The 72,089-nt window shown below is 35.4% G+C and overlaps 4 protein-coding genes and 1 pseudogene across 5 annotated transcripts; 1 reads left to right on the forward strand and 4 right to left on the reverse strand.

The window, feature by feature from the left end:
- Positions 1–14,007: 14,007 nt before the first annotated feature.
- On the reverse strand, positions 14,008–14,658 carry LOC104247708 (uncharacterized protein At4g02000-like). Its single transcript, XM_009803790.1, has one exon. It carries the CDS (start codon positions 14,656–14,658, stop codon positions 14,008–14,010), a length of 651 nt encoding a protein of 216 aa, XP_009802092.1.
- A 2,808-nt stretch (positions 14,659–17,466) lies between these two features.
- LOC104247706 (uncharacterized) lies at positions 17,467–24,744 on the forward strand. The gene is made up of 6 exons (XM_009803787.2): positions 17,467–17,862; positions 17,950–18,035; positions 20,391–21,196; positions 22,417–22,555; positions 23,895–24,244; positions 24,323–24,744. Exons 1-6 carry the CDS (start codon positions 17,559–17,561, stop codon positions 24,441–24,443), a joined length of 1,806 nt encoding a protein of 601 aa, XP_009802089.1. The 5' UTR covers positions 17,467–17,558; the 3' UTR covers positions 24,444–24,744.
- Positions 24,745–26,983: 2,239 nt separating this feature from the next.
- On the reverse strand, positions 26,984–28,401 carry LOC138869775 (putative UDP-rhamnose:rhamnosyltransferase 1; annotated as a pseudogene).
- A 496-nt stretch (positions 28,402–28,897) lies between these two features.
- Positions 28,898–29,466, reverse strand: LOC104247707 (FK506-binding protein 2-like). Its single transcript, XM_009803789.1, has 2 exons — positions 29,266–29,466; positions 28,898–29,200 (listed from the first exon to the last, which is right to left on the reverse strand). Exons 1-2 carry the CDS (start codon positions 29,464–29,466, stop codon positions 28,898–28,900), a joined length of 504 nt encoding a protein of 167 aa, XP_009802091.1.
- An 8,188-nt stretch (positions 29,467–37,654) lies between these two features.
- Positions 37,655–46,920, reverse strand: LOC104247705 (probable rhamnogalacturonate lyase C). 2 transcript variants are annotated; one of them, XM_009803784.2, is made up of 17 exons: positions 46,839–46,920; positions 46,365–46,480; positions 44,578–44,653; positions 43,724–43,845; positions 43,570–43,623; positions 43,137–43,262; positions 42,891–43,010; positions 42,200–42,335; positions 41,106–41,276; positions 40,752–40,904; positions 40,315–40,421; positions 40,095–40,185; positions 39,821–39,962; positions 39,004–39,166; positions 38,797–38,913; positions 38,578–38,704; positions 37,655–38,043 (listed from the first exon to the last, which is right to left on the reverse strand). In XM_009803784.2, exons 2-17 carry the CDS (start codon positions 46,469–46,471, stop codon positions 37,801–37,803), a joined length of 2,055 nt encoding a protein of 684 aa, XP_009802086.1. In that variant the 5' UTR covers positions 46,472–46,480; positions 46,839–46,920; the 3' UTR covers positions 37,655–37,800. The 2 variants fall into 2 exon arrangements, with proteins under 2 accessions (XP_009802086.1, XP_009802088.1); XM_009803786.2 differs by having other exon boundaries at positions 46,365–46,502; positions 46,839–46,908.
- Between the last annotated feature and the right edge of the window lie 25,169 nt (positions 46,921–72,089).

The following is a 72,089-nucleotide window of genomic DNA, read 5'->3' on the forward strand; positions in this document are numbered from 1 at the left end:
AAGCCAATTGACTATTATCTTCGTAATTAGCTTATAAACAGTATTGCAAAGGCTGATTGGCCTAAATTGTTATTCTTGTAGGATGCTTTACCTTAGGGATAAGGCATAAGAGAGTCTTATTAAGCTCAAGTGGCACAGTTTTAGAAATAAATACATATGACAAAAAGTGGTTACTTTCACACCTACATCCTTCCAGTATTTTTGGTAGAAAAATGGATGTAATCCATCTGGTCCTTGTAGACATGTAATTTTTTACCCTCCCCAAGATTTTTTTATATTTTAGCACGTAAATATTTTAATTTAGGCCTAATATAGCTATTTCCACTAATTTTGACTTTTTTACTTTATTTCGTCACAAAAAATAAAAATTACAAAAATATTTTAGTTTACGCATCTTTCATAAATTTAAATAAAAAATATACAAAAATAGTAGCTTATTTTTATTTTTATATATAATCATGAAAATACAAAAATAGTCTCATATTTTAATATAGTTTAGTTCAATTAATTAAAATTAATTATATATTTTTTTAATTATAATTGTATATAATTTTAGAAGGAGGAATTAGTTTTGGGTTGGTTTACCCCGTCTTTATTAATCTTGTAGTCCATTTTTTTAGTCTTTGGCCCAATTTCCTAGCCCATAACTCTTAGGCCCATACCCCTAACCTAAATCCTACCCCTATATAATAGGACCTACACCTAAATACACACACATAGAAATAGGGAGGACAGTGAGCAACAACGGATAGAGGGGAGAAAGCAAAGAAATTTTCCATACAAATGCACTGTAATTTCCACTTCAAAATGAGGATTCACTCAAGAATACTTTGAAGGGAAAAGATCAAACCATAACTTCTGAAGCAGGTCCCCACTGTAGCTCCACCCATTTCGTCGTCAATCACCAAAACCAAATTCACCACCGTCGTCTTTTTGTCGGAACTGATTCACTCACGTACGACATCGGACGGAGTCGATTTGGCATCTTAGTCGAGCTGAGTTTCAGTCCAAGTTCTTGCTCGTGCTTGACAAGTTGTCGCACTTTGAGTCGAACGACGAGGTTTTCGATCCGGATTCCATTGATGAAATTTCACTTTGGCTGTCAGAACGATACTGTGTTGTACAAATTTGCCCTTTTGAATATTGAAAAAAGTTTATTGATTTGAGGTTCGTTCTTATTTTATTTTTTCTCTTTTCTTCAATTTTTATTAATCAACATGCCTATAAGTTATTGTTAAATATTTGCCGAGTTGATAATTTTATAGTTTCTGTCTGTTTAAGCTTTCAAATGCACACATGATTAGTTTACGTAGAGCTTATGGAATTTTGTTTAAATTGTTGAATATTGCCTTGGTTTTGTATGTTAAAAGTTGTAATTCATGGGAGATTTTTCCATGCCATTTTGCTTACTGCCTTTGTCTATGCTTACGAAGACTTAGATTCTTTTTTATAAGCTTTAAGTTCTTTTTTTTTTTGCTAACTACATTAACCGGATAAGATTTTCTTTATTTAGAATTAAGGAATTTCGTTCATAATAATGGGCTAGTATTTGATCTTGCTCCTTGCCTCACAATAATCTCAAAGTTTGGGAAGAATTATGAATATGTTTAAATTTATCATCGTGATTGTGTACATGTTCGCGTGATATAATTATAATTTTAAAAATAAATCGAGGTATGCGTTCGCGCAACTTCAACCAAAGTTTCTTAATATTAATAAAGCGTTATTAGTTATGGACACGTACGCGTCACATGATTCCTGACGCGCCAAACGAAATGAGTACACATACGCGTGACTCCTTTTAAGATAATTTCAAAATTACGAATAATTAAGCAACTAAAAGCGGTAAAGGGGGTAGATGCACATAGGTTTGAAAATAAGTAATTAGACAATTTAGTAAGCCAAGTATAATCAAAGCGACTGTGCTAGAACCACAGAACTCGGGAGTGCCTAACACCTTCTCCTGGGTTAACAGAATTCCTTACCCGAATTTCTGTGTTCGCGGACCGATAATAGAGTCAAACTTCCTCGATTCGTGATTTTAAACTGGTGACTTGGGACACCATAAATTATCTCAAGTGGTGACTCTGATTTTCAAAATAATTAATCCCGTTTTGGTTATTGTCACTTTAATTGGAAAAACTCCCTTATATCCCTTCCGGGGTGTAGTAAAAAAGAGGTGTGACAGCTCTGGCGACTCTGCTGGGGATCGAACCAAGAATCTCCGGTTCAGGGTTCAAGAATTCAAGCTTGTTAATGATTTTTACTTGGCTTCATTTATTGTTAATATTACTGTATTCTGTGAATCTTTTGTGCTAAATCTTATTTGTTTACTGCTTTATTATTGTTTGAATTGTATATAATGTTTTATTACGTCACCTCTCTGAGTCTTCTGAAAATGGTGCATATATTCGCGTGGCCCGCTTTTTCTGTAGAAAGTATACCAAATAGAATGAGGCTGGGCAAGCGACAAGGCCGGGTAAATTTCATTGCTCCCGGTACGTCGCCACCTCTTCAGCCCCAGTTGTCCGCTCGGGTAAGCCAGGTCTAGAACAATACACCCAGGTTTTAAACCTAGAATAACGCAGCCTCATGCCGGATCCCTAATAGGAACGCTTGTTTGCATCGCGTGCATTTGACTTTGGGGACTCAACACAGGGCTTGGGTCCGTCTAGGACCGGTTTACCCAAATTAAAAGACCATCCTGATGCATCTTACGTGCTACTTGCGCATTTGTTTGTTTCGGCTTGCATGTTGACCGGCTTCTAGAATAGGGAAAGAAAATCAAAAAGAAAAAAAAGAGAAAAAAATAGAAAATCAAAGAGTGAGAGGTAGGTATTGAGAAAACTCTGAAAATCTGCCAAAATTCTGGGGGAAAAAAAAGTTATTTCAAAATGAGCCAAAATTTTCAAGTGTCATGTTTTCATGTTCCGTCAAAACTGGGCGAACTACGCGGGTCTGATTCTCACCGGATGTGAGATACGCAGGCAAACCTCATCGGTTCCGGCCCATAATTTTCAAAAAATCCAAAAATATTTTCCATTACTTGCTTCTGTAGAAAGCCTTTCTTTTGGACCCTAATAGTTTTTTTAAAAAATATACAAAAATATTTTCTTTTAATTTCTTCCAAAAAATCCAAAAATATTTTCACTCTTCTTTCAAAATTGAAAAGAAAATTCAAAATTCAAAATTTTTTTTAGAAGCATTTCTTTCATAAATTCAGAATAAAATTCCAAAAAAATATTTTCTTTCTTCTTTAGAAGTTTTTCTTTCGAAATTCAGAGGAAAAAATTCAAAAAAATATTTCTTCTTTACAAGTCATTCTTTGCAAAAATGCTGAAAAAAATCAAAATCCAAAAATATTCTCTTTCTTCTTTATAAGTCTTTCTTTCGAAAAAGTAAAATGAAAAATTCAAAGTCCAAAAAAAAGGAGTTAGTTTATTTACTTTATTCATGATCTTCCCGAACTACGCAAGATCTGATTCATGTTCCCACATGATACGTAGGCAACCCACATCAGGTTCGATCACCATTAAAAAGAAATGAAAAAAACAAAAGTGAAAAATATTGATAATAATAAGGACCGACTGAGTCCATTCTAACATGTTTTGTTTTGAATTGTGAAGAAAGTTGAGGTGGTCGGTTTGTGGTAAGCTGGAGACACAAGATCTAAGGAAAAATAATAACTGACATCGAAGTTGTTACAAGTGCTCAAGAGACTCAGGGTCAGAGGGTTCAACCAGAGTCTACTGTGTTTGAGAAAAATAGAATGTTGAAACAGCAAATAACCGAAATGTGTCAAGCATGGGCCAGTGGTCAAGGACAGCCTCGTCATGAGTCACAATTTGCTACACAAAAAGAGCAGTACCACTTGCCTGAGTACCACTCGTACTTGTTTGATCTTCCTGCAAACATTGAGAAGCCTGCCCGAAAGATGGTACAGGAAGAAATGACCCAAAGAGTGAAAAGCTTAGAACAACGGTTAAAAAACATGCAAGGGTTGGCAAGTCAAAAGAGTGTTGCCTTCAAAGATCTATGTATGTTCCCCGATGCCCATTTGCCGCCTGGTTTCAAGACTCCCAAATTTGAAAAGTATGATGGACATGGAGACCCCATAGCCCACCTGAAAAGGTATTGCAATCAACTGAGAGGTGCGGGAAGAAATGAAGAATTGTTGATGGCTTATTTTGAGGAAAGCCTTACGAGAGTAGCCTCCGAATGGTTTATGGATCAAGACACGTCTCGCTGGTATGTCTGGGATGACATGGCACATGCCTTTGTCAAACAGTTCCAATACAACATCGACATTGCCCCAGGCCACATTTCCCTTTCAAACCTGAAGAAGAAACCAAGTGAAAGTTTTAGGGAATATGCCATTAAATGGAGAGAGCAAGCAGCTCGAGTTAAGCCACCCATGGATGGCCACGAGCTAATCACTGTCTTCCTTCAAGCGGAAAGGCCAGATTACTTTCAAAACATGATGTCCGCAGTTGGCAAATCCTTCTCGGAAGCAATCAAAATGGGAGAAATGGTAGATAATGGTCTTAAGACAGGAAAAATTATAAGTCAAGCAATTTTTAAAGCCGCAACCCAGGCTGTCCGGGTTGAATCTGATAATTTTAGCGACACAAATGAGAAGGTTGAAGAAATCATGATGACATTAGGGCTGAGAAGAGGTCCCAGGAGAACATCTCGAAGGTATGAGCAGCCTCCTCAAGTTTTTCATGACTCCCCTGAGCAGTATTATCCACCTCAGAACCCTCAATACTCTGTCGCTCCACCTCAGTATGTTGTCCAGCCACAAAAATACCCCAGAAGGCGAGCACGAGCATCACGAAATCTTCAACAGCCACCACAAAATTTTCAGGTGCCCTATAACCCACATCCAAGCCAAAGGTATAAAGGGGAACAAAGGTTGAAAGATAATTTTACACCAATAGGAGAGTCCTATGCAAGCTTATTTGAGAAGTTAAAGCATTATAACATGATTGCACCTATTCCTCCAAATCATGTGGACCCGCGTGCGAGAAGCTTTGACCCTTCTAAAAGATGTGAATACCATTCCAATGCCCAGGAGCACAATGTTGAAAGCAGTCGGGATTTGAAAAGAGAAATAGAAAGGATGATCCAGGAAAATCTGATTGTGATCCAAGACAGTGACACCCAGAATATCGCGCAGAATCCTTACTTGCACATCATGATGCACACTTTGTCGGGATGATGCCTGGTGACATGGAGTTTGAGAATCCTCTCGGAAGCTTGCTAACTGAAGTTAATGATGTTGAAATTGGAGAAGGCTCTGGTGATTCTGATGAGCAAATTTTTGGCTAAATATCAAGCCTAGCAATTGAAAAGTCATTCCCTCTTCACTAGGAAAGAATCTTGGTAGCTTGTTTTGATGTTTTTTCTATTATCTGAGTTATTTCAGGGTTGTGATCCAGATTTTATTTGTTTTATTGAGTCAAATCCTTCTATCCCTCCATTCTTTTTGTGTGAGTCTTGTCTTTCTGTTCTGTTGATATTTTCATTAGTTGGGTTATTTAGGGTTGTACTCGGATTTTAGGTTGTTTGTCTTGTTGTTTACTCAATAAAATACAGTTTGTCCTTTTGTGTCATTCCATGCTTAGTTCTTTTCCCGCTAGTTTTAATGACATGACATGCATGCGGAAACTTTGGCCAGATCTTAGGAACTGATTTAATCTGGAATTCGATAACTAAAAAAAATATATACTTTTGAGGATGAATAAAGAGTTGGAATACTTTGGAACTAAGGTCGAGTAAAATTCACCTTCAAATCATTGTGAAAATCGGGCTTGAGGATGTTTAATCAATTGATATTTGTTGGAAAGTTTGTCACTAAGGGATGAAAAAATGTCTTGTGACCACGACACACCAAGAAGACATACATATTCGTCAATGTTGTGATCGCGAAAAGATACCATGTTTGACATTCTCGAGGTTGGGAGGCCCTTTTTCTGCTACCCAAACACTTTATATCCTTTCCTACCCCTTTCGAGTCTGTGTTATTTTTCTTTGACTGCCCTATTTTGGAATCAAGTTTAGAGTCAAAAAATAAAAATAAAAAAAAATCCATGTCCCAAGAGTACAAACTGGGGCAATTCTTAAAAAGTTCAGAGAAAAAAATTGTCAAAGGTTCATGCCCTCAAAAATAGAAGTTAGGGCAAACAAAAAAAAAGAGAAAAAAAAAAGAAAAAGGAAAAGAGAATCAGAAAGAAAGATGAAAAATAGTTTAGGCCAGATGTTTGAACTACGTTCGACCTGATTCCTTAAAAAAAAGGATACGTAGGCAGCCTCACGGTTCGGTCCAACAAAATAAGAATTCAGAAGAAAAAACAAAAAATAGAAGAAATAGAAAAATCCAAAAATCCCCAGCATCTGAAACTGGGGCAAAGATTTTATTTCATTTTTGAAAGAGTCGATTCCAAGAGTTGTAAGTCTACAACCCCTCATTTTGAGTTTATTTTGAGCCTTCACGCCGACCTTTCTTTCCAACCCTATCCAAAAACCCTCCAAATAAAGACCTCCCAATATGCCTTCAAAAATGCCAAGAGACGCATGCAATGAGCAACAGTTGTGGGGCACTGTAAGACGACGGTAAGCAGAGATGAATAAATGAGAGAGACTTGTTGGTAAAAAACCCTCGGGACACCATTAGTCGAAAGTGAGTCATGAAGCTGATGCAAAGGATTGGCACGGATAAGCCCGACTTCAAAGATCATAAGAATGGTAGAAGGGAGGATTGGATTAGTTTGACAGATCAGGCCGTTGAGTCCAAAATGCATGTCATTCATTAAGGCTAGTTATCGAAAAAAAAAAGAAAAAAAATTCTTCCCTCTGTCCTTTCGACAGGGGCATTTCTTGTTAATACTTGTTTCTTTGCACTATTGTGTCCTCCACTCTGAGTCAGTCTTCGTCAAAACAAGCAAGAAAAGATTTTAAAACTGCTACCAGCTTTTCAGTTGTATAAAGTGAATTTGCCAGCACACTCAATTGTTATTGTCAACATGACTTGAGGATTCATGCACATGCCTCCCCAAAAGACCCATGTCATCCTACTTGGCGCAAACAAATATAACTTGTGATTCTCTCTGACAGACAAATTGCTCAAAAGCAGGAAGTCATTCAAGATATCAGAAAAGGTCATCTAAGAAAAGATCTCCAATTGGGATAAGGCTGTTTGAGCTGCAAATACAAATGGTACTGGTGTAAAACAATCAGAGTTGGTGCAGAACAAAAGTCTTTTGAGACCGACTCAAGCTGATTAAGCAGAAGTCAAGCTGCCCAAAACTCAAGGCCATAAATCGACCACCATTTTCAAACTGACAATTTTTTCTTTGTATGAAATAAGAACAAAGCAGTTCAAGGAAAGTGATTCAAAAAGAGAAAAAACAAGGGAAAATGAAAAAAAGAAAAAAAAAATGAAAATGAAAAGAAGAGAAGAGCCGACAAAGGGAAGTTTCTCGAATTTTTGCCTTTTTTCTATCTTGCTCATGTGCATAAAATTTTGTCATTTGGTCGTCACATTTTGCCTCCTAGGATAAAAAGTCCTAGTCTGATGGATTTTCCTCCCAATAAAATCTTAGTCTGATGAATTTTTCTCCTAAGATAGAAGACCTAGTCTGATGAACTTTCTCCTAGGATAAAAATCTTAGTCTGATGAACTTTTCTCCTAAGATAAACAACCTAGTCTGATGAATATTTATCCTAGGATCAAATCTTAGTCGGATGAATCTTTCTCCTAAGATAATAAATAGAAATCTTAGTCTGGCGAATCTTTCTCCTAAGATAACAAAAGGGACCTAGTCTGATGAATTTTCTCCTAGGATCACAATCTTAGTCTGATGAATTTTTCTCCTACCTATGATATTTTGAAAAAAGAAAAAAAAAGGAAGTTTGGATTTGAAAAAATGGGTCAATTTTTTAGTTTTCTTAAGAATATCAATGTTTAGTTTTCCTGAAATCAGGGGGGCCCGCCTGGAGAATAGGGTCAGTCTATACTTTAGTCAAGCTTAGTTTATAGTTTTTCTAGTCTATTCTTTAGTTTACTCTCATCTTTGCATCAATAGTACAAGTGGTTTACAATTTTGCTAACAACTCACAAATCTTCCTAGTGCAAACTGGGGCAGAATATTTTTTTTGTTTTATCTGTTTTGTTGCAATCAGGCGCCCACCTGGAGAACAAGGGAAGATAACTCAAGTTTCAAGGGAAAGCAGTTTCGAAGGAAGACAGTTCAAGTTTCAAGGGAAAATGGTTCAAGGTGCAAGGGAAAACACTGTCAAGTAACAAGAGAAGACAGTTCAAGTTCAGCAATCAGGCGCCCACCTGGAAAAAAAAGGGGAATTTAATTCAGAATACAATTCGGGTCAGCAACAAAAGAAGCTCGCGCCAAGAATGCGAGTCAGCAGTCCTAAATGATCAACATAAGTTAGTCACAATCCAGAATAAAAAGAAAAAATAAAAATAAAAAGAAAGACAAGAAGTGAATCCAAATGCAGAAGTTAATGAAAGATGTGAGCTGCTCAAGACATGACTGATGTCACAAGCTCTGCATGGCCCGTCTTGATTTGAAAAGCTGAAGAAGATTGAACCAACACCTGTAGCTAACAAGCATCAAGATTCAGATCAGGGTCCGCATGAAGAACCAACCAAGACTCAAGATCAAGCTTCAGAAGACTCATAGATAGGAATCTTGTAACTCATAGCTGATAGGCTTAGTTAATCTTTCTCGTTTTTGATTTTGATGTAATAATGAGACTGCGGACCGGAACCTCAGCGGAACGACACCTCGACTGGCTCTCCACCTCGGCATACTCTATCATCTCACTCACTTCTAAACTACATGTGGCCTGATTCCTTTATAGCCAAGGATCTGTAGGCAGCTCAGATACTAGGGCTCGGTCACATTCCCTTTTTCTCTTAGTGTTGGTCTCTTTAAATAAGGGTCAGGTCAAAAAACCTGTCTAGTCGTTCTTTGTCTGAAAACTCTTCGCGTTTCCAGTTAAAAAGGGTCAGCTGTAGACATGTGATTTTTGACCCTCCCCAAGATTTTTTATATTTTAGCATGTAAATATTTAATTTAGGCCTAATATAGCTATTTCAACTATTTTTGACCTTTTTACATTATTTCGTCACAAAAAATAAAAATTACAAAAATATTTTAGTTTACGCATCTTTCATAAATTTAAATAAAAAATAAACAAAAATAGTAGCTTATTTTTATTTTTATATATAATTTTGAAAATACAAAAATAGTCTCATATAATATAGTTTAGTTCAATTAATTAAAATTAATTTTATATTTTTTTAATTAAAATTGTATATAATTTTAGAAGGAGGAATTAGTTTTGGGTTGGTTTACCCCGTCTTTATGAATCTTGTAGTCTATTTTTTTTTAGTCTTTGGCCCAATTTCCTAGCCCATAATTTCCAAGTCCATAACTTCTAGGCCCGTACCCCTAACCTAAACCCTACCCCTATATAATACGACCTACATCTAAATACACACACACATAGAAATAGGGAGGACAGTGAGCAACAACAGATAGAGGGAAGAAAACAAAGAAATTTTCCATACAAATGCACTGTAATTTCCACTTCAAAATGAGAATTCACTCAAGAATACTTTGAAGGGAAAAGATCAAACCATAGCTTCTGAAGCAGGTCCCCACTGTAGCTCCACCCATTTCGTCATCAATCACCAAAACCAAATTCATCACCGTCGTCTTTTTGCCGGAACTGATTCACTCATGTACGACACCGGACGAAGTCGATTTGGCGTCTAGTCGAGCTAAGTTTCAGTCCAAGTTCTTGCTCGTGCTTGACAAGTTGTCGCACTTTGAGTCGAACGACGAGGTTTTCGATCCGGATTCCATTAATGAAATTTCACTTTGGTTGTCAGAACGATACTGTGTTGTACAAATTCGCCCTTTTGAATATTGAAAAAAGTTTATTGATTTGAGGTTCGTTCTTATTTTATTTTTTCTCTTTTCTTCAATTTTTATTAATCAACATGCCTATAAGTTATTGTTAGATATTTGCCGAGTTGATAATTTTATAGTTTCTGTCTGTTTAAGCTTTCAAATGCACGTATGATTAGTTTACGTAAAGCTTATGGAATCTTGTTTAAATTGTTGAATATTGCCTTGGTTTTGTATGTTAAAAGTTGTAATTCACGGGAGATTTTTCCATGCCATTTTGCTTACTGCCTTGATCTATGCTTACTAAGATTTAGATTCTTTTTTATAAGCTTTAAGTTCTTTTTTTTTTTGCTAACTACATTAACCGGATAAGATTTTCTTTATTTAGAATTAAGGAATTTCGTTCATAATAATGGGCTAGTATTTGATCTTGCTCCTTGCCTCACAATAATCTCAAAGTTTGGGAAGAATTATGAATATGTTTAAATTTATCATCGTGACTGTATACATGTTTGCGTGACATAATTATGATTTTTAAAATAAATCGAGGTATGCGTTCGCGCAACTTCAACCAAAGTTTCTTAATATTAATAAAGCGTTATTAGTTATGGACATGTACGCGTGACATGATTCCTGACGCGCCAAACGAAATGAGTACATATACGCGTAACTCCTTTTAAGATAATTTCAAAATTACGAATAATTAAGCAACTAAAAGAGGTAAAGGGGGTAGATGCACATAGGTTTGAAAATAAGTAATTAGATAATTTAGTAAGCCAAGTATAATCAAAGCGACCGTGCTAGAACCACGGAACTCGGGAGTGCCTAACACCTTCTCCCAGGTTAACAGAATTCCTTACCCGGATTTCTGTATTCGCGGACCGATAATAGAGTCAAACTTCCTCTATTCGGGATTTTAAACCGGTGACTTGGGACACCATAAATTATCCCAAGTGGCGACTCTGATTTTCAAAATAATTAATCCCGTTTCGGTTATTGTCACTTTAATTGGAAAAATTCCCTTATATCCCTTCCGGGATATAGTAAAAAGGAGGTGTGACAGTCCTGGTGATTTGTAGGCCTTAAAACTATTTAAAGCATTTAAAATCTCTTCTTGATCAAGGGGTAAATCCATCTTAAGTAAATCAGTAGAAGAGATCTCACGGCTATATAAATCCATACTCATGTTCTTCGAGATTAAGTGGTCACTCTGAAATAGATTAGTATAATAATTTAAGATTAAGCAATGAATTTCAGTAGAAGTAGATACCAAACTCCCTACGTTATCTTGTAAAGAAGTTATTTTATTTCTACGAAGTCTATAAAGAGTGGATAGATGGTAAAATCTAGTATTTGCATCCCCTTCATTCAATCAATTTATTCTAGATTTTAACTGCCAGAATTCCTCTTCTATATGAAAAATGTGACTATATTCCAAAGTCAATTGAGTTTCTAAATTTTGCAAGAAGATACTAGTAGGATAATGGGATGAAGATTGTAAGCCTGCTAATCTGGCAAGCAATTTTCTTTTTCATTCAAAGATATTACCAAAAATATTATAATTCCAACTTGTTGCTACCCTCTTAAAATTTTCAGTAGTAGTTAATAAAGGTGAATCATTCGACCATGTTGCATGAATCAATTGTTGAAATTGAGGATGAGAATCCTACATAGTCTCAAATCTAAAAATCCTTTTGTGGAATGGTTGAGGAGGTTCTAAATTAATTAGTAAAGGACAATGATCAGGGTGCGTACGAGAAAGATGCGTCACAGTAGAGTTTGGAAATAAATTTAACCAATCATAATTAGCCAAAAAACGATCTAGTCTTTTTAATATGGTATGCTCATTTCTTTGTTTATTAGTCCAAGTAAAATGACTACCTTGAAAACCTAAATCCAAAAGGTTACAACTATGCATGAAGTTAGCAAACTTATCAGCCCTATTATTGTTAATGGGTAGACCCCCAAACTTATCCCTAGATTCTAGAATTTCATTAAAACCCCCCTATTAGCCATGGAAAATCATTGTTAACATGCAAATTAATTAAACTATTCCAAAGCACATCACGCAATTGGTATTGTCGACTAGCGTAAATAGCAGATAATAGCCAGAAGGGTTTTGCGGGACTAACCTTGACTAGTCAATGTATTTCCTGTTCAAAAATTCTCATTTCAGTGACATTAATAAGATCAGCATTCCAAAGCACCACCAAACCCCCAATGAGTCCATTTGCAGAAGCTTGAGCCATATTTGTGAAATTGAAATTCTCACGCAAGCGTGTATGATCTTGCATGTGTGTTTCCAATAAGATAGCAAGAGTGGGCTTATGATTATCTAATATAGACCTAAAACGTCTCCTAAACTCTGGATTATGGGAGCCCATACATTTCCAAACTAAGAAATTCATATAAGAATTAGGGTTCCTCGGTTGTTTCGTAGGAGCTTGAGTCAGTGGATTGACAACTGAGGGTCTCATCAAATCCAGACTCAGTGGAAGTTGAAGAAGCGATGGAATGATGACCATGGTATATTTTCCAACCTCCGGATTGGTGGTCTGACGGAAATTGAGGCTGCATGTTTTCAGTTCCGGAGGACACTTTAGAATGAATTTTTTTCGAATTGTTCTTTGAGGTTGTAAAACTGGATCCCTTTTAAACACCAAAATTCCGTTCATGTTTCTCTCATCTCCGCAAGTATGGCTATCAGTTCCTCTCTTGTATCTCTGTCTAGTTCTTGTGGAAATGGAGGAGGTGAGTGCACTGGACTGGTTGGCGGTGTTAGACTCTCTAGTGGACTAAGTGGACTTGAATAAGGGAAGAGTGGATTAAAGGAGTCCAGAGCTTGAAACTAAGGAGCATAGACCAGACCTATATGATGGGGTGGATAAAAAGGTAGTAGACTTACTGTGTGATCCCAAGTTGGATTCATCTGGGTGAACTGATATGGCCAAGGTTGATGAGTGGAGCTGGAAGCTTGGTGCTCCACTGGAAGAGGAGTTTGGGTCGTGTACCATTGATTCTGGTTGTAGGCTTCCATTCCCAACCTCATCCCTTCTGTCACTATTTCTGCTAGATGTGTTGGGTTCTGTATGAGCAGCACCACCTCCTGGTTGTTGAGTTGCAGTGTAAATACTAGAGCATATCCCTGCAATCCCATTTCCAGCCAAGATTGGAGAGGAAGGTTTGTGGTCATTATCTGGGACGTGTAAATCAGAGGTGATGTACTCTGAGGCAGCTGAGGGCCTACCATTGTGAGACAAGGAAGATGGAAAAATTAATTGTTGGTCTGTAAATTTTCCCTCAGAAACTGACTCCGAGTCATACTTACGAATGTTGGTCTCTGCATTAAAAATAGAGTATGGTAGTTGCTTTGCTTCAGAGGGAATAGTCGTACTAGGCGTGGGTGTTTGAACTAGTGGAGGGTAATATTAGTGAGTGAAGGAGATAAGATAATGGGTTTGTCATTATGATATTCACCTAAAAGATCATCATGCGGTTTACATAGGTTTTGAGGAAACCTATTAGCATAAGTAACTGTATTTACTGTAGCATGCAAGGTTTTTACTCTTTTAGGTTGAGATGGATTCAACGTATCCGAATTTTGTACCGATCCTTCTGACTTGGTTAATGTTGATTGGCTTATAGAAGTGTGTGGCTGGTTACACGGCAAGGGTAGAATAGGTGTCATGCAATCCCGATGAGACGTGTGATAATCAACTAAGATTAAGGAGTGATCATTTAGTAATGTAGGCTTAGGGTTAATGCAAAGAGGATTGGTTATTACGGGCGGCAGCTTATCAGCATCCAGTAAGTGTTTGTTAGCATGGTTTTAGGCTTGTAATAGTTTATTACTATTATTATTAGTTATTGGGCTTTGGAAAGATTGGCCAGATTGAAAATCTGTATTCCCAACTATAGAGAGCAACTGAAATTTATTTTTCGATTCTATAATGGGCTCCTGTATCTTAACAGGCCTAGTGGGGGATACTCAGCCCATTGCAGCCTGAGTATGGTTAGAGAACTTACCTGGTGCTGGCTGTGTCACTGGTGAAACCGCCATTGTAGCTGCCTACTCCTTGCCAAGAGGGAGTTGTTTAGGTAGATGAATGTTTTTCTTAGGAAAGATTACCGTTTTCCATTCCTTGTTCTTCAAAGGTATGTTATTAGTAGAGGTAGTAGATTGTAGCTGTTTGTTTTCCTCATTTTGATCTTTTGTGACAGTAATACTTTCAGGGCAATTATTGGCAGGGTGTCCAAATCCCCCACAACTGGTACATAAAATATTTAATCCTTTATATAGAAGGGTCTGCCTATGGTTTCCTATATATAGATGAGTTTTTAATGGCTTCTCCAAAGGCACTTCAATATAGATACGAGCATATCGTCCTCGTGTAGTTGATGATGTACATGTATCTATTTTCAGCAGTCGCCCTAGTTTAGAACCAATCATGCCAAATATTTCCAAGTCGTAGAACTCTGTAGGCAATTCTGGCAACCTGACCCATAGAGCTGAGTATGTAAGCTGTGTAGAGGAGGCTTTGAACTTAGGTTCCCATCCTCGGACAGTTAGGAAGTGACTTAGAATAAACCATGGTCCTCCATGCAAGGCCTTATGCATATTTTCTTCTCTTTGGAATTTAATGAGAAAGAAATCAGAACCAAAATCAATGAGGGGGAGGGCCTCTGTGGGTTTCCATAAGGACATCAGCTTATCATGCATGATTTGATGCGTAATCCTTTTGCCAAAGAGCTTAACGATGACCGAGTATTTTCATGGTTCGTATAATCGTGTTTTATCAGTTGATGTAATTGGTATGAAAGTATCATCGTCAGTATGGTTGTGAAGAACTTCATCTGTTAGATCTATAGTGGTTAAGGAGGGTATTTGCGTTGTTGGGGCTGACATAAGATATTTATTAGTTAGTAGAGTTTGTAAGAAAGTTGGAGGTTGTGTAAGCATATTTGTATCATCTATTTGCATAGATCCAATATCCGGGGGTTCTGTAGGCGTAGTGGTCTGGCGTAGTTGTTGCTGAGAATCATCCATAGTATTTGCTGAAAGAGTTAAGATTTATGGAGGTATTTTCTGAAGTAGCTCGTTGATAGGGAAGGTTTTCACATTGTTCTAACTAGGAGTTTTTTTGTAGACTTCTATTCTCCACTTATATATATGATCCTTAATATATACGTAATGTTTAATTTAAAGTTCGCATTTACGTTTGAACCAAAATGAAAGTTTGATTTTAATAATGAGAGTTAGTTTTGTTATTTTAGTGTTTATAGCTCATGCAATTAATTATATCAATTTTATTTGGCATAAACTAATATATAGGGAAAATGGTCAATGTTGTTTCTAACTATTTGAAATTGAGTAACTTTGCTTTCTGTTAAATTTTTGGCTTAATATTCCCTACTAGCCTATCTTTAGGAAAAGCTTTTGATTTTGCTCTTGACTTCGAACTTGAGGGTAATTTTAAAATTATAGTCAAAAGTTGATGTATAAATTTTAATTTTTTTTTTAATAAAAGTTTGGACATTGACCTCGCGATAGAGCCCAATTAATGGCAGAGTACATAAGAAAATTTGGTCATTTTAGCTAAAATGTATGTTCTTGTATAACTTATTACGTGAACAAATTAATACGTTTCTCTTTTTGGAAGCTATTTATTTTATTTGAAGATTAAAGTTTCTTGCTAAACCAACCAAACGACTATGTGTATACTTTATATTATTTCAAAAAAGAATCCGACTCTAAGGGTGTGTTTGGTACGATGGAAAATATTTTCCTCATCAACTCATTTTCCTCCAAATTGGAAGAAAATATTTTCCCTATCAAAAGGAGGAAAAATATTTTCCAAAACTCTTTTTCAATCTTGTCCATCCTTTCTCCATGCCCACCAACCCCCACCAATCTGCCCTCAGCGACCCCATCCCCAAACCACCCCAACCCCTATAGATTCCCCGACCCCACCCCACCCTAGCGCTATTCACCCACCATCCACCCTAAATAAAACTATTGTTAAGAGTACTTTCTTTTCATGTTGTAGACAGAGTACTTTTTTTATTTTAACAAAATAAGTATATTTTTTTCATGATGTAGTAAAAGTATTTTCTTTCATTTCAATAAAATAAATATTTGTTTTCATGATATAGAAAAAGGTATTTTCTTTCATTTTAACAAAATGAGTACTTTCTTTTCATTTAACAAAATGAGTACTTTTTTTTCATGATGTAGAAAAAGTATTTTCTTTGATTTCAACAAAAAGAATACTTTCTTGACGTAGAAAAAATATTTTCTTTCTTTTCAACAAACTAAGTATTTTCTTTCATGATGTAGAAAAAGTATTTTCTTTCATTTAACGAAACGTGTACTTTCTTTTCATGATGTAGAAAAAAAATATTTTCTCATTTCAACAAACTGAGTATTTTCTTTTCATGATGTAGAAAAAATATTTTCTTTCATTCAACAAAAATGAGTAATTTTTTTTCATGTTGTAGAAAAGATATCTTGGTAAATGATAGATTTCTCAAAGATCAATTAGTTTGATAGTGTTACATTGGAAATGTAGTCGCCGGATTATAGGGGTGTTCATAAAAACCCGAAAAATCGAACCAAACCGAAAACTAAACCGAACCGACAAAAAAAACCGATATTTTTTGGTTTGGTTTGGTTTTGGTTTTGAATTTAAAAAACCGATCAAATTTGGTTAGGTTTTGGTTTCAATCAGAAAAAACCGAACCAAACCGACTGTTGGAGTAGCTATTTCAAATTTATTATTACACCTATATATATGTATATTTTTATACAAAGTTTCAAAAATTTAATGGTAAATGTTAATAGTTTGCACTTTTAGTATAGTTCTTTACCTTTACATTCTAGTTTGATTGGTAATTTTCTTTTGTTAAGTGTAAGAATCCATTTCGTGTTAAAAATAATATATTTTTAATTGAGCCCTTAAATTATTCATCACTATTTGATTTAATTAGCATCAATATATCTTGGTAAATAATAGATTTCTTAATGGACAATTGATTTGATAGTTTACGTTGAAAATGTGGTCGCCGGAATATGTGTTTGGTAGTTTATGTCTTATATTTAAGAAAAACCGACAAATAACCGGAAAAACCGAAAAACCGACATAAACCGAATCGAGAAAAAACCGACTTAATTGGTTTGGTTTGGTTCTAATATTTGAAAAATTGACTTACTTGGTTTGATTTCTTTTAAGGAAAAAACCGATCCAAAACGAACCATGAACACCCCTACCGGAATATGTTTTTGGTAGTGTATGTCTCATATTTAAGAAAAAATCCGATAAATAACCGAAAAAACTAAAAACCGACAAAAAACTAAATCGATAAAAATCGACTTAATTGATTTGATTTGATTACAATATTTAAAGAACCGACTTACTTGATTTGGTTTCTTTTTAGGAAAAAAACTTATGAAAACGAACCATGAACACTCCTATTTAAGAGTGTCATATTTCTATAGAATTAATTAATAATAATATGTATACATAATGAGCTTCTTTTGACCTTCTTCCTCTTCAGTCAAAACCAAAATCCGTCAAAGAAACCCACCCGGCCCGATCACCGAACCGGAATTGACAAATCCAAATGGCATTGCTCGGCGACGACGGCCGGGGTTACGAGCTAGCTCGGAAGCTAGAGAGCCACGGAGTATGGCGTTCATGGCTCGGCGATTCACTTTATACAAACTTCATTCACTTCCTTTCTTCTCCTTCTACTTGGGATTCCTTCATGCGAACCGACGATTCCAAATCTAGGGTTCAGATTCAACTCCAGCTTCGTGCTCGTGCTCTCCTCTTCGATAAAGCTTCTATCGCTCTCTTCCTCCGATCCGATAAATCGCCGCCGTCAATCCACACTTCTGCTGCGATTTCGAAGCTCAATCCAAACTGTACGCGCTCTTACGCGCTTTTGAACGGTAACGCATGTTTGGTTTTTAGTTTTTTTGAGTTTGTTAAGTTCATTGTTTTGCTTGCAGACTTGCAATTGCATGGTGATGATGTGTATTTTACTCTCGAGAATTGTTCGCAAGATGTTGCTAGTACAAGCACTGTATTATCTAAGGTATGATATAGCTTAAATGTATTTGCTTTCATGTGAAAATTACTAGTTCTAGCAGGTAGTGTTCAACTTTAGTTTAGGAGTTCAAGTTAGTGTAAAATTATTTACACAGTCAGGTCACATTAGATAATTGCATATTATCTCTTGATAAACATTAATTGAGGATTTTAACAAACCTACTACGAAGGGTAGTGCGGTGCACTTAGCTGCTACTATACGCGGGATCGGGGAAGGGCTGAACCGCATTGGGTCTTATATATGCAACGTTATGTTACATTTCTATAAGAGGCTATTTCCATGGTTGAAACCATGATTTCCTGGTCATATGACATCAACTTGTAACTAACTTGCTATCACACATTGAAATTCGACGTAGAAAAATCTTTACACTGTTAGTGTGTATAACTTAAATCCTTTAGGTTATTGGATGCTTAAGGAAGTGTCTAAAGCAAGCTGCTGGTTAACATTTATGCTCCGAAATATGTGTCTTTGACATATATAATGCATAGAATCCATATGTTATCGTTACCTCGTGTTTTGTTTCGCAATAGGTGGAGATTATATCCACCTATAGGTCACGGATTCGAGCCGTGGAAGTAGCCACTAATGCTTGTATTAGGGAAGGCTATCTACATCACACCCCTTGGGGTGCGGCCCTCTTCGGGACCCTGCATAAATGCGGGATGCTTTGTGCATCGGGCTGCCCTTCTACCTGCACAAGGTAGGGGTAAGGTCTTTGTACACACTACTTTGCCCAGACCCCAATTGTGGGATTACGCTGAGTTTGTTATTGTTGTTTTTGTGGAGATGATGTCCCTTTTGCTAGGAAAGGGCTCGTCTATTCCTTTGTAGTATCTGAAATTAAGCGAGAGAATTTCCATTTTTCATTAAGTTATGAGTATATTTTTTTGACTATGGTTTGGTCTCAACTAGTTGAGATCAGCTATATGAATCCTCTTTCAGAAAATTTCAGTTGATCCTTGGGGTAAGAAACTGCTGTAGGGAAAGGATTATTGATGTGGAGTTGATTGCTTACTCTTAGTAGGAATGGAGACTTGGATAAAGATTTTCAGTTTGACAAATTAATAGTTATTTTGACTTAACGAAGGAAGGGAGAGGAGAAAAGGCCTGAAATTATTATTGTTACCTAAGGAAACTATCACCTCTCTTTTAAGTTTAACAACTCGTTAGACAGAGTATGGCTCTTGCTCTAAATTAGGCGGTGTCAATGAATCTTTAAAAACCGACTAAACTGACCGAACTGAACCGATTATTATATTTATTTTTACAAAACCATAGGTTTTCATATAAATTTATAATTGTATCGAATAATAAGGTATGTTTTTAATTTTATAAAAATAAACTGAAAAAGTACTGAACCGTACCGAATAAATTATGTATAAAAAATATATTTTATATACTAAATTTAAAACCAACAAAGCACTAAGTTTTTTTCTTGGGCCGTGAGATTATGGGAATAGATACAAGTAATCAAGTAACTAATACCTAAAGTTCCAACTTCCAAACTTATTCTACTACTCATATTGAAACAAAATTAGTTCCAACATCTTGAGTAGCAACCCACTAGGTGTTCCAACGATCTTCAGTAGCAAGCCACAATGTATTGGATATCTTTCCTCTTGTATGATTTAGATTTCTCTTGTTGAATATGAATCTTCAAATAAACTCTGTTCTTGAGTCCCAACTTGATTACTATCTTTTCACTCGTATAATTTATATTTCTCTTGTCTTTGCTTAATTTATTTTATGTTACCATAGATTAGTGGAATAAATCTCTATATTGGACATTTTTGATAGATTAGTGGAATAAATCTCTATTTGGACATTTTTCATGTTCCTTTGATTCATCACTTTTAAAAGAGTAAAAGTGTCTAGAGTCCTATGCAGGTATGCATTTATCTAATTCTAATTTCGACTAGCGACTCTTGCATGATGTTTTTAAAAAAATACCGAAAAATTAACCGAACCGTACTGATATCGTAGAAAAACCGAGATGATTGGGACGGTTCGAAAAATCTAATTTTGGTTATACAAAATGGAATAACCGTGAAATTGGTATTGTACAAAATTTAATAAAATAACCGGCCGAACCGAACCATTGAAGCCCTTCGTACCGATATTGTACAGAAATCGAGATGATTGAGACGGTTCGAAAAATCATATTTTGGTTATACAAAATGGAATAACCGAAAAATTAGTATCGTAAAATTTTTATAAAGTAATCGGCCGAACCGAACCATTGACACAACTCCATGATTTTGTTTGGTCGCTTTTTCTGATTTTTTCTTATTTGTTCATGTTTTTAATAGCACGACTCACAGTCCTACATATTATCAGGTCCAATCAAAGTCAAATTTTGGTGTTGGATCAAGATATAGCGAGTCAGAAGCTGATGCAATGTCGCAGAGGTTGAAGCTTGATGATTTACCTGAAACATGGTATAACCAGTTCTTTGAAAAATACAAAGCAAGTAAATCATATAGGTTACAGTTTGGTGACAGGGAAGCAGAAAAGCGAACACCTGAACAGATGTCCTCTTATCTTAGAGTTGTTGAGAATCACAAGAGACGGCGAGTAGCTTTTAAGGTAGATCAGAACATTGGTTTTGGCATGTTGGATGATGGATCAAACCTGCAATCAAACTCAGTTTTAGATAATGACAACCCATTTTTTCCTGAGACGATGTCTGCCATGAATTGCGTTCCTGAAAGTGCAGTCCTACGGACAAGTCAATTGAAAGAGAACCAGAAAGTGGAGTTCAACGGGGTTCTAGATACTTTACCCCAAATAATGACCAAGAGCCCTATTAGCCCTATTATGATTGAGAGGCTCGGTATTAGACCAGAGTACCTGAGCATGGAACAAGGGAGTAATCAAAATCATGGAAAGAGTGGTGGTGAAAGGATGAGGAAATGTCTTGGTGAAGAGCAAGCATTAAAGTTATCACAAAAGGTCATGGCACAATTGCTGGGAAATGTGGGTTTCGAAGGCTCATCTGAAGTTCCACTAGAAGTCTTGACTAAATTCCTGAGTTGCCATATTCACAAATTAGGTGCTACCTTGAAACTCCTTTCTGATAGCTACAGAAAGCAGTGTTCATCGATGGAGCTTCTGAAGATGTTTCTTCATACAGCTGGACATAGGTTGGTGGTGCACATTTTCATGTGATATTTCCAAATATATGCTTTGTTCCTCTTCACTTTGTTATAATCTCTGGTTTCCTATTTCTTCATTAAGTATGATGCATTGGGTATTCTTCATGCTACACTGCAAGGTTTAAGCTCCTAAAATTGGCCTTCAAGTAGTAAGGCATGAAAATCAGGTCCTCGTTGATGCAACATATTTGCCAAAGAACATCATAATAACCAATATTGCTTTGTGTTTACAAAGAACTTCCCTACTGATTAACCAAGCACTTCACACTTTATTCTCTTAGCTTATGTATTTCTCATGAAATTGTTGCTTGCTGAAGTATGTGAAATCCACAATGATAAAAATATCAGAGCAACATCTTTTCAGGGATCTTGATTTATCATTGTGGTTTTCTGTACAAACGTTGGTTTGCTCTTGGATTATTGAAACACTTGGAAGCCCCATCATGCCAACAAAGAAACAATTTCAGTATAGTCTTTAGTCTTTACCTACCTTAACTGGGAATTGCTGGTGTTAGAACTATTACTACAACTTTTTCTTGACTCCAAGGGCGGATTACCGGATTACATTTTATAGCTGAAGTGTCTGCATTTGATGTCTGTTGCAAATCAAATCATATACGTCATAGAAGTATGATCTCAGTAATTGACCCTTTTTTCCTCTTTTGTGAAAATGTAAAACCTCATCCCTTTCCAAGAGACTTTTCTGTTTTTTGTCCGACGTTCGTTTTTCTGCTGTTTTCTTTTTGATGCTTTATAGTGAATATGCAGATGAAATTGGAGCTGATACTCCAATCACTTGTTATTGAACTTGGCTAAGACAGATGCAATTTTGTTGAGTTGTTTCATGGATTATTCTCCTTGTGCTCCTTGGTTCTAGGAAGTTCTCACTCATGTAAATGTCGCAATATCATACCAATTGTACCCTTATATTGAAAACCATGGCCATCTGAAATTTTGACACCTCTCTCACACTCGCTCTCTCTCTCTCTCTCTATATGTGTGTGTGTATATATATATGTGTGTGTGTGTATGGGGGTCTTGTTAACCTACTACCTTGTGGGTCTTGCTAACCTACTACCTTGTGTGTGTATTATACATATATACACACATTGATAATCTTGATATGCTCTCTCTATTGCCTCAAAAGAATAATGGTTTTTCTCTCTCGCCCCCTTTCAGTATCTAAGTCATTTTCCTTGTATTGGCAGTAATCTTGCAGTGTTATCTGAACTTGTGAAGGATAATACTAGGAATTTTGTGCAAACTCAGCAGCAAGTTCAGGGATTCCAACAACAGTTGCAACCTCAGCATCAAGCTGCTATTCGGCAGTCAACGCAGACGCAGCAGGTACATCGATTTTTTGTCTGTGGTATTCATCAAGTCATATTGATATTGTCATTCTTGCTATAATGCTGTTCATATCTGCAAATGGCTATAAGATTATGCTAACAAGTATAGAGTTGTTTGGTTTGCATGAATATTCTTTTATTGGTAAGCGAACGGTTTTCGCAGGAAATCAATCTAACTTTGTAGTGCTAGATGCATTTTTCTATTTTGTTTCTTATTTTTCTTGTAGATGTATAATTATCATACTGGACAAAATAAGTAGAAAGACTCCTTTTGAATTTTTAGGGGTCGTTCAGTACGTGCGACTGGACTTGGTAGGATATCTCCTTCCTCTAGATTGGATTGTATGACGGGATTATATTTGAGATCATTACACCTGTCATCTTTGGTTGCAGCATATTTAGTGATGTCTTGTCCCTAGTGCCATCTAGTGTTTAATATGATGTCAGAATTTAAGTTCCAAAAATACTCTTGCAACAAACTCATTTATTTCACTTCACAATTAACAATTTTTTTTCTCATAATTCATTTTCCGTCTCAGGAATCCAGTTCCAAATATTGAATAGGAAAGCATAATAAATAGAAAAACTTCCAATTATATTGACAAATTTTAGAAAAAAATTGCTGCACGACAAAATTAAGAAGCAAATAAATGAAATGAAATTGAAGAAAATACTTTAGAAAATTTGCAGAAAATAGATTATCAACGGAATGCAGAAAATAAAGAATATATAGTGAAACAAGACACTATCGGAACATGATTTGGGAAAAAACTAGTTGCAAATGCTGCTTAAATTTTTCCGGGAAAAATGCAGAAGAGTCAGAGGTGCTGAAGCCATGGGGGGAATGGGTTATAGATTGTATTTGCTGTTGGACGGGGGGGGGGGGGTTGGATATGGTAAGGGAAAGTTGAAGTGGTAGGGGGTTTGCAATGTCAGGAGAAGGAGAAGATTTTTGGGGGCTAATAGAATGGGAGGAGAGATGGAGAGCTGTAGTGAGAGAACAGGAAAAGGGGATTAAGGAAGTGAAGAAATGGGAAAGAGGTTTGCCTGGAATTTACATGTTAGGGACATAAGGTAGTAGCTTAGATAAATCTATATTGACACCTGCCATTGGTATATCTCGTGGAAGCTGGCTTGGACACCACTGTCATTAAAAAAATAAAAAAAAGATTCTATCTGGAGAGCTGTTGCAGAGGTGTACGAATTGCGGCATAAGGCTGGATGATTTATCTTATTCTTTATTCCAATACCAAATGTCCTTCATTGTTTAAATTTACCTAATGATATTCTGATTTTTTTGATAGATCATCTATAGATACATCTTGGGTTATGTGCAGATATTAAGAATGCATCCTCAAATGCAGCAGATGCTCAATTCCCAAAATCTGACTCCTCAGCAACAGCAGCTGCTGGTGGAGAGAATGCGAAGGCGCCAGCAGTTAACTCCTCGTCCTGGTATGAGTATGAATATGAACATCGACAAGGACAGGCCAGCGGTCCAAGTCAAGCTTGAACATCCTACTGATTTTCCTATGGACAATAATGCCTTTAATGCAATGGCTGCGAGACAGCCCCAGATGCAGCAGTTTCGCCAGCAGCAAATTGCAGCTATATCATCTCCCTATGCTCAAAACACAAATCAGTTTAGGCCGATGGCTTCTCTTCAAATTCCGCAAGTGCAGTCACCGTAAGTAATATTATATGCAATAGACTGTAGGCGTTAAAATGCATCACATGCAGTATTATCATACTTGATTTTCTACAGGAACACGGGAATGGCCAGGGCTCCCCCTGTAAAAGTTGAAGGCTTCCAGGAATTGATGGGCGGAGATGCATCAATGAAGCATGATTCTGAAGAAAATAAGTTAATGTCTCCTCAAAAATAGCATTGTGCCGATGGTTAGTAAGTATTGGAGTAGCAGTAGATGGGTTCTTAAATGAGCTGTTTACTTGTCACTTTTGTGAACTCCTTGTTTTGTTACATTGTTTAGCTAAATCATTTATGTGCATGTGACTGAATAACAAAATTTAGGCGCTTTAGACTTTTGTCCTCAGGATGGCTGCTGTGATCAGGTGTACACCATATTACTTTGCCATTCGGCTTTGTTCCTCTGGAAATGTGCATATATAGTATTTGTATAAATGAGCTGTTTACTTGTCATCAATGAAACATGATTCTGAAGAAAATAAGTTAATGTCTCCTCAAAAATAGCATTGTGCCGATGGTTAGTAAGTATTGGAGTAGCAGTAGATGGGTTCTTAAATGAGCTGTTTACTTGTCACTTTTGTGAATTCCTTGTTTTGTTACATTGTTTAGCTAAATCATTTATGTGCATATGACTGCAATAACAAAATTTAGGCGCTTTAGACTTTTGTCATCAGGATGGCTGCTGTGATCAGGTGTGTACACCATATTACTTTGCCATTCGGCTTTGTTCCTCTGGAAATGTGCATATGTAGTATTTGTAAATTTTATTGTATCGACTCATGAAGCCTTGTAATACTACTCTTCAGCAAGCATATTATAATACGTGCTCATGCGCAGAGAGTTTTTCCTGCCACTGTTTTAAAGAATTCTATATTTCAAACTACCAAAATTTAAGCAGATGGATCATCATCTCGGCTAGGCATGTTGCCAATGTATTCCAATAAACATAGAAAATAAGTAGGGGAAGAAACTTATTTTGATTGCTTAAAATATAACTTTCAATTTAGGACTTTCATAAGATAAATTGTAGTCCTTATTCTAAAATGGGCAGCCCGGTACAATACGCTCCTGCTATGCGCGGGGTCCGGATAAGGGTTGGATCACAAGGATCTATTGTACGCAGCCTTACTCTGCATTATTTATTAAAAAAAAAAAAGCGAACGAGAGAAAAAGAAACAACCCACTCTATGAATTTGCTTTCTTTGATTCTTGCCTTGCTTACTTTTTCACACTCAGAATGAGAAATTTCTGCAGTTCATTTGTTTGTCAAATATTAACACGCAGATTCTTCATTTTGTTGAATAAGGCATTATGTATTGATTGCTTAATGATTCTGCTACTTTAGTTGCTTAAGAATATATTCTTTGTGGAGCAAGCATACACAAGAGGTCACTGTAGCAAGTAATATATTGGACTAGAGATGCTATTTATTTTGAAATTAAATGTTGGAAAACATATAGGCGAGGATCATATAAGGTATATGATGTTGGTCAAAATTATTAAATATCAGTTTCTGTTGCGTGTTTCCTAGGAAGATCTTTCTCATGCCCTTTGCTTTGCCCTCGTAATTTTATCTCATCATTTTATTTGCCATTACTAAACGTAGTTACTCAGTCATTGATGAAGTCCTTGAAGAAATCCATCATATTGATCTCAGACGTTCTCCAAATATATACTCGCGTTCAAGGTGGTGTTCAAGCACTACACCTCGATTATTTCACCAGGTACTTGCTAACTTCCATCAATATTGGTAGCCTTGAACAAAAACTTACGCTGATGGGAAGAAATCACGAAGTGTTTTTGTCTTTGCTGAAATTTAGATCCTAATCTTCGATGCTTTTCATTAATTCTGTTGATCATTTGGCCACACTTTTGTATGCAAGCTTACATTCAACCATTGTCCGACGGTAGGGCCGTGCATAATTTGGTAAATACCGAATTACCGTATCAAAACCGAAAATTTTGGTATTTGGTATTCGATATTTTGGTATTCGGTATGGTATTCGGTTTAATTTTTAAAAGAAATTGGTATTAGGTATGATATTTGGTATTTTAAAATGAAATATTGAAATACCAATACCGTACCGAAATATATATTATATTGCATAATACACATTATTAATTATAACATAAATATCAAAAATCTAAAATTTTGCTTTCCTTTATTCTCTAAGTTCATCAAGCAACTCTAAGCAAGTAATAAGACGTTTCTAATGATCAAATTTATTCCTTTATATACAATTTTTCCCTCTCTGGGTTGATATTTATTGGATTTGGATAAAACTTTTGTCAATAAATGTTTTTAGTTTTGTACTTTTGAGTATTTTAATTAAGAATATTACATACGGTATTGGTACAACATTTTAAGAAACCGAATGTCGACCCGAAATGTCTAAATACCGTACGTACTGACTGACGAACACCCCCTACCGACCGGAATTGTAACAAAATTAGCTGATCTCAAAAAAGGTACTTAATACTTTATGATAGAGCTCCATCCTTAGTGAGTTAAGAAACTACCAACTAAATCATATTTCAGTATCTTCAGCTGAGGAGCACAACTCCTCAAACTATTCTACCAGCGCAGCTGATTCAAGATAGTTTGAATCAGATGACTGAATAGGAGCTTGATTATACACCAACATGAAACCATCATATCTTTAAGACGTCATAGGAAAAAATAAGAAAAATATTGTCAACTAGAAAAAAAAAAAAAAAAAAAGGAAAAGTAAGAGATCAAGCCATTTATTTTGGTTTTACATTTGAGTCCTAAGAATTAGACCCAGTGGACATGTTTCTATTATCTTCCAAGAATTGAATTAGATCTCCTATTTACTTGACATGTAACCTTATGTTCCTAAATATTGAACTGATTTCTTTTGCTGTCTCTCTAATTTTCTTTCCATCCATTTCCACCATTACCGACTTCACTGATCTGGACATTGAGTCCTTGTGTATGACCCATCCTCTTCAGTTCTTGGTACTTCTATACCAATTTCATTGTCCTCTAAGATTCTTGCATTCAAATCTTGATCAACCAAAAAAGGCAACATAATCTATGGGCGCCCAAACATTAGCCCTTCTAGTGCCATCCACGATGTGTCAAGAATCTGCCGACTCGTGACTTAGTATCTTCAACTGAGGTACCCACCTCTTCCTTACTATACCTCGACCGTATATTCTCTCCTCGAACCCATTGGGCAGCCCAATATAATCCATGTCTCTCGAGTTCAATGGCTTCCTCAGAACCCCAAAAAATGGTAATCCAGACAACTCCATCCCATTAGCCAACTCGCTGATTTCACTCGGATCAATAGTCACTTCACTACCTAAGGCTACATAAATTAATGAGCCTTTGGTTTGTTTATCTAGTGATTCTTCGTTATCATCACAGCTATTTTGCAATAAAGTTTGACATTAGCCCCACAGGAAGTATAGGCCTGTGGTGAAGATCCTCCAGTAACTTTAGCCACTGGCCTTTGAACTCGTGACACTGACATATAATAATTACGTCAACATCCTTTATCGTAGCCCTGGTATGATAAAGGTCTGACACACCAGACACATTCTTTTGCCCGGCCTCGACTATCCACTTAGCCTCGTGGCGATGAAAAGCCATCTTTGTTTGAAAGGGTATCCATTTCGGTGGCACCATAAACTCCTCCGGTGTTGGTTTGGATTAGTCGAGCCAGTGAGCATCAGCTAATTTGTCGGTCCAATGAAAGACAGAAGCCAACTGGAAATTCCTAACCTAGTTGTAATTGGTGCCACATAAGGTGCAAAATCATGAATAAAGCAATCAGGACAAGTTTTCTCCAAGAAACTTGTCAACTTAAGTTCCATATCATCTAAGACTTTCTTGAGACAGACAACACCTTTGGTCTGGATATCCATACTGGCTTCTGCATTTTATGGTAGGCTATTAACTTTTGGAAGTGGGATTTTCACAAAGTTTATGAATATTCAAGGGGAAGTTTTTGGAGGCGATCAATATTTCTTGGGGTGGAAATGAAGGAGATTTTGTGACCCTTTTGAGCAATTAATTTGGAGAGCTCAAGATATGGTATAATATGCCCAAAAGCTAGCCAAGGAAACATGGCTATATGAAGCTTATCTTCAACTTCATCAGTCATTGATTTCATAAATTCAGTAGCCAAGACTTAAACAGTTTAATATATGTATATTTTCTTTGCTCTGTTAATAACTTAATCACAAATACATAAAGAGCGTCGACGATGTATATCTTAGGAGAATATTCAAATAAACCAGTATGATAACCATTATTTAAATGATCATCATAGTACGAGATACTAAATCTAATGACTTTTTAAAAGGAAAAAAAACCTAGGCTCAGTTATAAAATTTCAAAAGCATTACATTTCCCAAGTGAAAACAATCCTCAGAAAATTCAAGAACTATTTGACATGAATTTGTCACATCCCTTAACATGGAAAAAGTAAACTTACGTAACATCTAAAATCTGATCAATTCTCATTTACCATATAAGCCAATTTCATGCCGAAGCAAAGGTAGTTGGAAAGCTACTCCTCATCCAATTAATTCCTTAGTTCTTCTCTGGTTGTTGCAGTGCATCTTCCAGAAACTCCGGTCTACCTTTACTCAATGGTAAAATCATTCAATGCGTAGCATCTCAACTATAAATGTCATAACTGAATCAGGTGGTATTTCTTCCCCATCACGATCACAAGGTTTAAAAACTTCACACCATGGTTGCGCTTCGGTTGAAATTATCCTTTTGTCCCCAATTTGCATTCCAACTACACCCTCATCAATACACGGTATGGTTCCACCAGCACCTATTCTAAAATTTAGGGTTTTGTTCCTTTCGATTGTTCTGCCCTTATCTAGCTCCAAAGTATAGCATACTTGAACCTTCTTTCCTGGGAGGGCCTTTTTCTTTTTCTGCTCCAACTCCTTTATTTCAAATCCATTGTTAAAGCACCACGTTCGAGGGAAGGCACGATTCAGGCTCTCTGAACCATCTTCAATTTCCTCAGAAGGCTTCCCTTCATTCCCTCTAAATTTTTCTTTTTTGCATCATCTGATGCATCGACCTCTGAAAACTCTGCGTTCCCACTCTTCTGTTGGTTCTTTTCTGCATCATCAACAACCTCTGAACCATCATTGCCCTCTCCATTCTTCACTACTTTGTCATCATCACTACGATAAGTGGATTGCATGGTTGCAGGAATGGATGGCTCTTCACCTCGTCCAACAATGTAGCAATCCTCTCTTTCTAGCAATCTCAAGAGCAAAACCCTAAGAGAGTCGATGATGAGAGGCTGTAAGGGTTTTGGCCTTAAATTAGTTTTTGTTGCAGTATTTTAATTTTGCAAAAAGGGTCGTCTTTTGTTTTTGCTTTTTTAATGACAGTGATTTGAAAGGAAATAAAAAGTTTAATTTTGTAATTATGAGACGATCTTTAACGTTATTACTGTCGAATTAGTAATAATCGCAGAATTAGGACTCGCCCTGGGCAGAGCACTCGTAAAATGCCCCTGGGCTTATGTGTGAGGCTTAGTTCTGTGAGACTTACGCCTCGACCGCCGGGGCTTACGCTCTGGACACGCCCAACGCCGGGCGTACTGGACTTGCTTAATAGAACCTTATGCAATTATGTATAACTAACCTTGTAAATCCTCAAATTTTCTTAATAAATTATTGACTATTCAAAATTACTTTTTTCTTAATCATAAATCATTAAGTTGAGAGTATTTTATGTCATAATCAAAATAAAAATTATTGCACGTTATCCACTAAGACTGCTGTAATAGTAACAACAACAACAACAACAACAACAACAACGACCCAGTATAATCCCACAAGTGGGGTCTGGGGAGGGTAATATGTACGCAGACCTTACCCCTACCCCGAAGGGTAGAGAGGCTGTTTCCAGGAGACCCTCGGCTCAAAAAAGCAATAGGAGATGATATATTAGTACCATAAAAATGCGTAATAAAATAACAGCAATATAAGAGATATGAAATACAGAATACGAAATACGAAATAGATGGCTGGTATAGTAAAACTAGCAGGTAAAGCCCTGCATCAATAGACGACCAATGACATTCTTAGTCTAACTCCTAACTGGCTAGTCTCACTCTATTGTACTGTAGAAATATTCACACTTTCCCCTAACCTACAACCTTAATGCTCGACCTCCATAATTCCCTGTCAAGGGTCATGTACTGCTGTAATAGTAAATTTTAAATAATTCTTTCATTTAAAAGTATTTATTTATTAACTTTTGTTATGTCTTTATTATATAATAGTCCATAATTTTTTATAATTATTTTCCTAAATATTATTTTTTCATGTTTACGATATACAATATTTATTAATTTAATAGGTCAGTATTAGCTAGTAACTATTTGCAAATAATTAGTTATCATGGTATAGTCTGGTGAATTATGTGTCACTTATTAACTTGTTGAAACTTAAAATTAAATGATGCTTGAGAATCATATTTAAATTGTGAATTATGTTTTTATAAAAATTCTCTTTCAAATAGAAAGCATATTAAATAAAAGAAGTATTTTAAAAAATATCAAATTATAATATCGAAATTCTTTCAAGATTAGTTGCTCCTTAAGAGCTACATATAAGATTTCACATCGAATAAATTACTTTTGATGTTTGAGTTGTAACGACATTGCAACTAATTTGCATATTATGATATATGTCATACTTTTTGTATTATTCATAGTTGAATGATAATTTATAAATATTTTAAATAGATTATTTGTTATAATTTTGTGATTTTAATGTAATTTTTATAATTATTTTTTATTTTTTACTATCTTAAAATTCTTGAAATTAGTAAAATTTAAAGATCCATGGGACTTACGCTCTATGTCTCAGGGCTTACGCCTCGCCTCGTCACAGGTAAAACGCCTCGCCTTTTAAAATATTGGTTGTGTGAAAGGATCACAAGACAATTATTTTCCTATAGTTTAATATTTATTGCTATAATTAACTAGCCGTGCTGTTAAGATATCAGACGTAACATATCATTTCTAAAGGATGTAACTATTATTATACATTCGTAGTAAATGACTTTGAAGTGTAAACAGGTTATTTGGTAAATTTTTAGTTTACAAAATTGGAATTAATTACTATAGTAGCTACCAGTCCCTCCACCCTTAATTAAAGGTTTCAGTTTCGAGCTGTGGATGTAGAAATTCTTGGTAGGGAACGTATCCTCTCTTGTTGCGCTTTACGCATCGTGAATCTAAATTAGTCGGTCTAGTGAATTCTGGATACAAAATGATTTAAAAGGAAATAACTTGCCTTGTACAAAAGTTAGAACTCCTTTCTTAATTAAGAACATTTAGGGTCTGTTGAAAGTCACCGGTAATTGGAATTGGTGTAATTATTACCTTAGTAATTATACAATATAGTAATTATGTTAACCTGTTTGTTTGTCATAACGTAATTATAGTGTAATTACAAGTGTAGTGTTTGGTTGCACAAATGTAATTACATATTCAAATTAAATTTTAGATGAATTAATTATCAAAATTTAAAAGTTAATACAATAAATATATGACTATAAATGATATTAGATTTTGTATTTAAGATGTTTATTTTTTTGTGAATATACATTAATTAGTAATCATATAATATAACTAATATTGTAAAAATAATTTATATATATATATATATATATATATATTTCAAGATGCGGGAAGCGAGGCTCAGATAGTTCGGGCATGTACATAGGAGAAGCCCAGATGCTCTAGTAAGGAGGTGTGAGCGGCTGGTTGTGGAAGGCACAAGAGGTAGAGGGCGACCTAAGAAGTATTGGGGAGAGGTGATAAGGTAGGATATGGCGAGGCTTCAGATTTCCGAGGACATGACACTTGATAGGAAGTTGTGGAGGTCGAGTATTACGGTTGTAGGCTAGGAGGTAGTTGAGTCTTGCGTTACTTTGTACTTTTGTGAGCCTAGTCCGGTGGGGTTTTGTCTAAGATAGCTAGGGGCAATGTCGTGTCTTACTATTTTCTATTTTCGACGTAGGATCCATTTACTAGCCATCGTTTTTGCTTTGCATTTTTCTTCTGCATTTTATGTTGCTTTTTCCCTATGATCTTCGTGGTGAATCTAATATTCTCTCTTTTTGTCTTTCTATTATCTTGAGCCGAGGGTCTTTCGGAAACAGCCTCTCTACTCCTTCGGGGTAGGGGTAAGGTCTGCGTACACATTACCCTCCCCGGACCCCATTTGTGGAATTTTATTGGGTTGTTGTTGTTGTTGTATATATTTTTCAAATTAATAATATTTAGTATAGATACTTATAAAAATATATGTTTTGTAAAAACATCATGGATGCATGTTTGATAAAATAAATTAATATTTATAAATATGATGTCATAACATTATTCAAATGTTTGACAAAACTAATCTATCAATTCTAACTAAAAAATGAACAACATGCAATGTGAGCCAATACTACTAAAACAAGTAAATTGGAACCAAAAATATAATACAATTTCAAAATCCAAAAAAAAAATTGTTTAACATATGTCAAATTATAATATGATAATAGTAAGTTCCCATACAACTTAAGATTAGGAAACATAATAAGTTTATAACCACATTCAACAACGAAATTCTACTTTAATTGCATCACTCATTATATGCCAAGTTTGTTAATGACTTATTATTTCTAATATTAGGAGGTGTAGTTTCAAAAACTAGAATAACAACGTAGTTACGCTAAATGAAGAAAATAAAAACAAATAAGAAATAAAATATAAGCAATTACATGGAATCGCAAGAAGTAAATGTAGAGAAATAAAATATAAATAATGTACAAAGAAAAATATATTTTAAAGTTTAAAAAGAAATTAAAATGTAAAAATAAAATAAAAATAAGAATAAAGGAAAGAAAAAGTTATAAAGAAAATAAATTTAAATAAAAACAAAAAGGAAAGAAATTAAAAAAATAACATTGTAATTACCCAGTGTAATTACTAGCAATTCTCACCTCCCCTTGAGAATTAGAGAGTGTAATTACACTCTCCAATTATATTCAATTCCATGCTGACCAAGTAATTAATTAGCCGGATAAACATGTCAAACTGTATAATTACACTCAATTATCCTAGGTGGCTTTCCAAACAGGTTGTTAAGAACTTTATTTGCGACATTATTCGAAAAAAAAAGATGTTTATAATTAAGTTCACAGGTAAGGAAATGTTAAACACATTTTAAATAGCTCAGCGAGCTACGTTTCCTTTTTCGAGGTCGTATCTTTTTATTTCACATTTGCTTATTTCTTATTTTTATCCCAAAAAGATGAGAATGTAATTCATACTGCAAGAAAGTTGTATATTATTTCATTTAGATGTCTCACTCCGTGATCAGTGGCTCTTGTAATGAGAATTGTCAGTTTCAAAATTGTGATCAATTAGAGTTACTGATATAGACTTTTTGAAAGATAATTCTGTAAGGTATTTTTCTCCTACACAATATATTCAAAAACGAAAGAAGACATGAAAAACATTGGTTAGGTTGTCCTAATTAAAATACATTGGCGTTTAAGGAAAAAATGGATGTAAACAGCTGTTCTGGGGCGGCTTAAGGCCATAAATCATGTATTAGGAATTGAGAAATTTTCAAAAACCACTATGTTTTAGTGATTATTAGCTTGCTATAGCTATCATTTACTAAATTATTTCCTATAGCTATGTTTTCAGTTGTTAAAGACTATATTTGATGTATTTTTGCTACTGTATTCATGAATACAGTAGCAAAACTCGGCGGAAAACAGGGGAGTCCAGCTAAGTAGAGAATCTATTCGATTGTATTCGCGAGATGTATTCGTGAATACAGTAACGAAATTTGCGACAAAAAAGGTCTTCAGCTGTTTAAAAACGGTAAGTGAATCAATTAATGTGATAGACTCCTAATATAACTCAACAAATTCAATTATAACACACAAAATTTGTATTTCTTGTTATAGAAAATATTCTCAACAGAAAAACACCCCAAAAACAGAGCAATCTTTAGAGATTCAATCCATCCTTTCTTTTTTTAGTGGTATCTTTACAAATATATTTACATTAAAATTATATAATTACATTGAATACAATTAAATACATAAAAATACATTGAATACATGAAGTATAGCAGGTCATCAATAGTGCAAATACATATGAATACATACTGGAGATACATTTGAATACATATATACATCCGAATACATAAATTATATTAATTAAAAAAATATATGAATACATTCTACAATACATTGAATACATAGTGTTGAATATATACTGCTGGACAAAACAGTAAAACAAAGTGAAACTTTGAAATTATATAATTACATTGAATACAGTTAAATACAGTGAATATATTGAAAAAGCAGAAAAAACTAAAGATAGTGAATACAATGAAATACATCGAGATACATTGAAATACAATGAAAAAAAGGGTGACAGACTCTTCAAGTTCCTCAGCCCCAAACTCTGTCCCCAATCTACTGATATCCAGGCCGCCGCCATGTGGGGCATCGCCGCCGGTTAAATGAAGCTAGTTGTTGAAGAAGCACCAATTTAAAGGATCAAACGGAAACTAGAGATCTCACAAGGTAAACATGAACAATCAATGCAAAATCTAAGAAAAGTTTAGAATGTGTAACACAACTGTGTGAAAGAAATCGCCGGCCGGAGGAGGGGGTTAGGGGTGACACAACAAGGAAGGGGGGAAGTAGTCGCCGACCGGATCTGTCGTTGGCGGAACACATCCCCTGCCTAGGGTTTCTAAAAGCATGGGAGGAAAAATGGGGGGAAAAAGAGAAGAAAGAGGAAAGAGAAAGGAGGAGAGAGGGAAGAGAGAGGGAGAGAGAAAAATAATACACAATGTATTTAATGACTTAAAGGTAGGAAGTGACCATAAATAGATATTTTGCTATAGAAATTAAAAGGTAGTTATAGGAGATAATTTTTTAAAACGGTATTTATTTATAATAAATATGGTATCAACCTATGCTATAGGAGGTAAAATTTTCTTAGGAATCTAAAACGATGGGGAAAGGGAATGGGTAAGCCTAACAATTAGTTTGGGTCGGATGGCTGTTGTTTGCAACAAAGTTTCTGATGGGTATTACGGGTAATATAATGGGAATCTTACAGAAATGTCCCAAATAAATCCTAACTTATTAACCCCTAGCCATTAATCATAGACTTATCAAAATTAGCCAATCACATATAAAAATTGAAAACTCAAATAAATAAGGTTCTTTCTCTCCAAGAGTTATACGCTAAGATCTCCTTCTATATTTTTAAGCGTGATTAGCAATATTAGATGCAAGACGAAAAGGAAATTTTATGGATGAGGTAGCAAATAAGGTGATGAAATACAAAACAAAAAATATATACAATATTCCAAAAATCTAAGCAAAAAAGGACATTTTTCAATGAGTATGGTTGAAATTCATTAAAAGCATATAAATGAGTCAGTACATAAAATTTGAGGAAGATTGGAGGTGATTTAGACTGATTTGGTATTAAAATCCGTAGTTAAAATCGAGTTCAAAAAACTCTTCTACGACACATGTATCTCACGCACAAGTATACATGGATATACATATGATACACATTTGATACGAATATGATACATATGTGATACATAGTGTGATACGCATATTTTTTTCTTCATGTGCATCTTGTACTTCGAATTTTCAAGGCAAAATAGTCTATGGACCACCTAAACTTGCAACCATTTGTCAACCCGGTAAATGAACTTATAAGTTTTCCATTTGAACATTTGTACTTGACGAAATGAGTACCAATAAACACCTCCAGCTGAGCGTGTTCTTCAATCGCTTTGAGTGACTGGCACATCATATTCTTAAACTATTATTGTTTGACATGTGTAATTTATAGGTCTCAATCTCTTTTTACAATTTATTAAAAAAATTAAAACATTTTCCTTACTTCACCATGGCAGCACCAACACTACATGTGTTCTTCCACCGTAAACACCACCCTCATCCACTCTAAAATCTCCCAAAGCGACATTGAATACCATTCTTCTTATTCTAAAACTCCCAAATGAATAAAAAGGTGAAAAGAACACAAACAAAATTAGTAAAATCCAAAAAGTCCAGATGAATCAGTAAAAAGAACTCTCTTCCATTATATTCTCCAAATTATCTTTGAAAATCCCCATACAAATTAGTAAAAAGAAAGAAAGAAAATTCCCAACAATTTCAAATGAGAGCTCGCTTAAAAACCAATATCAGCCAACTCTAATTTTATTTCTTCCTTTTACATTTTCTGAACAGAAATTCTAGAGAAAGATTCAAAACCATCTCTAAAATTTTCAATTTTCAACACCAAATTAATTGATTTTCTCAAAATTGAAATTTTGTTCTTTATTTTTTTCTAACCTGCATTTTCCTCTTTGAGTTGTGGTCATGACAGGTTTGTTAGAAAGTGGTACGGGAGAGGGAAGAGGAGAGAGGGGGGGGGGGGAGTAGGAGGAGAGACGAGAAAAGAAAAGGGGGGGAGAAAGGAATCGGGCAGCATCTCTTTTTGTTTTTCCTTTTCATTTGCTTTCTTTTTTGATTTTAATATTTTTTTAATCAAAACCGTTATATTCATGCGCTTCTGTACCATGGTTTGCACGTATTTTAGCCACATCATTTAAGTCGTTCCCACATAAGTATGGTCAATGGTCAAATGTATTTATTAGTACGTATTCCGTCAAGTACAATTGTTCAAGTGGAAAACTTGTAAGTTTATTTACCGGATTGACAAATGGGTATAAGTTTAAGTGGTCTGCAGGCTATTTTATCAATTTTCAATTCAAACCACCTCAAAGCTCTACTAAATCATCTCAAGTCTGAGATTCAAGCTACTTAGGATGTACCCAACTATTCTAATAACACCCACTCAAAAGAAAACAAAAAATTTGATTTTTTTTTGGCTACAAATAGCTAATTGACTAATATTGGTAATAGTTGGCTAATATTAGTTTATTAGTAATATTTTATGAATTGAACAGTTTTTGTAATAAGTTACTTATAAATGGACATAGCTGGTAGCTTATATAATTTGCAAAAATAGGATCTTGTATAGTTTTCCCAATAAAGTTTGCAATCGCTTTTTATTTGAATCCAATCTTGAGTAACTAACGTTAGCACTCTAGACTTTCTACTTATATAATAGGTGTCTTTCTTCAAGAAACATAAATAAAAGTAATATGAAAGGAAAAACATATAAATACTAGTAGTAATCTACAATTTGTATATGCTTATAGAACATTTCAAGGTAATAATAATTACTGTTCAAAAAACCATCCTTGCCAGAAATAATCAATTAGAAAGAATATTTATTAGAATCAATAGAGAATCTGAATGTTCCTAAAACCCACAACTCCTAATCATGTATACATCAACTTGAAACAATATACTATAAGAAAAAAGAAGAAGAAAAGAATATAAACATATTGCGGTAAACTTGTAATTAATCCTCCTAATTATGTAGTATAATATTCACTTGAAATCAATTTTTTTGTGGAGGGCCTTCCAAACGAATGTAGTCATAGTGATGTCCATAGAAAGGATTACCACTTTTAATTTGCTTTAAATATATTGTATTTTCTCCCTTTTGTAATTCATACCCTTGAATTTGGAAACTGAAGAGCCTATATAGTCCATGTATTCCATGTCTAGCTATTGCATTACTCCTCCCAATTGCTGGAATTTCAAAATGAGGCTTTGGTCTAGATGGGTCATTCATCCTCCCCTAACATTGCAAAAACATTGACCAAAATATATTAATAACGATAATACCTTTAAGGTTAAAAAAAATTTAACGTTGACTCAAAAGAAAGGGAAGCCGACATACATAAATTATACAGTCAAACCTATCTATAACTGTCTTATTTGTTTTGGATTTTTTTTGGCTGTATAATAAAGTGTTGTTATAGATAACATATGTTATAACATAACATGAAAATTGGTTCCATAAAAAAATTAGCTTTTATATATAGTGAATGGTTGTTATATAACGATATTATTATAGAGATGTCTGACTGTATCCTAGATATATGTGAAAGGAGAAAGTAAATACTTGATGTTCTCTCTCTAGATCGGACTTAGAATTTTAAGTTTATGGGTTCTGAATTTTAGTAACAACGGCTTATTGGATTCTATATAATTATTTATATATACATATTTATTGAATTTATTAACACAAATACAGAACTTTGAATAAAACTATTGAATTCTGCCAAACTCGTAGTAACGAAAAATTTAGTCTGGGTTATAAATTATATACCTGCAAATGTGAATAGGTTGCAGAAGCCAATGCGATATGTAGTGTATAAGTTCCCTTTGGATCAACACTTGGGAGTCCAAATAAAATTTGCCATGTTGTTGGTATATAATTCTTGCTTCTAGTTCTCCTGCATTAATACAATATAAAAATTCAAAAACTAAAAAAACAAATATAATTACTTGAATAAATTAAAATTGGAGGAAAATACGAATTAGTCACCTGGTTACATGAGCAAAGAACCAATCTTTTTGATAATCACTAACACCAACTTTATATACCAAATCTTTATTTGGATATAAATCAGTGTAACGATCCCACAAACCATATTGTCTAAATCTGTTGACAATAAATAATCAAATTTAGTTTTTGAAGTATGAAACTATATATGTAAAAAAGAAGCAAATTTAGGGTAAAAGGGAGACTGACTTTTGTGTTATATTATTATTATTGAATAACTGGTTTCTGAGCCCAGGCAATGGATCAGGCACAAAGAATTCTGCAGCAGTTCGATCAGGAATGCCTATTTCCCATAGAGTTGGACCATTTCTTGGAGGATCAAAAACTAGGTGACCTAAGTTAATATCACTTCCTGTAAAAATGTTAGACTATTATGATTTTAATTTCTATGCACCGACTATTGTAAATAATATGTGCATAATCGATCCACTTATAAGGTAATAACGAATAAATCGCTACAATAAGCATTAATTAGCTAGTAACCTAGTAAAAATAATAATTAATTAATTATAACCTGTTATCACAAGCTAAACTATACCATCAATGTAAAAGCTATGGGTTTAATTTATATGCACTGGCTGTGTAAATAATATGCGCATAATTGATTCACTTATAAGGTAATAACGAATAAATCGCTACAATAAGTATTAATTGATAAACTGGTAGAAATAGCAATTAATTAACCTGATATTACAAGTTAAATAGTACCAACAATATAAATTGTTGTACTGACATGCATGATAGGTTAAATCTCCGTTTATATTGTCTTTTAAGGTTTTGCACAACATTAAAAAATACATCATTCTCTCCTTAAATATATCAATTAATTAACACTCCATTAATTTAAATGATACGAATAAATTTAGAAAAATGTAATTAATGAATTCTCATTTTTCTAAAATATCAAATATTTTGAAATAAATTCAGCTTGACAAAATAACTAATATTCAGGACAGGAGGAAGTAATTTTAAGATAGAGAAGGGAAAACAAAAAGAAGAAAATGACCTTGTTTGACATTTATGTCATAGTTGTATTTGTAATCTCCTATAATTCCAGGGACCCAAGAATACAAGCTATAAGTTCCAGGTCTAACACCAGTGATCTTGAATTGTCCAGTTTTGTCTGTTTGAGTCCAAAATTGATAACCCTGAGCGGTAAAAAGAAATTTTTTGCCTTATATACACTTACAATATAAATATTATATGTATATTTTAATATGTCGTAGCAAATTATCTGACTTATGTTTTGTCTTTATATATAAACATTTCACATGGCTTACTTTGGTCTCATATTGCCATGATCCAACATCTCCAGGAAGAGCTAATCCAATATATGCAGATTTTGCATACATAGGATCTTTGTTTATGTACCTAAACAAAATTAACTGTCAAAACCCCTTTGATAATTTTTCTCATAATACTTTACAACTGCTACTGAAAATAAATCCCTACTCCTTGTGAAACAATAGAAACATAGGAATTAATTAATTAAATTAGTACCTGTCTCGTACGAATAATTGACCTCTAACTATACCCCGTTCATTAGCATGGGGATAGTCAAGAGATTCTGGGAAATCATATGGCCATTTTGCAGTTTCTTCCTGCATCTGTAGAGTAATAAAATTCACGAATTAGCATTTTCGTCGTTGCTTTTATTTAACAGGTTAAAATACACTGATTATAAAAAAATCTTTATACTGTCGCTATGGATAGTTAATTTCTTTCTAAATTAGAGAATAAGTTAGACCTCTCTATAACAATCATTCTTTATAATCACTTTATTACAACAACCAAGTTTTTTTTGGAACCGACTTTTCATGTTATATTATAATATATGTTCGCTATAACAATATTTTACTATAACAACCAAAAGATATCGAATAAACGAGACTCTTATAGAAAACTTTGACTGTTTAATTATAGGAGGATGAATTTACCTGTCTTTTAGCATCTTCCCAAAGTGTACGGTGGTTGTCACTAGAATCCGAGTTAAGATAGAAGAAAACAGGCCCAAAAACCTTTTTCCATGCCTCTCCTTCTTTGAGTGTGACTCCCAACTCTGGCCCTGCATAATGCCCACTGAAAAACACCTGTACGACACGTGTGGTGGGATAGTTAGAATCCCTTCGTTCTTGATTAATGGTTTTTATTTCGAGTTTTGGAACAAAGATTAACTCGATATATAGGGATGGATTTATCGAACGCAAATTTAAATGAGTAGATTTAGTAAATTTTGAATATCGAATACTTCAAAAAATATATCATAGAAATTCCTGTTAAGGAGCACTTACGGCTAAGGATGTCGGACCGGCATGAGAAGTAAGATCTTGCTTCATTGGTCCGCCGTTACAATATTCATTACTAGGTGTGATCACCCAAAAGCCTACACGTGGAGTATTGCAAACCCATCCATGTACTTTAATATCCTTATTTTCGAACGAATATTGGTACTTGTCATCCACCTAATGGTAAAACGGAAATGATAATTAAACCAAATAAGTTAGAGTTTAATTTTTATATACTGACGGCATAAAGATATTTTATTAGATTTAGTTGAATAGATTAAGGGTATGTTTGGTATAAAGGAAAATATTTTCCGTGGAAAATATTTTTCATGAAGATGTTTTCTTGGAAAATAAATAGTAATCTTATTCATTTTTCGGTGTTTGGGTATGCAAATTAAGGAAAATAACTTCTTAAGAGTATTCATAAATAATTTAGATATAATAAACATGAAGCCATAAACTTTCAAACCAACAACCTTCCAAACCCACAAATTTTATAAACTTTCGAACCGCTAAACTTTCAAAACAGCAAAATTTCGAACCCGTAAACTTCCAAACACATAAACCTCCGAACTCATAATTTTGGAACTTGTAAATTTGAACCTTTACACCGATAAATAAAAAAATAAAACTGAAAAATATATTTAAAAAATATTTTTTTGGGGGGGAGGGGGGTGACAGTAAAACCGAAAAAACAGAAATTTAAATTACAAAAAAGGGGGTTGGGGTGGGTGGTGCTGAAAACCGAAAAAACATAAATTTAAAATTGCAAAAAAAAAAAAAAATTAAGGTAAAAAAATATTTTTTTTTGCTGGAGGGGGTGAGAGTGGGTAGTAACGGAAAAACTGAAATTTGAAAAAAAAGGATTTTTTTGGAGAGAGGGGGTGGGTTGGGTTGGTGAGGGTGGGGAGGGTTGAGAAGGAGTTTTGGAAAATGTTTTCCCTTTTCTTGATAAGGAAAATATTTCTCCAATTGAAGAAAAATGAGTTCATAAAAAAAATATTTTCCAAAATATTTAAGCCAACCAAACATTAGAAAATTGGAAAACATTTTCCGAAAAATATTTCCCCTTCACACCAAACAAACCCTAAGTTCCTTACCTCCCCCTTAAGTTTAGGATTTGATGGATGTGTTAGTAAAACAGCTTCTTTGTAGTCAAGGACTTGGCCAGCAGAGCGATCTTCATCTGTTGGCATCATTCTTTGCATATCATCTGATATGGCCATATAGTGAAACCTAATTATTGGAAATTCAACAAAAAGAATTTAACAACTTGTGATCAGTTTAATTAACAATAATAATTATTACGCCTCAATCATATAATGTCATCTGTAATTTCAGTTTTATTAGATTATATACACTGTATATAAACTATGAGAAGGAGAGCCATGAAACAATGATAAAGTTGTCTGCGTAGGACCTATAGGTCATGGTTTCGAGCAGTCAAAGCAGTCACTAATTCTTGCATTAGGGTAGATTATCTACATCACACCATTGGGGAATGCGGCCTCTCTCGAAACCTATATGAATGCAGGATGCTGGCTGCCTATTTATTTTTTTAAATACACTATGAGCAAATATAAATCAGATTGTTTTACACAAATAGCCAGTCGGATTCCTTGTATAACTATTCTACCTGATATACATAGATATATACACTGATTATACACGACTATACATATATATTATATATCTGTCAGCTATTTTTAATTTAAGAGATGGGTGAACAACTTAATTCTTTTATAAAAATTAAATCACATAAATGAGAAGTATAAATAATTGAAATCTTACAAAGCCCTTCTAAGCTTGATGGCAATCCTTGCTTCCTCAATAATTAGAGTGGGCCATCCCTTCAAATGTTCAAATATCCCATATGAATAAAATCCAGAACTCCCACGCAACATCACAAACCTGCAAATTTTAGTTTATCTCTTATTCTTTTGTATTTATATATACAAAATAAACCTTTTTATTGCTACCATTTTAAGTTGATAAATAATGTATTACATACGAATGATTTATTTAAATAAAACTTACCTTTTGTCAATGTTTAGTGGAAGATCATGGGCAGAACTATTATTGGAGGGATTCCATGTTTTTGTGAAAGAGACTTCCACTTTGTTTTCATTTTGTGCAATAACTCTGAAATTTGTCCCTAAAAGCCTGCAGATATTTAATATTAATTGGCATGTTTAAAATGTAACGTCTATATTTCATCGATATGCTTTATTTTTTTGGTTTTCCACCCGGGCTACTGTGGTGTCCAGTTTCTGCATTGGGGCCCAAATTAAATTTGGATTCACATCGAGAAGTCCAATATTGGAGGTATAAAGCTCTCGTTAACAACGATAAATTCATACTCAAAACTTGAACTCGAGACCCTTGATTAAGATTGAAGGAGAATTTACCATACTACCACAAAAGTAAATAATATTAAACTTATAAATGAAAAAAGAAATAATTAACTTACATATCAAAAGTGTGACCCTTGTCTTCAGGACGTTCCCACACGGTATCCCAATATCTACATTATTTATAAATTGAAAAAGTTATGCATTTCCAAACCTTAATTAACTATAGAGTTAATAAGAGATCGAAATTTATTTTTCAAAATTATAACTAACCCTCTATTTGTATCTTTGAAGTCATGCTCTAGGATATTATCAATACCATTGTAACGCACCCCAGCAATGGCTCCAGTTGGATTAGTTAGGGTGACTTGGACAATGCCATTATCGATCACTACCTGATAATTTTCCGTCTTTTAGCTCGATAATTATATGGTAGGGATCGATGCCAAACCTCTGCCACCACAAAGGCGGCTTTAATTAAAAAAATGCTCAACAATCAAATAATATAGATATCCATAGACCTTCTCATATTTAATTCAAGAGCTAACTAAAATACCTTTAGAATAAAATTTTGTTTTGAATATTTTACATATAGTAAGATGATTTATAGTTACACAAATATTTATGACTTATTTCATATGCAAATTTTAATTTTTTTATCTTTCTTAAACTCCGTCAGTTTACAACTTTGCCACATAAAGTGAAACGAGGAGTAACTAAAGTGAATAAAGGTCAATGGCGCACTATTTTCAACAATAAGGTTGATTTATTGATGTGCAAATATTTCAAGTTCCTTTTTGTTTTGTGGAAAGTGTGAGACAGTTTATTTGACAAATAAAAAAGTTTCTTTTCCTTTCCTTCTGAAATTATATTTGACAAACTTATTAGGCACTGACCATATGAGAAAATTAGTGTGAAAATGACATTGTATAACCACTTTTAAAATAATAGTCGTAAAACTATATATTTTATATATATATATATATATATATATATATATATATATATATATATATTATATATGTGAGATACAAATATTATATACTTTTTCGGCTATCGAATATAAATAATTTATGTCAATGGCTAAAAGCAATAATATCCCAAAATTAGTGATAGTGGTGCCTTACATAATTACGTGAGATATGCAGTTTGACAGGAGGAGTAGATGATGTCAACTTTTGACTAATCCTCAGTGGAGTTTGCCTGCAATTAGAATTTTACGGAGAAAAAACATGAAAATCTGAGTTTTAAAATAAACTCAGCTTAGCTGGGTTAGTTTTGGTTTCAACTAATAAATAAATAACTAAACCATAATAAACCCTTTGAATTTTTGCACATAACCAACCTGAGATGTTGTATTTCTATATATTTTTCATACACTTCAAAACTAAACCATTATATAATTTCTTGAAACAAAATAGAATTTGATAAGATAAAGTCAACCTCTTCAAAGAAAGCTCCTCGTTACCACGGATTTATAATTCCTTTTCACACTATCAGTATAATTGAGTCCATGTTTTAACACGTTATCTGCCCTATTTTCCAGGTTATAACATGTAGTTAACTTTTAGTTTACCATAAAAAATTCCTTTATTATTAGTGAATGGAAGTTAAACTTACATTACCACAAGTTTCATTTTAGTGTAAAGAGAATTCAGATAACACTATAAATTATCTATAATAGAATAATTTAGAAGAATTAATCAAAATAGTCTCTCACCCAATTATTTAAACTAAAAAAAGCCGACGAATATATAATAAATATATATAATCCAAGTATATAAGTAATTTATCATATGTAATCGTCATACCGGCTAGGAAAAGTAAATGATATATATATAATCATCTATAATCTTCGTATAGGAAAAGTAAACAATGAATCCGGCCGACTATTTGTGTAACTGTCCTAAAATTTGTTTTTGAGTTGTTAGATTATATACCTCAACAGGCAGGAAAGTTGTGAAAGTTGTTCACCCAATCCTTACATTTTCATAATAAAACTAAGAATGGAGAGGTAGAATGTGAAAAGAAAGGAAAAACAGAATCAATTTTAGGACCATAACTAATGACTTTCGTGCTATAGAAAATAGTAAATAAATGCAACTTTTTTCAATTGCTAATGACTTTATAGAATGGAATTGTATCATTTAATGAAAGTAAAAAAGAAATAAACAAATAAAGATAAGTTCTTTCTTGAGATCAATTGTCGTATTTGATGGCTGATTACTAAAAGGATAACCCTTGTTGGAAATGCATGAGTTTTCTCTTTTCCTTATAGATTAAAATTAAAACACTAACATTTTTAGAGAAAAAATATTACAACTTTCAGTTTGTTTATCTGTTGTAACATGTCACTTATTACCACAATCTACGTATATTAAATGATGCATGTTGCAGAGTATTGCCTATAATAGGCTTTTAAATGATCTAATAGTTCAAATAAATTTACGCCATCAATGTATAAAACTTAAACTCTTTTCTTTTTTTCTTCTTTCTTAATGGATATGATGAATACGTTCATACCTTTATTTAACAACAACGACATTAATAATAATAACGCCTCAGTCCCACACAAGCATGAAGTTGATATATGAATCCAAAGACGGATCCAGGATTTAAACTCTATGGGTTTAGCCTTTTAAGATTTTAGCATTGAACTCATTATATTTTTGAAATTATGGGTTCAAATCTACTATTTATTGTAATTTTAGTAAATTTTGCACATAAATTTATGTTCCGTATCGAAAGTTATGGGTTCAGTTGAACCCGTCACGTATATACTACATACGCCTCTGTATGAATCGGCCTCACTGGCCATATTTCTTCAGTAAATTCATCTCAAGTCAACATTATACGATATAAAAATCATAACTTATATTGGTAAAAATTTAAAAGAACAAGTTATCAAGAGTACCTAAAATTGTCCACCCTTGAACCACAAACAAGCAAGAAAAGCTGGAAAACAATAGCACAAAACAATGAAACCAGACGCCATTGCCTCTTCCAACCCATCTTATTCATGTTTTAACTCTGCAACATGAGAAGTACATACCTAAAATTAATGAAAAGCCATCATAAATTTACTCCCTCCGTTTCAATTCACGTGGCTAAATTGATTCAGCATGGAGTTTAAGGAAAAAAGAACAAATTTTTTTGAATTCATGCTCTTAAACATGCGCTGAGATTTTAATGGCTATAAAGCATGTCATTAAAGATCAAATAAAAGTTTAAAGCTAAACTATTTATAAATTTATAATTTTTTTTGAATGAACTAATAAAGAAATAGAGTCAAATAAACTGGATCAAAGAGTATTAGAAACCATGCAAGAAAAAACTATGATGGAAAGGGATATGGAAAAAAAATTAGGTTAAAAAATTGCATGCTTACCTTAATTAGGCGAAGTGAAAAAGATTAGCTGATATAAGATGATGCAGAGAATAATTATGGAAACGAAGTCGTTTACTTTCTTTAGATATATATAGGGTTCAAAGCTTATATAGGTTTAGATCGTCTGATGTAATAGTGAAGTTAGTAAGACAAAACCCAGCTGAACACGATACCAAAGTGGTATATTTATTATATACTATATATAACCAAGATTTAAAGTTTATGGGTTTAAAATTTTACTATTTTCAAATTATTAAATTCTAAATTAATATTGTATTTATATTCAACAATTTTTTAAGACAAATACAATAAAAGGCAGTTCGTGCACTAAGCTCACGCTATGCACGGAGTCCAGGGAAGGGTCGGACCGCAAGAGTCTATTGTACACAACCTTACCCTACATTTCTTCAAGAGGCTGTTTTCACGACTCGAACATGTGATCTCCTGGTCACATGATAACAACTTTACCAATTACGTCAAGATTAAAGACCAATACAATATTTAAATTAAAGTTATATATTGAGTTTGTCGAGCCCGTAACCTATACTTAGCTCCATCCTTGATAGTAAAATGAATAATATAATTTCATGAAGAATAGAAGGTTGACTTTTAGTTGTATTAGGTATTTAGGTAGTTACTGTTGACCAATGAGATTTTTTAATTGGGCAAAAGCGCAGACACATAATAGGGTTTAAATTTCTTTCTATACACGGCAGTTGCTAGAAAATTTTATAAATATAGCCAACAAAAACTAGAATTCTTGTACCCTGTGCATTCCATAATATCCTCTTTCACTTTTGGAAAGTTCTAAAGTATTTGACATACCTATATAATTTTCACAACTTCAAGTAGTTAATTGAACTATTTACACTTTTGAATTTTGATGTAATATTTTTTATATAAAAGTAAATTCTCAAGAGAAAATGACATTGTATAGTCGCTCTCAACATAATAGTCTCTCTCTATATATATATACACACACGAAAATATAAATTTTATACATTTTTGTGGCTTCTGGATGTAAATAGTTCAGCCGGGAACTAAAAGTGATCTTTGCCCCATTTTCAATCCTTCATCACTTTAATATGTATTCCTCTATTGATTAACATTCACATCCATTCAAATGCTATTATATAAAATAAAACTGCAAGAGTATTTTCCTTTCTTCCCATTTTTTCAAGGCTATCAACAATGGTTCCATATTAATTAATCCCATTTTAGGACTAGTTTTTGTATTTATTTCATGGGAACTTTGGTTTTTCCCTTTTTATTTATTTATTAAAATATCCAATTATCAATTGGAGGGCCTGAGGGCAGTTGCACAATTTGGTCAAGTGAAGTCGTTAGTGGGTTTGTCAAAGTCTGTTTTGGTGGTTGGCCCAAACTTTAATTTGGTAAACATTCTAGTCATTAAGATGAAATACTATACCCTACAAATTCTATAAATATACATTTATGGCAAGGAATTTGGAGAACTAACTTGTTTGAATTCAATTTTAATACTTGTACTTTAAACAAATTAGTATAGGGAAGCCAACAATATTGTACATCATATAACTTATTCCTTTAATTAATTTATCTTGTTTAGTTATCTCAAATAGTGCTAATGACAACATCTTTTCAAATTAATTTGGTCCCAAGTGGCACAAATATGGACTCGTGCGCAAATAATTTTCTTTTCCTACCTGTTTTTCAAGAGTGAAAAGGCCACAGAAGTGGTTCTATAGGTATCATTCTGATTTGGCAATAATTTTTGGATCTTTACATAAATAGTCAGCCGAACTTACTGTGTTACTTTTTCTTGTTGGTATACATAAATTATACAAATTATATCGATATCATACAAAGATTATACATCCGTCAACTATTTTTAGTTTAAACAGTTGTGTGAGCGACTTTTTGAATTTATTCTTCTTAATTAATTTTCCCGGTAAACTAGATATTAAAAATATTATGAAAAATAATTAAAAAAAGGTTGTGTGTTTGGATGAGTTTCATGATCCTCATTTTTTGGCGTTTAATGGCCATAAAACAGGAATTTAGGATGATTTTTAATTTTTCATGTGTTAATGTCCATGGCATCTTCGTGAATTCGGGTGATGGGCTCCGGATCGCGTAAATTTTGTGAACCCATCAGAAATGATATAATGAATAATAGTTATCGCTTCGCCATAATTGTTCCTCATTTTTTGGCATTTTAGGGCAAGAAAACAGAAATTCAGGACGATTTTCAATTTTTCATATGCTAATGTTCACGTCATCTTCATGAATTCGGGTGAAAGGGCTCCGAATCGCCTAAAATTTTGTGAGCACATCAGAAATGGCATTTTTACCCTAAAATCCGAGTAACAATTAAACTTATATTGTGGTTTTAATATATGTGATATAATCCAATACCAATTGATAAACAATGGATTAAATAAATAAATTAGAGAACAGAGTAAATCAAACCAGTATTCAAGCCAAATCTCGGCCTCGATCTATGATAGCCTCGAGGTGTGATAATAGGAATATATAATTATTAAGAAACCCTGAGGAATAGTGAGTGAAATAGCAAGAAAGTAATGAGCATATATTTTCTTCTCAGTGAACAATATTTTTTACAAATGAATGGGATCTCCTTCATATAATATAGGAATCCTAAATAGGTACACTTCAAATATAGTAGGAAATCATATTTGACAACTGTTTAACCGTCAAAGACCCATCCATTCCGAAATTCATGCCATGATCTCTGACCCGTTGCGGGTATCTCACTCTTTCCATTACTGAATCATACTGGCATCATCTCGAAGCATGCCTTCTTCCGACCTCAGTACGTGATATCGACCTCGACATTGGAAAGAAACTTCGACCCCGAGCTCGATGTCCTGGTCTTCCGACGTGGTACCACTTTTCTATCGAAGAACGAAAGCGGGTAGCCCCGATTTCCACCGAATACAGATAGTCCCCTCGTTTCTTAGAATAAAATGATAAGAAACGACTTGAGCCTCGATTTTCTGGAGACCCCGATAATGACGTCATCCCCGTGACGTAAGTGCTCGAGGTGAACGAAACGTCCTGCCAGTTCGGTTCTCCAAACCATTAATGCTTGCCAGTGACAGTCGGCCACTAGCGCCACTGAACCATTGTCGTGAATCTATAAATACAGGTTCCCCATTTGAATCAAAACTTTACTTTCATCTTTTCCAAGTTTTCCAAGTCTCTTCCTCTCTCCATCTCTTCTCTTTCACCACCCGTTGATTCAATCCTTTAGCACCAAAAATACCAAACTCCACCTTTTTCCGCTTTCTTCCAGCAGAATCAATGGTGAAAACTTCCAAAACCGTCCCACAAAAGGAGAAAGCTTCTTCTTCTTCCTGGCCGGTCGGTGACAAAACGTCGGTAGAACCGCTCCCTCACGAATATGTCCCTGGACTTTGTGTTTTAAAGAACGACTTCAAAGTCAAGAATCCACCGTCGGTCCTTAGCCGATGTGAACACGTATCGAGGTATATTTGCTCGATAATGGTGAAACAACTCGAAGTCGTAAAAGAAGACTGCAACTAGGGGCCCAAGGTCGTAGTACAGATCCCTGCCCCCGAATAAAGTATCACCACTCATGTGGAGGGGTTTCTAAGTGTTTACACTTACCCCTTCACATTGGGTCCTCTTAACCCTGTTGTCATCGATATATGCAAGATGTACCAGGTTACCCTTGGCCAGGTATATCCCTCGTTCTGGCGCATACTGATTTTGCTCCGCTTCTTCTCTGGTAAGGCCAAGGGATTGGAATTCACTCTCAGTCACCTTATACGGCTATATCGACATTGACTTTATCTAGGATTAATCAAGCTTCAACGGCGATCAACGAAGTCCTTCTTTGCAAGCATCCCGAGGTTGGATGAGCCGGTTCGTGCGGGTAAGGACCTGCGACCTCATCCCCGAGGAGAAACTATTGTTCCCCAAGAAGTGGAACCCCGAACATAAGTGTTAGCCATTAATCTTCGTACTTTATTTTTTGCTTTGTGTAACATTTTCATCTGTTATGCAGCGGTTGACTGGATGCCTCACGCGGTCCCCGACCTTGAAGACTGGGTTCGGAAGCTGGCTGCAACTTCCTCTCATGCTGACCACTGCTGGCGTGACTTGGCAAGGGGTAAATGGGAGGCTAAAAATCATGGTAAGTTTATCCTGTATGCTTACGATGTCTTTTTCTGAAACATTTCCTTTCACACATACTTGACTCCCTTTTATGCAGGCCTGAGGGATGTTGCTGAATTGAGTTTAGCCCCACCTGGGGAAGAGGTGGTTCCCAAACCGGCCAAGGACAAGAATAGGAGAAGGGCCTCGCCTTCTGATACCCCGGAGTCGAAGAAGAGTAGGGCTCGCCGAAGGACGACTCTGTTGCTTTGTCTGCCGGTATGGCTCAAAAGCTACGAGATGAAGAAGAGGAGGGGGAGGACATCGGTTGTGAGCCGGTGCCTCGAAAGTAGGGGAGCGTCGAAGCTCCAAAAATAGTTGGGCCGATGATTGTCGAGGAGACTCATCCTCAGACCGAGGAGATATCGGAAGGTACTCCGAGCAAAGTCCCTAGGCCGAAGATATTTTCTGCTATGATGAAGTGTGCCCGAAGGGTCTGGCAGTAGGGCTCTTCAAAAAGGGGAGAGTGCCCCAAGACACTTGCTTGGTTCAATCACTATTGATGATTCGCCGCCCGACCCTAAATTTTTTGAAGGGAAATTTCGGGAGGCTTGATCCATGGAGACCCCCAATGTGGGAACGACCCACGACGGGGAAGACATATTATGTGGCTGCCTTACAGGGGTCGATGATGTCTCCGACCTAGACATGATTATGGTTTTTGACGAGGCCCATCGTATCCTGAAACAGGTAAACTTCATTCCCTGTTATTATGTTTGCTTTTATTTCCTTCTTGCTAATTCCTTTACTTTCTCTATAGGCTGTAGTACTTTATCGGGAAGCGTTCTCCAAGTACCAGACCGAGCTGAACCGGTGTAAGGACGATATCAAGAAGCTTACTAAGGATAGAGATGCCCTCAAATGCCTCTTTGTGAAGAAAGAAGACGAGATCAGGGACATTCGAGCAGACTTGGCCTAGGCTTGCAAAGAAGAGGCCGAGCTAGATGTGCAGGTAACTACCCTTTTGAAATAGTATGGTCTCGACTCAACTGTGGAGGCTAATACTTCAATGTCTCAGTTGTAGCAAAAGTTGGAGAAGTCGAGATGCTCCGAGGAGAGGTCGATCAGATCAAAGCCCACTATGATCGGTAGAAGGAGAACATGGACCGCCTTGCTATGGAGAAATAGGCTGCCATGGCCAAATTGTCATCGACTGAGGTCCAACTTTGGGGCGTCAAAGAGAAAAGTTCAGCTCAGGCCAAAAGGATTGAGGAGCTCGAGGCCGAGCTTGCTGAGGCCAAGGCGGAGGTCTGGAAGGCAAAGATCGTGGTTGAAAAGTCCATAGTCATGTATTTGGCCAATGTCGATGCTGCTCAGATGCAGCTAAGGGAGGATTTCGATCAAGAGAGATGGATCAATGGCTTGGCAAAGTGCCAATCCCGGAGGGAGACCCTCGAGGAAATCCATGCTTGAGGTTTTGACCTCTCTAAGGAGATAGCTCAAGCTAAGGCGCTTGAAGCTGATGCCAAGTTGCTTGTCTCCTCCGATGATGATGACGAAGATAAAGGTAGCCAAGACAGGTCCGATAATGATGAGGGGCCCGAAGGAGAAGCTGCCCTCAAGGGAGAAACCAGCCCCAGGCATTGTTTTGATTTTTTTTATTTTTTATTTTCTTTTTGTAAGACCCTCGTCGGTCCTTTGTACATATTTTTGCCTGTACATATATAAAGGAAAGTTTCTCTTTGAATGTCTTCTAAATCTTTATAAATATGCCTTTTGCCTTGTAAATTTTTTAGCACAATCCTATGCTTTGAACGGTGCGTTCAATGGGCGGATTCCTCGAAGTCACCATAGTCGAGTTCGAATAAGGTTCGAACTTGAGGCATAGGCCATTAAGGGTTTGTGTTGGATAATGGTGAGTCCCCGAGCCACAATCAAGTTATTCTTTATTTGGGCTCGGGATAGTCGAACCTTTGGGTTCGGTTAGAGTGAAAACAAGATCTAGAACTCTAAGCGTATTGGCTCTTAGGCTCTTTAGATCAGGCTGATATGGCCTCTAAAAGATAGCTATTACTCCCCTCTTTCAGCTTAAAATACTTAGTAAAAGTTTCTTTATGCCTTAGCATGTATTTTTCAATCATTGGGTTTTTTGAGGGTTCGACTTCAATTAAAAACCCTCTGTTTTTTGTGTCTTAGCACGTTTGTGTTAAGATTGTTTGATACCTCTTAAGGTTTTTCGAGGGCTGATTTTATCGAAGCCCTTTTGATTATTTGCCGAGCGTATCCTTCTTTAACCGATTTTTCAAAGAATTTGAAGGCCTATTTAATTGCTAGATTCGGAAGTCTCCGAGCAGCATGAATTTGGCCGTAGCCTTTGGGTATGCCCCTTGGGGTTATTTCCCAATAATACTTTGAACTTGTTCAAAGTGTTAGTCCCCGAGAGTGATGGCCTTAGCCTATAGATCAAGGGGTTCCTCTTTGAGGTCTTATGAAGTCGAGTTTAGATAACTCGAATATGTCGATTATCGATGATAGTCCCCGAGTGTTCGAGGTATATTTGCACTCGGCCATTGAGCCATTTCTCACAAAATCATAAGTACGGAGCTCGTATAGTGGAAAGTTTTCTTTGAGACGCAAAATGTTTGATATAGAAAGAATGCTTCTTGAATTAATTTATACATGCATACATGTTTTTCCATCGGGGCTTGACTAATCCATATGGACACAGTTCATTCGACCATTTGCCCATTACAAAGTTTCCCTATAAAGTATTTTCTTCGAAAATATAACCTCCGAGAGTGATGCCCCCAGTATTCGATGTTGATTGAAAAGAAGCCTTGGATAATGTTGAATTTTCCTCAGGTAGCACAATTATTGCCTCATTAAAAACCTCGCCGAAAAAACCCATTTGGGATAAAAACCGATCTAAGGGAAAAAGAGTGCAATGCATGCTTTAAAACCTAAGGCCCTCGTATTGAAGAGTTTCTCGACGTTTTCGATCGAACACCTACAATAAGTTAGTAATAAATACAAACAGAAAGGGTGAAAGTCATACATTAGCAATAATTCCGTTTTAGGAGTAATATATTCCAATTGTTTGGCAATTGTTCGCCTTCCATTGTGCCAAGTTTGTAAGATCCTTTACCGAGGACCCGATACGGTCCTTCCCAATTTGGGCCTAGTTTTCCTTTGTTTGGGTCTCGAGTGTTGAGGGTGACTTTTCTTAGAACAAAGTCCCTGATTCCGAAGTGGCAAAGGTTGGTCCTTCTATTATAATATCTCTCGATTGTTTGCTTTTGCGCAACCATTCGAACGAGCGCAACTTCTCATTTTTCATCTAATAGCTCGAGTCTAGTATTCATAGCATCATGATTTGATTCTTTCATTGTGTGTCGAAATCTGGCATTAAGTTCTCCGACTTCGATCGGAATCAAGGCGTCGGAGCCATATACTAAGGAGAACGGGGTTGCCCCCGTACTGGACGTCGATGTTGTTTGATATGCCCAAAGGACTTCGGGTAACATTTCTCTCCATTTCCCCTTAGCGTCGTTCAACCTTTTCTTTAAGTTTTGAATGATAGTCTTGTTCGTCGAGCTTGTCCGTTCCCACTAGGATGGTATGGTGTTGACAATATCCTTTTTATTTTGTGATCCTCAAGGAATTTTGTTATCTTGCTGCCAATAAATTTTTTTCCATTGTCACACACTATTTCGGCGGGTATCCCAAATCGACATACGATGTGATCCTAGATGAAGTCTATAACCTCTTTCTCTCTTACTTTCTCGAATGCCTATGCTTCAACTCATTTAGAGAAATAGTCAGTCATAAATAAAATGAGCTTAGCTTTACTTGTGTCCATGGGCAGAGGGCCAACGATATCCATCCCCCATTTCATAAATGGCCACGGGGATAGGACTGAATGAAGTTGTTCTCCGGGATGATGGATCACCGGTGTAACCCTTTGACATTTATCACATTTTCGAACAAACTCCTTAGTGTCTTTTTCCATGCTATCCCAATAGTATCCTGCTCTAATGAATTTGTGAATCAACGATTCAGCGCCGAAATGGTTCTCACAAGTGCCTTCATCGACCTCTCGTAAAACATAATCGGTGTCTCCTGGTCCTAAGCAAACTGCCAATAGTCTATCGAATGTCCTTCTGTATAATGTTCCATCTTCATCCAATGTGAATCGAGAAGCTTTGGTTCGTAGGGCCGTCAACTCTTTAGGATCCGATGGGAGCTTTCCATTCTTCAAGTACTCAATATATTTATTCCTCCAATTCCAGGTTAAGCTTGTAGAGTTTATCTCGACACGACCTTCCTCGATCGCATATCTCAAGAGTTGGACGACAGTCCCCGAGCTGATCTCATCTTCCTCGATCGATGACCCAGATTTGCAAGTGCATCGGCCTCACCATTTTGTTCTCGAGGTACATGCTGTAAAGTCCATTCCTTGAAACGGTGCAAAGTTACCTGCAGCTTGTCCAAATAACTTTCATTCTATCCTCTCGAACTTCGAAGGTTTTGTTTACTTGGTTCACCACTAGTAGAGAGTCACACTTGGCTTCAATGACTTCTGCTCTCAAGTTTTTAGCTAGCTCGAGACTTGCAATCATAGCCTCGTACTCGGCCTCATTTTTAGTCAACCTAGTAGTTTTGATAGATTGCCTAATAGTGCTACCCGTGGGTGGCTTCAAAATAATGCCTAACCCCGACCCCTTCACATTCGAGGCACCGTCTGTCAAAAGGGACCACATCCCGATGATGGGCCTGATTTTAACAAAAGTTTTTTTTTCAACTTCGGGTATGAGGGTTGGCATGAAACCGGCCACGAAGTCTGCCAAAATTTGAGACTTGATGGTTGTTCGGGGTTGATACTCGATATTGTACCCGCTGAGTTTGACGACCCATTTGTTCAATCAGCCCGATAGTTCAGGCTTGTGCAAAATATTACGAAGCGGATAAGCCATATGAGGTGACATTGAAAGTACAGTTTTAACTTTCTAAAAGCGCTTATCAGCGCAAGTGCCAATTTCTCTAAGTGTGGATACCAAGTTTTTTCTTCTCCTAAAGTTTGACTTACATAATAAATGGGAAATTGCGTACCCTGCTCTTCTCGAACTAGGACACCACTTACCGCTATTTTCGATACTACCAAGTATAAGTAAAGTTTCCCATATGCTTCTAGATTGTGAAGCAGTGGGGGGGGAGGGGGCTCGACAGGTATCACTTCAGTTCCTCTAATGCATGTTGGCATTCCAGGGTCCAGGCAAAATCATTCTTCTTTTTGAGTAGAGAGAAAAATCTGTGGCTTCGATCTGACGAACTCGAGATGAATCGGCTACAACAATTATCCATCCAGTTAGCCTCTGCATGACTTTTACACCGTCTACGAAGGTAATGTCTTCGATGGCCTTGATTTTGTTGGGGTTGATCTTGATTCCCCGATTCGACACCATGAAGCCCAGGAATTTGCCCGAACCGACCCCAAAAGAACATTTCTCGGGGTTGAGCTTCATGTTATATTTCCTCAGAATCTCGAACGTTTCCTGCAAATGAGCCAATTGGTCCTCTACGCAGGTACTTAACTAGCATGTCATCAATATAAACTTCCATTGACTAACCTATTTGTTCTTCGAATATTTTATTTACTAGGCATTGGTAAGTAGCTCCTGCGTTTTTTAGCCCGAAGGTCATTACATTATAACAATATGTTCCATACTTGGTGATAAATAAAGTCTTTTCCTGGTCTTCCGGGTTCATTTGAATTTGATTGTACCCGGAATAGGCATCGAGAAAGGTAAGAATCTTGTGGCCAGCCATGGCATCGATCATGCGATCAATGATAGGCAGTGGAAAATTTTTTTAGGGCATGCCTTGTTTAAATAATTATTATCTACACGCATTCTAAGTTTGTTTACTTTTTCAGGGACTACGACTATGTTGGCTAATCATTCGGGATATTTTACCTCCCGAATAGACCCTATTTTGAGAGGTTTCGTTACCTCATCCTTTATGAACGCATGCTTCACCTCGGATTGGGGCCTTCTATTATGTTTCACCGGTTTGAACCTAGGGTCAAGGCTTAGCCGATACGTTGTTATCTCTGGTGGAATCCCTGTCATGTCTAAATGGGACCAATCAAACAATCTATGCTATCAATAAGAAATTGAATAAGCTTTTTCCTGATTTCGGGGGTTAATCCCGTTCCTAGGTATACCTTTCTCTCAAGAAGGTACTCGATCAATATAACCTGTTCCAACTCTTCGACCGTTGATTTGGTGGTGTCAGAATCTTTGGGAACAATAAAAGTTCGAGGAGTTAGAAAATCTTCTTCTCCTTCTTCTATCTCCTACTTTCCTGATTCGGTCGAGGCTGATGGCTGTGATTTCTATTTGGCTTCCTATTTACCTTTGATGCTCGACCTTTCCGAGGTTGAAAGCGTTGATATCAGTATTACCTCATCGATTGCAAACATTTCCTTTGCAGCATACTGCTCCCTGTATACTGTTTTTACACCATCCGTCATCAGGAATTTCATCATTTGGCAGAGAGTCGAGGGGATTTCCCTCATGTTGTGGATCTAAGGCCTCCCGAGTAGGGAATTATACCTCATGTCTCCCTCGATCACGTGAAATTTGGTATCTTTGAATGGTTCCAGCCACATTCACTGGCAAAATAATCTCCCCTTTAGTTGTTTCACTGGCCATGTTGAAGCCGTTAAGGGCCGAGTTGCTCCACGACCCTCAATTGGATGATATTCACCGAGCTACTTGGACCCACCAAAACACGCTTAACTTGAACTTTATTTAATAAGATAGAAATTACCAGAGTGTCATTGTGTGGCTGAGAAATGCCTTCTGCTTCTTCGTCATTGAATGATAAAGAGCCTTCAGGCACATAATCTCGGGTTCGTTTCTCCTAGGTGATTGATACCTTAGTTCGTTTGGAAATGGGTCCCTATGGAATGTCGACCCCACCGAAGATCATATGAATGACATGCTGTTCATTTTTCCTGTTGGCATCCCTTTCTCTGAAATGATTCTTGGCTCGATCACTGAGGAACTCTCGAAGGTGGACCTCATTGAATAGACGGGCTACCTCCTCTCATAATTGCCTAAAATCCTTGGTCTTGTGACCATGCGTGTCATGATATTTTCACATAAAATGTGGGTTTATTTGGGAAGGATCGGCCTGTATGGGTCTGGGCCACCTAGTATCTTTGATCCTTTCGATTGTCGATACAGTGCCCGATGCGTCGATGCTAAAGTTATATTACGATAACCAAGGTGCCTCTATGGGATCAACATGCTTATCAAAACCACTTTTACTCATAAGTCCCCGAGAATTCTGTCCTCGATCACTTCTTCGATCGTTCCGGGCAGAATTGCGTCCTGAACCATTATTCCTTCGATCTGTAGTATATAGTTGATATCGTTCTCTGTTCGGCCTTGGCTCCCTGTCGATGTTCCTCGGGGTTTTAAATGCCGACCTATTTGGATGTACTGAATCGGAAAGGGCTCCTAATTGGTCGTCTTCAACCCTGATCTTAGACCGATATCGATTGTGCACATCTGCCCAAGTTACAGCTGGATACCCGACCAAATTTTGCTTCACTTGTCGTGATGCTATGGGACTCCGCTCATTCAACCCTTGGGTGAAAGCTTGAACAGCCCAATCATCTGTGACCGGCAGTAACTCCATGCATTCCATTTGAAATCGGAATACAAACTTCCTCAGTATTTCGTTATCCCTTTATCTTATCTTGAAAACATCCAATTTTCTTGTTGCGGCCTTTATGGCCCCAACATGTGCCTTCACGAAAGAATCTGCCAACATGGCAAATGAGTCTATGGAATTTGGTGGCAAGTTGTGATACCAAATCATTTCTCCCTTTGTTAAAGTTTCCCTAAATTTCTTCAACAAAACGGACTCGATCTCATCGTCATCTAAGACATTTCCCTTTATTCCGCACGTGTACGAAGTGATGTGTTCATTAGGATCGGTGGTCCCCTTATATTTAGGTTTATCCGGCATACGGAACTTCTTAGGAATGAGCTTCGGAGCCGCACTTTGAGGAAAAGGTTTCTGCACGAACTTTTTCGAATAGACCTTTTAGGATTGGGGGTGCCCCCGTTATCTGATCAACTCGGGAGTTGTATGTTTCTACTTTTTATCATTATCTTAGATCTTCTTCTCTCCTGACTCAATTCTTTTGGTGAGCTCCTTGAGCATTTTTATTATTGCACGGTCAGTCCCCGATTCATTACCATTCGACCTTTCTAGCAGTGGCTCGATACGGCGAATGATTTCTGGCTCGACCACACTTGGAGTTCTATGTTGATTTTGCAATTGGGCAATAGCGGCCTGCTGAGCCTGTAGCTTGTAGCATCTCGAATATTACCTGGAGGCTAACCCCTCCATCTGCTCTGTCCTGTGTACCTTGACAACCAGATCAGCTTTCCCTACGTATACTCCCTTCGTGGTCCGCGCCTAGGTCCGCATTGAGAGAAACATGCGAACTGATATCGACTGGATCATCGACCGGTGCTCCCTCGAGACAAGCCGGTGGCACCCCGGTTCTTGGAGCAATTCATTGTCATTTTCCCCATGAAATCCAAAACCATCATTACCATGTACGAGTGCGTTTTGTGAGTTTGACATGCTTTAACCTGAGAGCAAAAATACTTGATAAGAGAAAGTGTGAAAATTACGTGTGTTATCAGAATCAGCACTGAAACAATCACTATTATCCTTACCCCCCCCCCCTCGGTGGACACCAAAATATTTATCCTAAAATTTGAGTAACAATTAAATTTATATTGTGGTTTTAAGGATATGCGACTTAATCCAATACCAATTGATAAACAAGGGATTAAATAAATAAATTAGAGAACGGAGTAAAACAAACCAGTATGCAAGCCAAATCTCGACCTCGATCTATGATAGCCTCGAGGTGTGATAATAGGAATAGCTAATTATAAAGCAACTCTAATGAACAATGAGTGAAATAGCAAGAAACTAATTAGCATATATTTTCTTCTCAGTGAACAATATTTTTTACAAATGCATGGGATCCCCTTTATATAATAGGGGAGTCCTAAATAAGGTACACTTCTTACTAAATCATATTTGATTATTGTTTAACCGCCGAAAACCAATCCATTCCGAAAATTCACGCCGTGATCGCCGGTCCGTTGCGGGTATCTTGCTCTTTCCATTACTAAATCATACCGGCATCATCTCGAAGCATGCCTTCTTCCGACCTCGGTAAGTGATATCAACCTCGACACTGGAAAGGAACTTCGACCCCGAGCTCGACGTCTTGGTCTTCCGATGTGGTACCACTTTTTTCATTGAAGAACGGAATCGGGTAGCCCCGATTTCTACCGTATACAGACGTAATGAATAAAAGTAATCGCTTTGTCATGACTGTTCCTTGTTATTTGGTATTTTAAGGCCATAAAATAAGAATTCACGACGATTTTTAATTTTTCATGTGCTAATGTCAATTCCATCTTCATGAATTCGAGCAACGGACTCCGAATCGTCTAAAATTTTGTGGTCCCATAAAAAATGACCTAATGAACAATTGTCATTGCTTTGCCGTGAGCGTTCCTTATTTTTTGGCATTCTAGGTCCATAAACTAGGAATTCATGTTAATTTTTAATTTTTTGTGTGCTAATGTCCACATAATCTATATGAATTCAGTGACGGGATTTGAATCGCCTATAATATTGTGGGCCCATTAGAAACAACCTAATGAACAATGATCATAATTTCTTCTTCGTGACCGTTCCTCGATTTTGGCTTTTTTGGCCATAAAACAAAATTTCAGGGTGATTTTTCAATTTTTTGTGTGTTAATGCCCATGCCCAGGGGCGGACACACGTTAGTCAAAGCACCACTTCGTCAGAAAATTTTACTAAATGTACATATAAATAGTGTTCCAAAAAACGAATATATCAATAAAATGACATCATTTGACAAACAATCTTACTTTATCTGATGAGCAGCGCATCGTGGGGATCGAAACCATTCCTTAAATTTTTGCACATTTTTAAAGCATCTTTAGTTTATAATTTAGATTATGTAGGGATCGAACACTGTCCTCTAAGCTAAAAACATTGGTTGAACTAATAACAGTACACTAAATTCGTTACACATTAATCAAAGTGATAAAAAATTAACAAATAAAACATGTACAACTTGAACGACTTTAGAACTATAATTTTGAAGAAAAAAAACGTACCCCTCTCTCTAGTATTTACAATTTCTGATAGGCGAATTTGCTGGTATTACTCTTCTTAACATTTTGTTTTTCATGTCATTACAATATTTAAAAAATAAATGATGACATCGCTTATAAAATATTTTGCGCATGCCGATTAGAATTCATTCAAGCGACGGGCTCTAGATCACTTAAAATTTTGTAGGCCTAATAGAATTGACCTAATAAAAATAGTTATTGTATTGCTATAATTGTTTTTCGTTTTTTTGGCGTCTTAGGACCAAAAATCATAAATTAGGATGATTTCCAAATTTTTCTGTGCAAATGTCCACGCCGTCTTCCTGAATTCGGGAGACGAGCTCCGGATTACCTAAAATTTTGTGAGCCCATCAGAAACAACCTAATGAACAATAGTCATCTCTTCGACAAGTTTGTTCCTCTTTTTTTTTTTGGTATTTTTGGGTCATAAAATAAGAATTTTGGACTATTTTTAATTTTTCTTGTACTAGTGTCTATGCCATCTTCATGAATTCAAGTGATGGGCTCCGAATTCCCTAAAATTTTGTGGGCCTATAAAAAACGATCTAATGAATAATAATCATCTTTTTTCCATGACTAATCCTCATTTTTTTTGCATTTTATGGCCATACAACAGTAATTCAGGATAATTCTCTATTTTTCGTGTGCTAATATCTATGCCACTATTCATGAATTCGGGTGACGAACTCCGAATTGCCTAAAATTTTGTGGGCCAATCAGAAATGACCTAATGAATAATTGTTATTGCTTCGCCATGACAACCCCTCGTTTTTGGCATTTTAGGACCATAAACATGAATTCAGGGCAACTGTTAATTTTTCATGTGCTAATGTCAACGCCATCTTCATGAATTCGGGCGACGGGGTCCGAATCACCTAAAATTTTATGGGCCAATCAGAAATGACCTAATGAACAAGGGAAATTTTCGTTCTTATACCATATAGGAAACTATATTACTAAATATGTTCATAGTTTGCATATTACCCGCCATGATAATAGTATTTCTACAAAATATAGACAATTCATTAAATAAGGAATCATTGTAGCTGTAAGCTTCATTATTTAGGCACGCTAATATTGGGGAATTAAATATTCTCACTCCCCCAAGTTTCTCTCTCCAAATCACACCACCACACTCACGTATCAAACCACACTCTACGATTTCCTCTTCAATCACCCACGATTTTCTCTTCTAAAACCACCGAAAATCTGTAACCCCTCGACCATTGACAACCATTAAAAAGCTTTGAAGCTTTGAATTCGAATTTGAGTTTTTAAAAGGCATTGTTTGTTTGGATTGGATATTGTTGCAAAAAATTGAGAATTCTCTCTACGTCTCTCTCTATCTCTCAATCCCAAATTTCAGTAATATAAGAGAAAAGGAAAAGAGAGCAGCAATTCCACCATTGACAGCCATTAAAAAGCTTTAAAACTTTGAATTCGAATTTGAGTTTTCAAAAATCATTATTTGTTTGGATTGGGTATTGTTGCAAATAATTGGGAATATGGTTTGGAGTTTATATCTCAATTTTGAGGGGTTTTGGTGAAGATTAGACTTAGTTTTTGCTGAATTTCATATTGAAACTCGAAGAAGAAGAAGAAGAAGACATGACATACTATTGTAGAAATTGTAGAAAAATTGTATTATGTTGTTTATTTATTTTTATTTTATTCATTTAACTATTGTATGAAAGTTGAACGACATTGTAAAAAAAATTGTATTTAAGTGGTATTATATTGTAGTTGTATATATCCGAAAAAATTATAGAAATCAAATACGTTGTCAACGAGCATTGTCCTCCAATGGAAATTAGGAAAGATATGGATGTTCGTGTATACATGGAGACGAAAAAGGAAAACAAAAACTTAGGATCATATCCGCTGTGTATAATTGTTCGCGATTTCAATATGGAATTGTGTATCACCAATGAGAACACAGTTGCATGTTTGTGCTGTTACATTTTATATCAAATTGTGGTTGTATGTAAATGACCTACACTTTATCTATATTTTATCTACAAATAAACTACATGTCAGAGTAAATATATATACTAGTATGGATTTTCACAATATCTACAAAATTTCTACATTTATTCTACAATAAAACTACATATCATTTGAAAAATTAATATGAAAATACAGAATTTCAATGTTTCTACAAATTATCTACAAAATTTCTACAAATTGTTCATAACAGAATTTATCTTTATTTTCATACAGGTTCGTCTGGAACACTAAAGTTACTTGATATGCTAACATCTCCCGTTATAGATGAATACAACTTATCTACAATTTTCTACAACTTTCACCCATTATGTCACCCTGTTAAATACAACTACAATAACATACAACTTAAATACAAATTTTATACAAAATTTATACAATATGTCTTTTGTATATTTTGTATCTGATTTATACATAGTAAAAATAAATTTCATACAACTAATTATATATTATACAACTTATCTATAATTTTTGTACATTATTTCGACTAAGTTATATACAACTAAAATATAATACCACTTAAATACAATTTTTTTACAATGTTGTTCAACTTTCATACAATAGTTAAATGAATAAAAGAAAAATAAATAAACAACAGAATACAATTTTTCTGCAATTTTTTGACAATTTCTGCAATATAATATATGTCATGTCTTCTTCTTCGAGTTTCAACCTGAAATTCAGCCAAAACCAAGTCTAATCTTCACCAAACCCCCTCAAAATTGAGATATAAACTCCAAATCATATTCCCAATTATTTGCAACAACACCCAATCCAAACAAATAATGATTTTTGAAAACTCAAATTCGAATTCAAAGCTTCAAAGCTTTTTAATGGTTGTCAATGGTGGAATTGCTGTTCTCTTTTCCTTTCCTCTTATATCACTGAAATTTGGGATTGAGAGATAGAGAGAGACGTAGAGAGAATTCTCAATTCTTTGTAACAACATCCAATCCAAGCAAACAATGTCTTTTGAAAACCCAAATTCGAATTCAAAGCTTCAAAGTTTTTAATGGTTGTCAATGGTGGAGGGGTTACAGATTTTCGCTGGTTTTATAAGAGGAAATCGTGGGTGATTGAAGAGGAAATCGTGGGGTGTTGTTTGATAGTGATGTGGTGGTATTTGGAGAGAGAAACTTGGGGGAGTGGGAATATACGGTTGAGTAAAATTAGGAGACTAATTAATACCATTAAAATCCTAAAATGGTACATAAATGGTAATTAGGTATATAGAAGGTAATTATATTAAAAGTTAAGCACAGAGGGTAATATAGTTTACTATATGACATAGGAATGTAAAAATTCCAATGAACAATAGTCATTACTTTTCCATAAATGTTCCTCGTTTTTCTGGCTTAAGGGAATTCAGGACTATTTTCCAATTTTTCGTGAGCTAATGTCTACAAAATCTTTATAAATTCGAGCGACGGGCTCTGAATTGCTTAAAATTTGCGGGCCCATAAGAAACGACCTAATTAATAAGAGTAATAGTTTCGCCATGAACGTTCCTCATTTTTTGGCCTTTTAGAACCATGAAACAGGAATTCAAGATGATTTTTAATTTTTCGTGTGCTAATATCCACGCCCTTTTCATGAATTTGGCTGACGGGCTCCGAATTGCCTAAAATTGCGAGGGCCCATTAGAAATAATCTAATAAAAAATAATTATTATTTTAATAATTGTTTATAATTTTTAGCGTTTTAGAGCAATAAAACAGAAATTCAGGATGGTTTTTAAATTTTCGTGTGCTAATATCCATGACATCTTCACGAATTCAGGCAACGGGGCTTCGAATCCCCTCAAATTTATTGGCCCATCAGAAATGACCTAATAAATAATAGTCATAGCTTCATTATAACTGTTCCTCTTTATTGGCATTTAGGGCCACACAATTGAAATCTAGGACGATTTTTAATTTTTCTGCGCTGATGTCCGTGCCATCTTAATGAATTTCGAGCAATGTGCTTCTATTCGCCTAAAATTTTGTGGGCCTATCAGAAATGACATAATAAACAATAGTCATTGTATCGCCATGACCGTTCCTCATTTTTTTGTTGGTATTTTAGGGTTATAAAACAAGGAATTCAAAATGATTTCCAAATTTTCGTGTACTAATGTCTACAACATCATCATGAATTAGGGCGACAGGTTTCAAATCGCCTAAAATTTTGTGGGTCTATCAGAAACGACCTAATGAACAATAGTCATTGCTTTGCCATGATCATTCCTCTTTTTTGGCGTTTTAGGGCCATAAAATGGAAATTCAGGATGATTTTCAGTTTTTTGTGTGCTAATATTTACGCCATCTTAATGAATTCGGGCGATGGGCTCCGAATCGCCTCAAATTTTATGGTCATATCAGAAACGACCTAACGAACAATTGTCATTGCTTCGCCATGATAATTTCTCATTTTTTGGTATTTTAGGCCATAAAATAAGAATTCAAGATGATTTCTAATTTTTCGTGTGCTAATGTCCAGGTAATCTTCATGAATTCGGGAAACGGGCTTCGAATCGCCTAAAATTTGTGGGTTTATTAGAAATCTATTGAAAAATAATTATTGCTTTGCCATTACTGTTCCTTTATTTTTTGTCGGTTTAGGGCCATAAAACAAGAATTCAGGAAGAATTTTAATTTTAGTTTACTAATGTCTACACCATCTTCATGAATTCAAGCGATTGGCTCCGAATCGTCTAAAATCTTGTGGGCCAATCAAAATAATTTAATGAACAATAGCCATCGTTTTTCCATGACAATTCCATGCTTTTAGCGTTTTAGAGCCATACAAAAGGAGTTCACGACAATTCTCAATTTTTTGTGTGCTAATATCAATGGCATATTTATGAATTCGGACGATGGGCTTTGAATCGCCTAAATTTTTTGTGGGTCCATCAGAAACGATCTAATAGACAATAGTCATCCTTTCGCCATGACCGTTCCTTATTTTTGGTATTTTAGGACTATAAAATAGATATTCATGACGATTTTCAATTTTTCATGTGCTAATGTCATCTTCATGAATTCAAGAAGCGAGCTCTGAATTGACTAAAATTTTGTGTACACTAGAAACAAACTAATAAATAATAGTTACTGTTTCGCCATGATTGTTTCTTGTTTTTTGTTTTTTTTTGCATTTTAGGGTCATTAAATTTTGTGGGCCATCATAAATGATATAATGAACAAAAGACATCGTTTCACCAAGATCATTCCTCATTTTTTTGTATTTAGGCCATAAAACAGTACGTTTCCCTAAACTTAGCTCAAGATTGATTATATAATTGTATCTTCATCTCTGTTGTGATAGTACATAATAATTCTTACAAGAAGTAGTCTTTGTCATTAATTTTTTTAAATTTTTTTTACAGATTATGGCAAAATTATAAGAACTCTCAGAGATAACGGTAGTATTTTCACCTTTTTATATTATTCTTTTAATGTCGACGCTATTTGAAAGCTTAATCAAATCATACTTACTCCATTTTAATTTATGTAAGTAGTTTGAATTAGAATGAAATTTAAAATAAAAAAGAAGACTTTCGAAACTTGAATTTGTAAAATCTTAGAAGGTAAAAGGTTTGTTAGGGCGAAAGAATGATCACGCCCAACTATGCCTTATAAAAAGGACAATGCGGACGTTGCAAATATAACCTGATTATTCTGCCCAGGGTCGAATCCACAGAGAATTAACCTATCAATCACAATCTTTAGAACTACTAAACTCTTGAGAACCAATTTCCCCAAACGTTTGAATCACAGTTGATGGTGTCTTCAATACTAAAATTGCAATTAAATAAACAGATGTAAACTAGAGATGCTAAGGTTGTAAACAATAATGAGAAAACGCTAAGGTAATGACTTCCCTCATTGATGGAATCCCTTCTGTTTATGCTTGATTCAAATTGACCAACACACCTCTATCAATCATGAACACTTTTCTTACCGTAAATCTCTCCCGAGTAATCACAGTAATATACTATTGCACTCTCCCGAGATACACTAGCTAGCTTTAATTAACACAGTTCACTTAAGATTGCACCCAAGGCTTCGTTATCCCTAATCCCGCCTTTAAACCCGCAGTTATAGATCCCTCTTATACTTTGGGAGTAGTGTTGTTCAACAATAACCTAAATATGCACTCTCTTCCGAGTTATGCACACTAAATAGGCACAACTAATTGAGGATCCTGTCAATTAACTACAACAAGAACATAGTTGAACAAATAAAGATTGAAACTAGCAATTTGTATTCACATAAACAAGAAATTCATCCCCAATAGGTTCCATCAAAACCTTAGACAAAGGATTTAGCTACTCATAACTATGGGTAAACAAACTAAGATAAGATTCATCATAAACTAGCAACAAAAATCAAAGAAAAGAAGAAAGATGTTTTGGGTGATCTCTCACAATTGTTTTTCTTGCCAAGATACTCTAAAAATCAATACATGCCTCTCTTGGGCGAAGTCTAGTGTTTAAAATAGGTTTTAGGGCTAAAAATCCCGTGTTTGCACTTTAGTCCCTACACTTTTCTCGCGCCTACCGCGGTTCTGCCGCGGTCGCGGTGGAACCGCGACCAAACAGCTCCTCTGAATCTCTTTCTGTCCGCGAGCATCCTTCACCGCGGTTCTGCCGCGGTCGCGGTGGAACCGCAGCAGAGTCATTTTTCTGATTCTTCAGCCTGTTTTTGCGTGCACTTGGGACATTTCACGGTTGGCCTCTCTTTCTTCATTTTTTTGACTCCAAAAGTGCTCCCTAGCCTTCCCTAGTCATATATAACCTGCAAATCATGAAAAGCACTAATAAGAGCATTTTGTTATCACTTTTATTATTAAAACTATGCAAGAAAACGGTTATTTAGGGCCAGAATATAGTTAAATTCACCTATTATCAAGGAACTTCTCATAAAGATAAAATAGATAAATAAAGAAGTTTAAATTAAATTATTTTTAAATATAAAAATATATTATTCTTTTTGTAATATATTAATAAGGAAAGTATGTCACATAAATTAAAACAGAACTATATCTTAGTTGTTCGAAAACTGATGAAAAGTGGAGTCGCATTAAATAAGATGAAACTGAAGATTAGAAGAATTAATTGTAATTTATTTGCAAGAATTGATTTCTGGGAGAAAGCTTAAAACGTCCTATATATTAAATACATTTTAGAAACATTCCCTTCAATCCTCTCAAGAAATTAAATATAGGATCAGAAGGAGAAATAATGACTACATCACGAATTTTTGTCCTTATGAGTTGTTTGATTTTCGTCTTTGTATCACTAGGTAAGTAATTAAAATGAATTAGAGGTTATTTTCTGTTTAATTCTATGATTTTGATTTGATATCGAAGCAAAAGTTACTAAATATATATATATATATATATATATATATATATATATATATATATATATATATATATATATATATATTCTTTTATCATGCAAGTGCTTAATCCTGCATGTAAAATTTTTATACCTGATGAGAATATTATTTATTGCTACTTTTTTCCTGTTATTTTCTAGGATCAAGAGTTAGAGGGACGAGAAAATAAAATCTATATTTAAGTATATTTTCTGTGCTTGTCATTTATAGTAAAATTAAAATTGTTTACCTAATGGATTGTCATTTATATTAAAACAATTATTGTATTTTGTACGAAAAATATTTTCATGAGGAAGTCATTGGTGTGTTTTATATAACAAAAGACATTTCGCATTAAAAATAAATGAAAAATATTTTACAAAGCACATGACTTCTGCCGTATCAAATACGCCTAAAAGTGGTTTTCTTGACCTGATAACTAATGAATAGTACAAATTATTGAATTCATCATGAAAAAATTTATTTTCAAATAAAATAAATGAATAATTTTTTTTTGAGGTATAAAAAAAGTGTTTTAATTTGTTATTTTCTTTGTTTTTGGATGCAGAGTTGACAGAAGCCGACGAGTGGAAACAGATAACTAGTGGTGATAATGATTATGGATGGTGCTTTAGCGATAATAATTGTAATGATTACTGTGTAGTACATTATAAAGATTCTGTTCAAACGAGTGGCGAGTGCGATTGGTTCAAATGTGTATGCACCTATTGGGGTCTTCAGCCTAGTTCGATATCATTCCCGTTAAACAAAAATTAAGTTATATATACTGATAATTTTTTTTAAAAAAATAGTTATTAATGTAATTTAATTCATTATAGCAAGTTATTAGTTTATTTCTGTTTCCGCAACCATTCCATATTTGTATTTATTTTTACCGTGGCGGTTCGATAGAGTACGGGGCCTAAAGTTCGTATAGGGTAAAATATGTTCATATTAAATACTCGCATGATAAAGCAACACGTGAAGCCGAAGACAGAAGGCAATCAGGTCCGAAGACAACAGTCTCGTTTGTCCCCGAAGGGGATGGTGTTCATAAAGGCGAAATAAATGTCTGTCACTCGGAAGCACTTAATGAAGAATATTCTATAGCATTAAATATATGGTCTGTTACAGAGAATATGACATTCATTGCCTACGGCTACACATTCTTCAATATCCCGCATAATTACCACGGTTTCAATCGAAAATAACATATGTGACCCCATACTCATTTACTCAACCTCCGCAATATGACTTTTCGGTTGAGTAAGAAAAGGTTGTCAAGAACCCCAAGCAAGAGGAAATGGCTCGGAAGATGAAAAGCTTGGAGCAGAGCTTAAAGAGTATGTAGTGCCTGAGCGGGCAAAAGAGCGTCGCGGACGCCGACTTGTGTATGTTTCCCCATGTCCACTTGCCAGCTGACTTAAAGATGCCAAAATTTTTCAGTTTTGTTGAATAAAGATTTTAATAATATGACATGCTTGCGAACTTCATGCCTAGATTCTAAAACACTATCAGACTTCGAAATAATAAATCAAGAGTCAGAATGCAATGAAGATAAGTTTAATGAAATAAAACAAAGACCCAGAACAACTAAAGGATTGGCTCCAGATTGGAAAGGTCCATACAATGTAACAAGAGTATTGCCAAAAAGAGAGCGTTGTACCGAGGAAACATCGAAGAAAATATTCCTGAAACAACTGTTAATGCCGATGCAGTCAAAAGGTACTATTTTGGATCCTCTATATAACATTAATGTTCTCTGGTTGGGATGAAGAAGACTTTCATTCTCACTACCCAAATACTATTAAGCCTTTTGCCAACCCTTTGAGCCGGTTACCTTTCTTTGATTACTCTCTTTGGAACCTAAAAATGTTATAAAAAAAAAAGACAAAAAGAAAACAAAATGAAAAATGAAAAAAAGGAAAAAGAAAGAGAAAATAAAACAAAACAAAACAGAAGAAAAACAAAACAAAAATCAAAACAGTTCATGTTAATTGAACTACGTTCGACTTGATTCCAAAGGAGTACGTAGGCAACCTCTCAGACACCAAAACAAAAATTCATATTCCCCAAAAGTTGAAACTGGGGCAGATGTTATAATGGTTCAGTGATAGTTTCGCTTGAATGATTCCAAAGTTGTATCCTTTTCAAGTCTTTCCGATCAATCGACGAGAATGTTCAAGAATTGGAGGATAGAGTTACTTGGATCTGATACAACCAGATGAGAGAAATAAAATTAGAGAGTCTTATTGGTAAAAACTCTCACGGGCACCGTAAGATAATAGTGAGTAAAGAAATCAAAATGAGAGAGTCTTGTTAGTGAAAACTCGCAAAGAGCACTATAAGGAGATGGTAAGAAGAGAAATGAGAGAGGTCAACTCGTAGAAACCCGCAAAAGGAACTACTGATCGAGAAAAGGATCCCTAGAGCCATTGGCATCGACACAGTTGTCACGACTCAGACCCCGATCCGGTCGTGATGGCGCCTCTCGTGAAGACAAGGCCAGCCATCCAACCCATTTCGCCTTTTCAGAATAGTTAATATTAATAAACAGTTCTAGCATAATTAAATAATCACAGTTTAAACAAAAAAATTCTTTATTAAGTGTGGAATACAACCCAAACATAGCCCAAACCGGGGTGTCACAAGTCACGAGCATCTATTAGAGTATAAATACAACTGCAAAGCCTGAAACATATAAAATAGGATTGATAAACAAAAGGAAGAAATGCGGTGCTGCGAATGCTGACAATCACCTCACTAAACTCCGATAACTTAGCCTCCGACCAGCTCAAAACTCGGTACCGGGTGAACAAATACTTGCATCTGCACACGAGGTGCAGGGAGTAAAGTGAGTACTCCAACTCAGTGAATAATAAAGGTAAATAATAACTGAGTAGTAAGAAATCACGTGAAGCAAACTATCATGCTGTATAGAGCAGTCTAAAACCCTTTGAGTAAAAGCAGTGAAACTGTGAAATCCTTGGAAAAACATCTTAGCTCAGTTTAAACCTCTTTTAAAAATGACCTTTTTCACTGTGAAATCCTTGGAAAAACATCTTAGCTCAGTTTAAACATCTTTTAAAAATGACCTTTTTCAACGGTTACGCAAATGAGTGCAAAACAAATAGTGCAGTTAAGCACGAAAATCCGCCCCTCGGGCACAACACTTAATTAACGATAATGCTAGGCAATCAGATAGAGATCACATGAAGTAGCACAAACAACAGATAATGGCAGATAAATGAAATAAAGTAAACGCATAGAACAGTACCAGCACCGCCACGACGTGCAGCCCGATCCATATATCGCTGCGGCGTGCAGCCCGATCCATATATCTCGTCGACAACGCTCACTGGGGTTGTGCAGACTCCGGGAGGGGCCCCTTACGGCCCAAGCGCAATATCAAGCCATCTCGTGGCATCAAATCTATGCCCTCGGCCTCATATCAATATCAGTATAACACTGCTGCGGCGCGCAACCCG

The sequence above is a fragment of the Nicotiana sylvestris genome, chromosome 5, assembly GCF_000393655.2.
Source record: "Nicotiana sylvestris chromosome 5, ASM39365v2, whole genome shotgun sequence".
NCBI lineage: Eukaryota > Viridiplantae > Streptophyta > Magnoliopsida > Solanales > Solanaceae > Nicotiana > Nicotiana sylvestris.

Coding starts and splice junctions, on each gene's coding strand:
- LOC104247708 (XM_009803790.1), bottom strand. CDS start 14,658: ATGCATGATAAGCTGATGTCCTTATGGAAACCCACAGAGGCCCTCCCC.
- LOC104247706 (XM_009803787.2), top strand. CDS start 17,559: ATGGCATTGCTCGGCGACGACGGCCGGGGTTACGAGCTAGCTCGGAAG. Junction 21,197..22,416: donor CTTCATACAGCTGGACATAG/GTTGGTGGTGCA, acceptor TTGTATTGGCAG/TAATCTTGCAGTGTTATCTG. Junction 24,245..24,322: donor ATTCCGCAAGTGCAGTCACC/GTAAGTAATATT, acceptor GATTTTCTACAG/GAACACGGGAATGGCCAGGG.
- LOC104247707 (XM_009803789.1), bottom strand. CDS start 29,466: ATGCAATCCACTTATCGTAGTGATGATGACAAAGTAGTGAAGAATGGA. Junction 29,201..29,265: donor TTCTGAGGAAATTGAAGATG/GTTCAGAGAGCC, acceptor TTTGAAATAAAG/GAGTTGGAGCAGAAAAAGAA.
- LOC104247705 (XM_009803784.2), bottom strand. CDS start 46,471: ATGAATAAGATGGGTTGGAAGAGGCAATGGCGTCTGGTTTCATTGTTT. Junction 44,654..46,364: donor TCAAGGGTGGACAATTTTAG/GTACTCTTGATA, acceptor TTCTAATTGCAG/GCAAACTCCACTGAGGATTA. Junction 43,624..43,723: donor TTCAAAGATACAAATAGAGG/GTTAGTTATAAT, acceptor TAAATAATGTAG/ATATTGGGATACCGTGTGGG.